The sequence below is a fragment of the Anastrepha ludens genome, chromosome 2 (assembly GCF_028408465.1).
Source record: "Anastrepha ludens isolate Willacy chromosome 2, idAnaLude1.1, whole genome shotgun sequence".
NCBI classification, from domain to species: domain Eukaryota; kingdom Metazoa; phylum Arthropoda; class Insecta; order Diptera; family Tephritidae; genus Anastrepha; species Anastrepha ludens.
This window is the reverse complement of record NC_071498.1, coordinates 68,062,953-68,135,041: the sequence shown is the minus strand read 5'-3', so window position 1 is coordinate 68,135,041 and position 72,089 is coordinate 68,062,953. Positions and strand designations below refer to the sequence as shown.

General features: G+C 34.6%; 2 protein-coding genes across 21 annotated transcripts in view; both read right to left on the bottom strand.

Moving 5' to 3' along the window:
• LOC128871737 (tropomyosin-2) overlaps positions 1-3,160 on the bottom strand; it is a 9,079-nt gene extending 5,919 nt beyond the window's left edge. For both annotated transcript variants that reach the window (XM_054113760.1, XM_054113759.1), the window contains exon 1: positions 3,050-3,160. The gene's annotated coding sequence lies outside the window, so the exon portion shown is untranslated. The remainder of the gene's footprint in view (positions 1-3,049) is intronic.
• Positions 3,161-16,689: 13,529 nt separating this feature from the next.
• On the bottom strand, positions 16,690-71,829 carry LOC128871735 (tropomyosin-2). Of its 19 annotated transcripts, none has more exons than XM_054113756.1 (10): positions 71,719-71,829; positions 61,950-62,103; positions 61,251-61,376; positions 44,074-44,207; positions 43,689-43,806; positions 33,814-33,884; positions 31,881-31,956; positions 30,466-30,528; positions 24,533-24,602; positions 16,690-17,103 (listed from the first exon to the last, which is right to left on the bottom strand). In XM_054113756.1, the coding sequence occupies exons 2-10, from the start codon at positions 62,061-62,063 to the stop codon at positions 17,018-17,020; spliced, it is 858 nt and encodes a 285-aa protein (XP_053969731.1). In that variant the 5' UTR covers positions 62,064-62,103; positions 71,719-71,829; the 3' UTR covers positions 16,690-17,017. The 19 variants fall into 19 exon arrangements, with proteins under 19 accessions (XP_053969731.1, XP_053969730.1, XP_053969720.1 ...); XM_054113755.1 differs by lacking the exons at positions 33,814-33,884; positions 43,689-43,806 and adding exons at positions 34,716-34,786; positions 42,304-42,421; XM_054113749.1 differs by lacking the exon at positions 16,690-17,103 and adding an exon at positions 18,289-19,406.
• Positions 71,830-72,089: the final 260 nt, after the last annotated feature.

Below are 72,089 nucleotides of genomic sequence, written 5' to 3'. Positions count from 1 at the left end.
TATAGACTGGATATTGGGAAAGCTGTTTGAGAATAATCTAGGCTATTTCTATATATTAAATGGTTAAATCGTTCGGTTAAGCCATCGACTATGGTAATTGGGTCTTCACCTTTTAGCTATGTAAGTGTTGAAATTATACAAACTTACTAGTTTCTTAGTTGATTTTATACATAATCGAGCGAAAATGAAAATAACGAAACCAATGAAAACAGAAAAATAAGGAAACCATTAAAAATTGCAATTACCACCTCCCCGGTAGTTCATAATATTAATAAAATTTTTTAAATGGCTTAAGGCTCCATTATTAATGTTCTGTTGCCCAATTTAGCAATGTATATTTTTATGCATGTACATATCTACACACATGTATCGGCCACGAAATCATAAAGTGCAATATGTTTGTACATACATGTGTACATACAAAAAATATATACTTGGTAAACAACGCATTTGTACGAAACATGTTGGTCTCTTCCTAACTTTGGTCATTATTATGAATTTTAACGCCCACTTTAATTTCTTTGATCGAGTTAGCCGAGAGGGCGAGTGCTGTTTCTAACACACTTGCTCTCGTTAACCTATCATCGGAAATTTTAAAAATAAGTTTTTATGGAAACACTGTCCAGTGACTGTATATGTGTGTGGATTCGTAGGTGTAATTACCGTGTGGGCGATTTGAGAATGGTGTTTTTTTATAGCTACGTGGCCTCTGTTTCTACGTATGCGCCTGAAATTCTAGAATGTAGCATTTCAAAAAACCTATGCCTTTTCATATTCCGAATACGCATTCTTTCGCTACTTTTTTCTATTTTGTTGTTTTGATTAAATGTTATTTTGACCAATCTGCTTTTCGTGTTATCTTCGGCTGGTGTCAATGCGTAATTTAGAATTTCTTTGTATGTCTGCCCTGAAAAAGTGCCCCTCACGGACAGCAGACATATGCGAGCATCTGTTGTAGCCGGACATAAGAGCATCGGAACCAGGAGTGTCCGATTAAAAGAGCTTTTACTTTACACATACTCGTATGTACATACATTATACAGTATATGCAATTTATATATTATTCCAATAATATAGTTTATTACTCCAATACAATATAATAAAAAAATGTATTTTCAATTAACATAATCAAAGTTTAGAATTGCTAAATAGCAAAAAATCTTATCAATTATTAACTATTTAATTTTCTGGCGAACAAAGTTTCAAGGCAATTCTGTTTTCGGCAGTCTTTGATTAGGTATCGAATGGGGAATTGATGCTTAAATTAACCGACAGTGAATGGGTAGTCTTTGGCTTGGTATTGAGTTTGAGCTTCATATTTTCATCGATCTTTCAATAGTTCAGAGGCACAAAATTTATGATTATTACTGCATCAAGTTTTCGAGTATAGGGATATATTATATTACTTTTATAAATATTTAAGTGAACCAAATAAATAAATTTTATAGTGGTCATATAGATACCAATTACTAAGCTCATTTATAAAGAGGCTATTTTTAAAACTTATACGTATATGTTTGTATGCATGTGGTTGTGTGTGTATGTATTTCAGACAAAATTAAAATTAAAATTATTTGTGGGCGTACAGAAAATACAGCAAATTGCATACATTTCTTTGTGAAATGAAAAGAGCTGACGACCGATCGCCCGACCAACTCAAGGATAAATTCCGAAGCAACGAGCGTTATTTACGAACGCAAGCTTGTACGCCGCATGCTTACGATAGAGGTTTAGTTATTGTGAAAGCTGCGAAAGCTCTTAGCGACGACCAGGTAAAATCTTATGAGGGAAACGAGTGCCAAAATTCGCTCAACACAGCCAAATAATTTCCATATGCAATTATGCACATGTACATATAGTATGTGTAAGTACACACACACACTTAAATATATTCATAAATATATTTTAATGTGGGTTGTGTGAAAGTGCAAATGAGTGTATGTGTTTTATGTGGCCTTGTGCCAGTGTACGTGTATATAAGCTGCTTGAGCTTAAAAATAAATGGTTTTGACAATTCGAAAAACAAATGGCGACAAATATCGAAAAATTCTGACTGTAGGTGTCTGCCATGTCAGGCACTGAGGATATGTGAAAAGGCCTATCCATGAGCGATCTAGCTGGGATACAGCATTTTTGCTATATTTGCATGCTTTTAACAGCGATTGCGCAGCGATGCTTGTATGCAGGTGGATGTGAGTACGTAAGTGTATGAATGTATTGTTTTTTGTGGCTCAAATGCATACGTTTGTACGTGTGTGTGTATTTGCAGAAAATGGCTAAAGAACCTTTTAAAATTTGTATCGCAAATTGAAAATACACGCATACAAATGCATGCACATACATATACACATACTCAAACACTAATAATAAAAGTGTTATAAAATTTACTTGGGCAAGTAGAGGGCACATTTTATGTGTGTGTGTGCCTGTGTGTGTATTGCTTGTGCTTAAGCGATTCGGTTACAAAACTCCTTATAAGCAAATTTGCGTCAGCAATGAATAAAATATATCATTTGTTATGAATCGCTTATGGCCAACATAAAAATTAGTTTTCCTTTAACTTTAGTGAATAGCTTAATACATTTATATGAAATTTTCTTATGTACGTATGTATGTATGTATGTAGGGATATGGGTGGCAAACTTAATTTGACTGGCATTAAATTGGCATTATTCATAGATTTCCACTTCTTATACTCAGCTGCTGATCTTTATTATTTTTTGTTTTTTGCACTTCGTTATACTTATTTGTTCACAGGCACACGCACACATAATAATTTTAAAGTTAATTTTTTTTTAGCGGAAGGCCAACAAATATATGTAGTTACATATGATGATCACCAAGTTAACTTTCACGCTTGAAAATCGCAGTTAACACAAATAAATAATTCGTTATTTTTTTTCTTTGTAATAGATTTTTGACGAGTTTTTGTTTTTATTTATTATTTTTTAATGTTTTCAAAAACCTTCTTTGGCTGCTTATTGGCTGCCGTTATAATAATTTTCTTTGATAAATCCTTATAAGCGTTCACAGGCACTAACTAACTAACCTTAGCGTTCCAAACACACTATACGCTGTCAAAACCCCGAGAACACTGATGCAAGACGAACTTTCCCAAAGCAGAAAGCCCCTAACCGCTTACGAACTGGGCGGCTATATGGGCGATCTGAACGAATGGCCACTAACACCAATGGAACATATCCATATAGATGGAAATTCTACACATACGCAATACACACATACACATATGTAAATTTGTGTGCACATATCTATGGCAAGTAAATGTATTTGTGCAATTCGAACAATTTTCAATTCATCTCATTCTTAAGCAATAAAAATTTCCCTACTTTTTCAGAAAACCAACAAAAAAAAACGTTTCGAAATAAAAATGTATTGACAGGAAGAGTGCCAGCAGCTAGCTTACTACTCACTGCGCTCTCGCACTACATGCAAATGCGTCTATGTATGTAGGTCTACGCAAACAATTAAAATTTAAAAAAAGTTTATAAGAGTACTCAGCCATTTCAGAAAAGTTTGAAAATTCCCCAACTCATGCAGTTTGAAAATTTTCCTGTTGAAAAATTTGTATACCAGCGCACGCATAGACACCTGTATATTTTCTCGCACAACATACATGAATACACACATACGAGTACATTTCTCCGAGTGTACATATGATACTTAGTATACACGTACTATATGCAGACCGACAGTGTATGGCTAAATTCCCATTAACTCTAGGATTTCGTATACGTATATATCTTTGGGATCTTTTTCCATTAAGCAATCACAAAAAAAAAAACATGTAGCAATACAAATACAATAATTTTCGGTAGTGTCTGTGTGAAATTGCCACATTGAATTTTCCATACAAGAACTCTGTCCATTATTATTCTGCCAGCACCTACAAGATGTAGCTAATGGGAAATTGGTCCAAGAAGAAAATACTAAATACACACATAGAGACACATGTACATTTTGTGTGTACGAATATATTTATTGATATGTATGTATTGTATATATATTTAGATATTTATGTACGAATATAGGCTCATTTCAAAGTTTTAATTTTTAGAAACATGATGTACACCTTCATATAATGGAAGTTTTTTATAGATATGTGACGTTTTTTTAATCAAAACGCAAAGAATCATTGAAAATGCAGTATTTTTATTTTGTTGGCTTGCAAAAGACCACCCGGTTATTGCAATTTTGTACCACTTTCTCCACCGGCCCAACCAGTCTTATCTCGTTAATTGTTAGCAATCGTAACAAAAGTATATGTATTAACCAGAGTCTTGACACAATCCCACAAAATTTAGTCCAAATGAGTAAAGTAACATAACCTAAACAGCAAATAGACAGATCTATTTCCAGAGATGATAAGGTCAAAAAATGTTTGCCTCAATAAAATAATGGTTTCGTCATGAAACTTGCGTGTGTTATTTGACATCGTTGTTGCATCGCATTGCTGGAACTCTGCAATTTATCACTGGTTCTTTGCATGCTAATTTGCCAGAGTATACTGCACAGAAATGTAAAAAATGTTTGCTTACTTGGACAGCTGGACAAACAAACGGCTGATTGGAAAATACCCGAAATATCAAAAGTTCTGTGTGGGGAAAAATACCTGTTGCATATAAGGGCAGAAGTAATAGATATACTTAATGGCCACAATTGGAAAAGACTAACTTGCTTTATATATTCAACCTTACGCTATAGCGAATTTCTTATTGCAGAGTTTAATTTTTAATTAATTTTTGTGGCAACAAAATAAAAAAATGAAGAATACTACTACAATCATGAAAAACCGCAAAATAAATTTCGATCAAATTTGCACACAAAGTGCAATATTCGAAGTAATACACTGTATATACCACTTTGAGATTCGTTTGATCGCAATCTAAAAGATAGATTTTTAATACATGAAAATATGCTCCTTGGCCTTCTAAAACCTTTTCTTGAGTCTTTACGATAATGACGACTTGGGAGGATTTTAAGAAAGTTCAAATGGTAAAAATGATTAAAATTAAATAATTTCCAAAATGGAATCCCAGGAAAGAGCAAAAACATATTTCAAAACCATTGAACTGTGTCGAAGAGATACACTCACGAATGAATATTATATAATTTATTAACTATTCTAGTAACTCTTTCCATATTAACTTGCGATAACGAAAGAAAAAATGTGAGAATGGAAAGCAATTTGAATACAAAATTGCATTAATTCATGCGATTAAAATGGACTAGTTCCCTTTTTCTTAGACTAACTTAAATTGCTTAATTACCTACTCTGTACCAATTCGCATTTTTCAAGTAATTTCAAAGAGTGGTGATCATAAAATAAATAAACAATTGACCTATTTGTGGCGTGAGTCTTGAAGGGACGGGCAGTTTTTGAGAGGAGCTTTTTCATTGCAGAAATACACTCGCAGGTTTGCCATTGCCTGCCGCTTTTAGAAACAACTTTTTCTATCATTTGGTGTTTCGTACACGGAGATTCGAACCTACGCACCCCCGAATGGTAGTCACGCACCAACTCATTCGTCTACGGCGGCCGCCATGGTCATACACACTATTAAATAAAATAGTGACAGTTACAAGTGAGTTAATTTGTTGCATGATAAGCCAACAGCGCCAAAATAAAAAATTCTAAGAATAATAATGCATCTTACATATATCCTTGAATTTATTTCCGAAAATTCTTACCATTTTTCGTTTTAGGGCGCAGCTAACCTTTCAGCATCTAAGTAGTTTTTCATAGGTTTAGGCTGGAATGGCTCCTACGAATCTTCATGCATTTAATCAAAATCGTTAGTGTACTCTTTAGCATGCCAATGTGCTACAAAATTATGTATTTTGTTCTTATTTAGTATTCTGGAATTATAAATATCAACTAATAGTTAATTTGTCGTTTTAAAAAAATATATTTTTCCGTTTTTAAGCTAAGTTAATTTCCTCTTTTGCTTTTTAATGAGCATATTACTTTATTTCGTATATTTCTCGTCTTAAGCATTTTCTGTGCTTCCTTTAGGTGCTGCTGCAGCATTTGAATTGTAAAAATAGCCAAATTACTCGCAACATTCACAAATATTTCGTATTTGTTGGCCAGCGACCAAAGCTTTCGGATGCTGCTTCTATTTTAAATGTAAATGTGTATATTCATGTATTATGGATGTATTTACACTTACGCATTTATTTCGTTTTATTTTGAAACGAAAAATGCCTGTCGTTGGTAACACGAAAAATCTTCCATTGTATTTTGGCAAAAATATGTACGTACTTTGTCACACATTCGTTTTGAAAAATATTCTTGCATTTTAAGCTGTGATATTTTAAACTATTTGCATTTATGAAAATTTATTTTTAATTTGCAGCGTCTTTTTGTATATAGCAGACATCTCACAGCTTAAAATATTTCTGAAGCTTTTGCAATAATTATGTATATACACATGTATGTATGTATGCACATACATACAGACATTTTCTAATTTCTCGTCATATTTAATAGCAACGAATTTTTTATTTTCCTTTTATTATATGGCATCACTTTTTGCAGAAATTTGATAGTTTTTTCTAAAAAATACAGACACTTGCTGAAGAAATAGAAAATAGTGGCGAGAGTACATATGTATGTATGTAAGTATATAGATATGTTAACATAAACATATACGAGTATATAAAAACTCGAATATATTTGCTGTAAACACAAATTATTTCTTATTTCTAGGATATTAGCACACCCACGCATAACACATACATACATAGGTATGTACATATGTACTTCGTGCGAATTAGCATTTAATGAAATTAATTTTTAGTAAACATCTCATAATAAGTGGTTGCTGTTTAAGATATACATATGTACATGTGTAAAAAGGAGAAGCATTTACAGCCAAAATCCGGACTTTATGGCAAGCTCCAGCCACTTAAAAGCTCGTTAACGGAATATCATCTCATATACACATTGTTACGAGACAATTTTGGGGAGGCCACGCCATGGCTTTTCGAGTCTGGTCGAAAGACCATGGGTGTATTCGAGACCCACTTTTAATTTATTCTAAATACTGTGCCCAAGGAATTAAACCATCTATGTTAAAAGATGACTCACTCTTTTGTTATGGAATAGGTGACGGCTAATTGTCAACCTGGAACTGTATGTAAATAGAAGTTAGATCGTAAACATATTTCATGCATTGTTGAACCTCTGCCGTGAACTCATTATGATATTTGGCAGATAAATTCGCTTCCAGTGAAGTGAGTGACTGCGCTAACGAAAGAGGTCAAACTGCACTTAAAGGTGATATTCGATGACACACCAATACCGACCGTTGACAAATCCAAAATTTTGGGTGCCACCTTCTGCAGTTTGATGGCCTTCGCGGCGCAATAAAGTCCGCAATAAAGTCCTCAAATATCTAGCCAGCAGCACTTGGGGTAAAGAGAAAGAAATATTGCTGGCGACATTTAAAGCAATTGGTCGGTCGGTACTAAATTACGCCGCTCCTGTCTAGTCACCTTATACTAGTGTTTCGCAGTGGTTAAAGCTACAGACCTGTCAAGATACTGCTATCAGAACATCAACGGCATGATTCCTGATGTCTCCCTTGGAACAGCTTCACAACGAGGCTTCCATGCTCCAGGTCAAGAGCGCAGTAATATGCTCAGCAAGCAATTTCGGCTTGTTTGTTACCACAGAAATCACTCCTGCATACATTTGCTAGAGCCTTAGTTACCTCCCAGGCAGCTCTTCGACTACACCGACGAGATCCAGTACCAAGCGCGACTGGTACTACTGCATCGGCCTATACATATATAGACACTAAGCCACATTCATCGACATCCTTCCTAAACTCCCGACCTTCAAACGTCGTTATCGGAGTCCAACCACCAGGTGCTAGTGATCTGCTATAAAAACTGCACTAACAATGTATTCTAGCAGATTGTTTTCTTAGCTGATTAGTGGAAGAGAATAACTAAGAAATTGTAATCATACAATTCGAATAGCTCCGAACGTACATTCGAAATTCGCAAAGTAGCATTCACCGAATACACTCGTAACGTCAAATCTTAGAGTTTCGTACAATTTTCTACGATGACGTTAGACTAACGGACAAAAATTAAACTTTTTCTTTAACAAAAAGGCAAACACTTACAATGGTTCGTCCATATCGAGAGGGTTGCTGGTACCTCTCAATATTTTTCGCTCAATTTTGATACTCCGTTTACTTCTCTCTTCCTCCATTAACACAACCACACATGCCAACGAATACATGTTAATATGAAAATTCAGCTAACTTGACAAATAACTTAAAGATTGTCACATGGAACACACGATTACAATTTTTTCGTAGTAGACATTCGTATTCGTAGATTTTCTACGACGGATTCTATGATAGGGCCGAATAAGTCATTCTACACTTTGGTGTTTCCAACGCTTACTTTGTCACCACAAACATCATCTATCCACTGAAGTCATATCTTAATTCGCTGCTGTGCAGGTCTGTGAAACTCATATAGCCCACCATTCCATCTTTGCAAGATCTTTCTCCGATAACTGTAATAATCGCTTCATCTGACGTTGTTGTCCACGTCTCTGCGACATACAATTGGGTGGCTATGAGAAGATATGAATCAAGGTACTTTAAAAGTATAACTGTCAACACTCCCGCACAAATTTAATTGTGTAGAATAAAGCTATTTGAAAATCTCGAGGGACTTTCGGTCTTGATAAAATTTAAATATTGTTTATGTTATTGAAAAAAAGAAAAATTTTTTTTATTTTATTATTATAAATAACCGAATTCAATCAAAAAAAAATTAATTAATTTAAAAAATTAAAACAAAATAACAATATAATTAATTTAATACATTTTTTTTAGAAAGAAAATTTAATAAATTTTGTTTAGATCTCTATTCTTTCAAGATTGTAGAGCAAATGTGACATAGACTGACTTCGCGAATTAGTCTTTGAATTCATTTATATATCTTGTATAAATAAACATAATGGGTGTTTTTTTAGAGGTTAGGTTTTCAAGATGAAATAAAACGTATATAATTTAATGTTATGGCCAAGAATTTAGCTTTATTATAAAGATAAGGGTTTGCCATTATGTTTTAAAAATGATTTCGGGCAAGTTGGCAAGGGCTGGCTCGAATAAATTCCAGCCGAGAGGCCCAATTTTCGACCACTTTTTTCAGCAAGTGGGGCCGTATGTCAGCAATAACGCGCCGAATATTCTCTTCCAAGACGTCAATCGTCACGTCACAAGAAATAGTCCAGCGCTGTTATATCGCACGATCTTGGAGGTCACGCCACAGGTCCACGGCGCGAGATAATGCGCTCACCAAAAGTTTCCTTCAATAAATCGATTGTTGCGTTGGCTGTATGGCATGTAGCGCCGTCTTGTTGGAACCAAAGGTCGTCCACATCAACATCGTCCAATTCAGGCACGAAAAAGTTATTAATCATGGCTCTATAGCACTCTCCATTGACTGTAACATTATGGCCGGCTTCATTTTTAAAGAAATATAGACCAATGATTCCCTCTGCCCATAGAGCACACCAAACAGTGACTTTTTGAGGATGTAACGGCGTCTCAGCAATGGCTTATGGATTATGTTCACTCCAAATGCGACAATTTTGCTTATTGGCATACCCATTCAACCAAAAGTGAGCTTCATCGCTGAACAAAATTTTCTTGTGATGCGTCGCGCGAACCGAACCATTATTTTCGTAATAAATTTGCACGATTTGCAAACGTTGTTCAGGTGTAAGTCTATTCATTATGAAATGGCAAACCGAACTGAGCATAAATCAAGTGACAGCGGTCAAAAAGACCATCTGCATTCCCATGGCAGCCGGTTCTACGTTACCGGAATGACTCGGGTTTTTATTCCCGACCAAGGGCTGCCGCCCCAGTACACTAGCCCTGTCTAGTGTATCGTATATCACCCCACCCCTTACGTCACAGGAGCAAACTCCCGCAGCTAACCTGCTCCAAATACTTCTCCTCAGGGCTGGTGTCGAATCCAACCCTGGGCCAGAGGTATTCTACTGCTGCGTCTGCCACCAACGGCTCCACCCGAACTCCACCTCGGTTAGGTGCAATAAGTGCAACGGGTGGAGCCACCTTAAGACCTGCTCAGGCCTTAAGTCGCACAGGGAGTGGTCCACACGGTATGTGGCCACGTGTTGCTCCCGCCAACAGGCGTCTGATGCCTCCACGGCTACTACACCCCCTGATAGGCCGGCACTACCAACCGCCACCACAACCCACACCTCCACGGTGAGGAGCCTATCGGAGCAACACAACTCCCCTTTAACCCCTCCTATCCCTTCCTGCTCCAACCCCAGTGCGGGGACAAACCAGCAGCTCCTGGTCCCCCGTACAGTCTGTTCCGTGTGTCAGACCGTAATACCTCGGAATCTGGTATCAGTCCAGTGCAATTCCTGCAATGGCTGGTGCCATTTTCGGAGATGTTCCGGCCTGCGCACCACCCGTGAGTGGACAACTGCCTACGTTGCCCCCTGCTGCAGAGCTCTGCACCCACTACCTCCCCCGGAGGAGCGGCCGCCCACCACCATCAGGCCGCAACAACCACAGTGGATTGCACAGCAGGTCCAACGTAGACAACCCCACGCGTCCCTCACCCCCCGGATTACACTGACCTCACCGAGAAGCTTCAAGCTTCTCCAGTTTAACTGCAACGGACTTACGAGTAAGGTCGACGAGATAGTCGACTTTATGAACCGGCACAGTATCAAGATAGCTGCGGTCCAAGAAACAAAGTTGCACGCTAGGTCATCTCTGATCACCAGGGATGGCTATAACGTGCACAGACACGATCGCGAGCGAGACAACGGTGGTGGCCTAGCGTTTATAGTCCACCACACTGTGCAGTATCGTCTTATCGATGAAGGAATCGACCCCAGGGACAGCACCTTAGAATGTCAAGGCATAGCTGTCCGGTCAGGCGATTCCGAGCTCGAAATTTTTAATATATACATACCCCCTGTCACCTGCTGCCCGGCAGGATATCACCCTGATATAGGTGCGCTCATCAGAGGTGAAAACCGATTGGTTGTAGGTGACTTCAATGCGCATCACGATCTTTGGCATTCAAGCCTGCCAAATGATCGTAGGGGACAGCAATTGGCAGAGCAGATAGACGACTCGACATTCAGCACAGTGAACGACGACGCCCCCACCAGGGTAGTGGGCAATTGTAGCAGCTCGCCTGACCTAACAATAGCTAGCGCGGGTCTGATAAATAGCATAACGTGGCGACCTATGCTATCGCTTGCATCAGACCACCTGCCCATTATCGTCTCGATCGAGAGACCTGCCGATTTCGTTTCCGCGAATCACCGGTCCTATTTTAACTTTATAAAAGCTAATTGGGCCGGCTTCACGGAATTCACCGAGGACACCTTCGCCGCTCTTCCCATCCCCACTGATGTGCGCGTCGGCGAACGCGCATTCCGCAAGGTGCTCACAGCTGCTGCGGCTCGCTTCATCCCAGCTGGATGTTATAAGGACATCCGTCCCCACTTCCCAGCAGAAGCAGCCAGTTTAGCAAACGAGCGTGACCACCTACGCCAGGCCGATCCCGGGGATCCCCGCATAAGGGATCTCAATTTGGAGATCCGGCAACTGGTAAATCAACACAAGCGGACTAAATGGGTTGAGCACCTGAAGACTTGTAACCTCACCTCCGGAGTGAGTAAGCTCTGGTCCACCGTTAGGTCCTTGTCGAACCCGACGAAACACAACGACAAGGTGGCTATCACCTTCAACGGTTGTACTTCGTCGGACCCGAAGAGATGCGCGAGCTATTTTAGCCGGCTGTTTACACTGCATCCTCCGGGCGACAGAACCAAACGTCGTGTTACCAGAAGGCTGCACAAACTGACGAACGACAGTGCGCCACTTACTTTCTCCGGTGATGAGGTTCAGGGGGCCATCAACAAGTCGAAATCTTCGAAAGCCATTGGCCCTGACGGACTTAACGCGCTGATGCTGAAGCATCTGGGACCCCTGGGAGTAGGATACCTCACAAGGGTCTTCAATTTGTCTCTGGCCACTCTCATCATCCCTGACAAGTGGAAAGCAGGGAGAGTGGTCCCACTATTGAAACCTGGGAAACCCGCCAACCAAGGGGAGTCCTATCGGCCGATAACTCTCCTTTCCCCAGTAGTGAAGACACTTGAAGCCCTCCTACTCCCACTCTTCACGACCCACCTGGCCCCAGCCCCACATCAGCACGGATTCCGACGAGTGCACAGCACCACCACGGCACTCACCGCCATAAACGCCCAGATAAATCGCGGGCTTAACCAAAACCGCCCCTGCGAGAGGACTGTCCTAGTAGCGTTGGACCTAAAGAAGGCTTTCGATACAGTCAGCCATTCCACGCTACTAGATGATATTTATCAGTCGACACTCCCGCCAGGGCTGAAGAGGTGGTCCGCGAACTACCTGAGCGGTCGGCACTCGTCAGTGATTTTTCGAGATCAAATGTCAAAGCAGAGGAAGATTAAGCAAGGCGTACCGCAGGGTGGTGTCCTTTCACCCTTGCTTTTTAACTTCTACATCTCGAAGCTCCCCCAACCACCAGCGGGAGTTTCCCTGATCTCATACGCTGACGACTGCACGATAATGGCGTCGGGCAATGACATCGATGGCCTGTGTTCCAAAGTGAACAACTACCTCACCGACCTTTCTCGCTTTTTCACTGCGAGGAATCTCCAACTTTCCCCCACTAAGTCCACAGCGACCCTTTTCACCACCTGGACAAAGGAGGTCAAGCTGTCCCTTAAGGTAAAAGTCGACGACACACCAATTCCGACTGTGAATAACCCCAAAATTTTGGGTGTAACCTTTGACAGCTTGCTCTCCTTCTCTGCGCACACTACCGCAATTGCCACTAAAGTCCAAAATCGCAACAAGGTCCTCAAATCGCTGGCCGGCAGCACTTGGGGCAAGGACAAAGAACTGTTGCTTTCGACATTTAAGGCAATTGGCCGGCCGGTTCTAAACTATGCTGCGCCTGTCTGGTCGCCTGGCACTAGTGATTCGCAGTGGATAAAGCTTCAGACATGTCAGAATACCGCCATTCGGACAGCGACCGGGTGCCTCCTGATGTCACCCATACAACACCTGCACAACGAGGCACAAATGCTCCCAGTCGCGGAGCACAACAAACTGCTCAGCAAGCAGTTCCTGCTGGGGTGTTACCGCAGGTTTCACCCCTGCAGACACCTGCTTGAGCCTGAGCCGCCTCCCAGGCACGTCAGGAGACACCTCCTCGACTACGCTGACGAACTCCAGGACAAAACTGACCGAGACCTACTGGACCGGACAGTATTCAGACAGTCAATAAACGACATTCACCGGGAGGCCGTTACCACCTTCATGAACTCCCGTCCCGTGAATGCCGTAATCGGAGTCCAACCACCACCCATTGCAGAAGAAGAGCTCCAGCTTCCCCGTGAGACTCGTGTAACATTGGCACAATTACGTTCTGGATATTGTAGCAGGTTAAACTCCTACTTATCCAGAATTGACCCCGACATACCAAACACATGTCCGGCATGTGAAGGTACCCCGCACGACACTAACCACCTCTTCACATGCCCCCTTAATCAGACTCATCTAACCCCCCTCTCCCTCTGGACCCAACCCGTCGAAACAGCATGTTTCCTGGGCCTACCCCTAGATGAGCTAGACGAAGACGACAGATGATATACCCACACTGACAGGGCTAACTATGCTGTTAAAACAACAACAACAACAACCATCTACGAAAAAGGTAGTGCCAACTTGAAAACCTAACCTCTAAAAAAAACACCCTATACAACGATTTTTTTAAATAAAAAAAGAAATTGCGGCTCTACAGCTGCTCAAACGTGGCTCCTTGGAATGTAGAGCCTCTTGTAAAAAACTGAAATCGACCGGACAAAAATTTTTCATTAATATAAGTTATTCCGCTTTGCATTTACGAAAAAGAAATTGAAAATTTGAAGTGAAAAAGAAGAAAATTACACTTTTGTTTTTTTAAAACAAATTGATCAAAACAATATTTTTAATGGCAATTACAATAATTTAATAAAATTTGAGGTAAATGCAAAGGTCAATATGTTAAAGAATATCCCTGTCAAATTTTAAGTTGAAATCTTGATTACTTCTTGAGTTATATTCCACAGCGCGGAAAAAACGTATCTCGAGAAAAACGCGATTAAGATTTTCGTTCTTATTCATCTTTCTTTAGACGCTCATCACTTCACTGACTTTAAAGGGACTTTTTAGTAGGGGGTTATATACAGTTAGAATTTTCAAAAAATTGATTTTTTTATATATATATATTTTTCTTAATGTACATATATTTAAAAATACACACAGAAAATTTAATATTTATCGTTATTATTCATCGGTATTTTCCAAGTTACACGCAAATTTGAAAAGGCATTTCAGAGTGCTTGAAAGTGTTTTTCAAACTTTAAACGTGTTTTTCTCAAAATGGTGTTTTCAAATCCGATTAGTCTCAAATTTGAACACGAGCTTCTTAAATATATTTTTTAGTAATAATCGAAGATTTTTTCTAACCCATAAATATTTTTTTATAAACAATTTAAGGCCGAAATTTTAGAAATCCCCATTTTGTCAAAACAATTTATTTTGCTTATTCCTTCGATTAATTACTAGATTTAATATTACTTTAACGAAATCTGTTTAGTTTTTTTAATTTCCGAGAATCCAGTTCAGAGATATAGTGGTCACCGCAAAACGTCTTTTTTGAGAGGAGCTCCCGGAGATCAGCTGTAGCTCTTTTCCAAATAAATATTTTTTCTAATACTAAGTCTTAAAAAGCAGTTCAAAGATAACATAATACATATTTATACAAATTTTTAGATCAATAAATTTAAAAGTTTTCTCAGAAACCATTCTCAAAAATTCGCTTTTTTCGGCCTTCTAACTGTATATAACCCCTTAAGCTAAACACATTGAAAAGATATTCTTTAGATTGTAAACGAATTTTCAAATAAAAAAATTGAGAATTTGAAAGCACTCGAGGAGCTGCCCCTCGTAAGAGCTGGTTGTCATTTCTGCATTCTTATCTAAGCAAATTTGTTTTCTTTGGTTGTACTCGTATGATAATTTGGCTTACGGTTGTGCTTATAGTTATGGACGTTCCTTCAGTAAGCGAGCACTATATACTTAAGTCGCAAAAAGTCGAATTCCACAGTCTCATATCATTTGAGACGTGATGCAGTGTTCTTTGGTACTTACTTTTCAAATATCTGTCTACCCTAGAAAGCACCTTTTAGCCCTTCTTTTATAACTAATTTGTTTACAAGAAAACACTTTATGTCCTTCAAATGCTTGCGAAATCTGTCGATGAATTTATTTCGCTTTTATTAATCAAATTTTTTTAAATACATGTATATTTGCAAATATAATATGTTTTATTAAAACATTAATTTCCACACATTTTTTATGCCATATCAATTTCATAGTTTCTTACTTTTATCTATGCAATATAAAAAGCGTACCATTTACATGTTTGTATGTGCAAATATTTGCATTAAGTATTAAACTCAATTTTAATTAAAGACCTATATTCTTCGATTTTAATACAAAAAAAGTCGTTTGACTTCCAAGGGTTAGAAAATAGTCTAACAAGATTATATGTATGTGGTACAGCTTAGAAATACAATAGAAAAATATATAAGTATTTATGCAATTGTTGAGTTTTGTTCAAGTTGTTCGAAGCTTGTCAAGGAATGAAGAATTCAAAATCGTTTATTTTTACAAATGTAGGTACATATAGAATTTGAGATTAAGCACTTTTCAAGCAATGTCCATATCTGCTGACGTAAAAACATAACTGCTGAAGGAATTTAATATTATATGAAGGCTACGTGTTTAATGCTTAAAATAAATTGAGTGAATGTATTATTATAAAAGATCGTTTATGACACCAATTATTGGTTTTTCTACTTAACTTTGCAAAAAGGCAGTTTATACGTTAAATAAATTTGTATCCTAGGTATTATTTTAACTTTCGTTTTGTAAGATTGAGTATGAGTGGCTAAAAATGGAATGTAAATTAAATGGAATTTATTTATTTTTCAGTTTCTTGCTTTGCTGGAGAATCATTTGCAGTTACGGCGTTTCCATTTTCCACTTCAGTGGGAATGTGTACTTTTTTATTATTTTCTGTTATATTGTAAGGGTTTTCTGACTGGATTTCTGTTGTTGGTTTATTACAAATTATTCATACTAATATATAAGTCTAGTAGTTGTTCAACTCAGCATACTCCAACTCTTGTGCAATGTTTTTGTACTTTTCCAGACCCTTGCTTACTTCGGCTGTAAATTCGATTCCACATGTGAAGGAAGACAGGCAAGGCATGTAAAAGATAGAGAAGACTTTTCAGTGGACATAAAATAAGAATTTTCACGCTTTTACCATTTTTTAACATAAGTAACCATTGTTAAAACTAAAATGAAAACAAAATGCTTTTATTTCAACATTTATTTGCTGGTAAAAATTATATTCTTTTTAAGCTCTTTTTTACAAGAGCGTGCATAGGTGTTATACCATATAAATGTATACGAATCTGTAGTAATAATTCAGTGGCGTAGAGAAATGAAAAATATGCAAATAATAAAACTAAATCAATACAAATACACAATCAAAAAGTTTTTCTTTGGTTAACATCATCAATGAGTTTCACAACCAGCCAAATACAACTACAGCTACGAGAGACTACTTAAATAAAATACAAGTCAACACCGCATGCGGTGGTAAGCAGAGCTACAAATATGTATTGAGATGCATGGCACTGACTGCTACACTATCAAACAAATTTTTATAGGCACGCAAATGTAGTTGAATTTCCGCGGTTTTATGACTTTTGCTTTCTGCAGCCGCTCTTGCTGTTTTTGTCGTGGAGTTGGTTGTTCTAGAGTATATGTTTTTGTTGTTGCGGTTGGATTGTTTAGCGACTCTATTCCTTGAGGATGAGCTCGACGAAAGCGGTATCGAGATCGTCTCCAATATCCTTGTAGCGTTCCTTCTCCAAAACGAGATCGTCTAATGAAGTTATGTAGAGGTAAAATAAATTAATAAATTGAGGAAATTATTAAAAAAAGGAAATCAAATATTCGTGGTAATAAAACAAATGAGGACATAAAATTAAATTGAAATATATCTGTTAAAGTTTGACAAAACAACTTAAACCGACTCATTTTTCTCTAGCTGCTCGAAGAAAGTTGCAGGTTTCACTGCAATATTTAAACTGGAAACTATTTACAGCTTTAACTTTAAAATCCAACCTAATAGATCTTCATGAGATATCAGAGTTTATTGCTCTAAAGTCAAAAATTTTGGTTTGCCAAAATCCACAGATACATACATTTGTACACATAATACAAAATTTTAATAAATAAAATACACAAAGTAACTTATAAGATAAGACACATAAATAGGATCAGAGAAAAAATCACTTTCTAGAATCAGCGCGAGCCCAACTCACAATCAGCTAACTCGAAGTTTACTTAGCACGATTGCAATTTATTTTTATGAGAAAAGAACTTGTCAAATGATCTGCTAAACAGAGTTGATATTGCAATGCAAAATTTACCTTTAAAGTTATAGTGCAGAAATGCGACTAGAACTACAATCGTCCAACGGCAAAATCAAAAAAAGTCCGATCTTGAAAAGTTTAACGATAGTTTTTAAGACTAAATTGGCATTTACGAATAAATTAAGTGGGTCCACTTAACTGAAATTATGATTATCCAGTGATATTTTCAAAGATCTCATAGTTTAATGTAATTTTTATCAAAGATCCATAAATGGAAATCTTAAGAATAAATAAACTTTCTAGACAGTGAAGACAAATAAAAACTAAAATTAAATACACAAAATAAAAATTAAATGCACAAAATAAAAATTAAGTACACAAAAAACCGAAAACAACGTAAAACAGAAAATTAAGTTTACCTTTTTTGCTTCATTAGACGGCGAAAGGCTCAAAAGCAGCTTCATTCATTGGCATTGGATTGCTGGCGTTGTTAGTGCGGCAGCCGCGTCACTTTGCGGTATTTGCTGTTATATTATTTAAATTGCGCTTTTTTTTCTCAAAAAAATATGTATATTATTTAAGCTGGCAAGTTGCTGTTAGCGAAAAATAAAAAAAACAACACAAACAAAAACTTTTCGTTCCTCACAATAACGCAGCCACCATAAGGCTGAATATTTCTTTTCGAATAGCAATTTACACATTTTTTAGATTTTTATTACTAATAATAAATAAAGAACAGAATAAACATAACAAATGCATTGGTTTAAATTAAATAGGTATTTCAAAAAGAATTTTTGTTGTGGATCCTCTAAACTAAACGCGTTCATGCAAACAACTAAAACTGGCAGCTTTATGTAGCGGCTGTGTTTCGCCTATGTGGAATTCACGCCCAAAGAAGAGGTTGCCTTTGCACTCCAGGTGCTTGCGCATACACTTATATTATTACTTTTCTTTTTATTAGCGATATACCGCATAAATTAAGCTGTTGGCGCCGGTTCCGGTGCAGCCTCAGCTGCTGGTGCTGGAGCAGCTTCCTCTGGTGGCGCTTCAGTAGTAGGTGCAGGTGCGCCTGCATCTAGTGGAGCGACAGCCGCCTCCGCTGGTGCAACTTCTGTAGGAGCTGCTACTGGAGCGGGAGCTCCCTCTGCTGGAGGTGCAGCTTCTGGTGCTGGAGCTCCCTCTGCAGGAGGTACAGCTGCTGGTGCTGGTGCACCTTCTGCAGGAGGTGCTGCTGGAGCTGGTGCACCTTCTGCAGGTGGTGCTGCTACAGCTGGTGCACCTTCTACAGGTGGTGCTGGTGCACCTTCCGCTGGTGCTGGAGCACCTTCCACTGGCGCAGCACCTTCAACTGCTGGGGGTGCTGCTTCACTCTCGGCTGGTTCCGCTCCTGGTGGTGGTGGTTCATAATTCTTCACGAATGGCACCTCAGCACCTTCGGGCGGCAAATCGATGGAGTATTCAAATGGTGGTGGTGGTGGCGGTGGTGGTGTTGGCTCTTTCGGTGGCTCAACTGGTGCCGCTTCTGCAGCAGGCACAGCGGAGACCCTTCTCTCAGCCCCTTCAACACCTTCGACACCGGCTTCTGCTGCTTCAGCGGCTGCCGCCTCCGCAGCCGCTGCTGCTTCGGCCTCTGCTTTGGCAGCTTCGGCAGCAGCGATTTCCTCAGGAGTGGGTGTTGGCAATTTAGGTGTTGGCGGTTTGGGATTGCGAGGCGTCCAGAATGGTTCAAGTCCGGGTATCAGATCCATGAAGGCCAAGTCAAGACTGTCGCCTATAAGGCAATAGCGCTCCTTCTCAACAATAATATCATCTTGACGGTTATTATTGGCATTTGATTGGCGTTTTGATTTTTATTTTTGTGATTAGAGATAGCATGATGGTTTGATGAGCGAAAATGCAAGAAGATAGCAAGAGCATGCGAGCAGTAAGAAGATTAAAAAATATAATAAAGTGCAATTTAATAAAAAATAAACAAATAAAATTGCAAAACTTAAAGTAGAGCCAATTTAAAATAGATGAAAGTGTTAAAAAGAGCCATGAAGTGTTGAGTCTAATGAAAGGTGGAACATTTTTGGTTTGTTACTGGGAATTATTTTCGTTAAACAAGCAAAAGAGAGTTCCCGACGTTTAAAACACACAAATGCAGCGGGTCATATCAGGCAACAAATCAGAAATCGACGAGCAAGTTGCGTATCCGAAACCAAATTTAATTTAGTTGAACGAACTAATAAATATTTGGTTTTAAATTTTATTTTTTTATAAAGTCGCAATCAATCACAGTATTCTATTTTTACAAATAAATTGTCCGGCATTTCGTTTAGGCTTCCGAAAAATTTTACGCCGGCGGAGCATCAGCAACTGGGGCAGCGGGCGTTTCTGCGGGTGGCGCAGCTGGTGCGTCAGCGGCCGGGGCAGCAGCTTCAGCTGTGGCTGCTGGTGCACTTTCCGCAACAGGTGCACCCTCAGGGGCTGGGGGTGGTGCTGGTGCTCCTTCTCCCGGTGGAGCACCCTCAGCAATTGGTGCAGGTGTTCCTTCAGCTGGTGGAACACCATCAGCAGAGGGAGCTGGCCCACCATCGGCTGCTGGGGCACCCTCAGCTGGTGGCGCGCCCTCTGTTGGTGCCTCCTCTGATGGTGGCGGAATAGCACTGGGATCGAAATTCTTTACGTATGGCACTTCAGCGCCTTCTGGAGGTAAATCGATGGCATATTCGAATGGTGGTGGTGGTGGTGGTGGTGGTGTGGGTTCCTTTACTGGCTCAGGGACGGCTTCAACGCTTGCAACACCTTCCTCACCGACTGCCGGTGCACCTTCAGCAGTACCTTCAGCCGTTGCACCGCGTTCGGCAGCTTCAGCAGCAGCTTTGGCAGCCGCTTCTGCATCAGCAGCTGCTGCCTCGGCAGCAGCGATTTCTTCAGGTGTCGGTGTGGGCACTTTGGGTGTTGGTGGTTTGGGATTACGATCGGTGTAAAATGGTTCCATGCCCATCAGATCAACGAAGGCCACATCGAGACTGTCGCCTATCAATGCATAGTGCTCTTTCTCTATAATCATCTCATCTGGATTAGTGAACGACGCAAGTGTGTTGGTAGGTAAATTGTGCGTTTATACGTTTGTTTGGTTGTTGGATTGGTCATTTGGTTGGTTGGTTGGTAGGTTGGTTTTGATTGAACGGATTTTTTGTGGTTAAGTAAACGATTATCAGTCAGTAAAGTAAACAAAGCGGCGAACGTGAGGCAAGATGAATAAAACAAAAAAAGACGAAATTAAATTAAGCCATTATAGAAGCCCTATAGCTGATATTTCATTACTGGTAACTGGTGTTCATGAATGATGCCTAAATGTTAACAATTAAGGCGCACGGAAACACAAAGTTCTAGGTAGCCAATAGTGAGTTCCTAATTAATTGGAACACGAATTGGATAAAACAGCAATAACACGAGTACAACGAGCGAGTACAACATTTAAGAAGAGATTTCTCATTACATTCAACCGTCATCGCATATTCTACGTTTCGTATATAAAAGTATTAGTCAAAATACTTAGTGCATTTTTGGAAAAATACTTTATTTGTGCAAATTGCAGCTGAATCATATGTAAATGTATTTCATGTAAAAATTTAAATAATAAATTGCCTTCGTAATTTAATTCACTTTACGCAAATAAATTGAATTCAAAATGCATACATCATTTTTTTACATTTACTGGAGACTAAGAAATGAGTTTTAAAATTGTTTTAATTTAAACAACAGCAAAGTCAATTTGTTTTCTGGTTTCTTTGTTTGTTTACAATTTGTTACTAATTTTATTGTTGTCTGTGAGTGGATAATAGGAAGTGGAGTTTGAAAGACAGGATAGTGGGGATAAAGGCAGTAGGAAAATTCTTAAAAATTAAACAGATATTACACATAAAACGCTTGAGAGTTAAATCTTTTTCCTTTTTTTTGCAGATGTCTCTTACTTTACAATAATCAAGTAAATAGCATTAAACAGAAAATTACATACAAGCGCACAAAATTCAAAATAAAATAAAATGACTAAATTAAAATAAAATTATAAATTAATATCTTCGCGTTCAATGCAACAGTGCAATTGTTGCAATGTTATATTAATACAAATATTTTTTAATTTTAAACTTTTTTAGTTATGTAATTTATTAGCAACAAACGCAACAATCAGGAAGTATAAAATAAATTAAAAATAAAATATAAAACTGAAATTAAAACACTTTATAAACAAAAGAACAGCATATGAAGATATGTACCATATATTATATTGCAACGAAAGGACAATTTCGATATTGATGTCAGGAAAATTATAAAAAAAGAATTGCTTTGTATACTATATTTCGTAATAGTTTTAGCACTCTTTGAAGTGAGAAAGTTATTCTAAGACAATGTGTATATAAAATGGATTTTTTCTCAATAATTGGAATGTTCAAAAATGCAAACGTAAAGTTATAAATTAGTATTATGTTTCAATCGCTTTTTTTAATAAATTTATATAGTTATTTGTTTTTTCTTTAAGAATGTTTCTTTCATTCATAATTTAAAAATGAATATTAGTGGAAATATTTGTGTTTTTGTTTTGTTTGTTGTCGCTTTTAAAAATAAATAAAAATATTTCGTTTTTGCGATTTGTTGTTTTTGTTTTGTTTGTTTATATCATTTGCTGTTGCTGTTGTAGCTCTAGTTAGAGTTTCACTGCACGATTCGCTTTGCAACAAAATGCTTTAAATAACTTGAATTATTTTTAATTATTTTAACATTATGGAAGGATACCCACTCCGCTGACTCGACATCAGGAGGACCATAGGCACCTCGTTCATAGGCAGCAAAGGCACTATCTACTATATTCTTGCATACTTTTGTATTTGTTACGAAGTTGTTGTTGTTGGTGTTGTTTAATGTAGTTCTTTCATTGTAATCGTAGTAAAATAGTGTGTATGTAAGTATTTATGTTTGCATGTATGTATACATGTTTAGGAGGAGGCCACAATCGAGCGAGTGGGAGTGGCAGTGGCGTAGGTGTAGCAAGTGGTATTCACATATTTTGAATATCATGCAGAGTGGCTTCCATTTCTTCCTGCAGCAGTTTGTTCTTATTGCGCTCGTTCATTAGATCATCTAATCCGAGTTTAAATGAAATTTTTTTTTACCGTAGTTTAGTGTAATGGTTTTTGATACAAAATTATTGCCAATCGAACATTTTTTAAATATGTTATCATTATCATTAGGAAGTTTAAAAAATTTAACAATTAACATTTTTTTGTCAAAATATAAATACAAACAATAAGAAAAGTCAATTAAATGTTTTTCACAATTTTTTTAGTAATTTTATATAATATGTGTAAACAATATTTTGGCAGGCAGTGGCGGAGCAGGTAGGCGAGCGAGCAGGCAAGCACATAAAATTAAAAAATAATAATACATTTTAATAAATTAGAAGCAAAAAGAAGAGCAAATCGTCGCTAGACTCGAGTAAGAATACAAATACAATTAAATTAAGAGATAAAAATTTCATAGTCGAGACGAGTAGCTCTAATAAACAAAAGTAAAATAATCAGTTAAAGCAATAACAAGATTTAACAAAATAATCAAAAATAAATATATGTAAATATCAGATATGTGGTACAATATATTATTAAACAGGCCACCAATAAGTTTTTTTTTCATATGCAGAGACGTTTCCTCATCTAACTGTGCTTTTTTATTTTAACCCTTTGCACTCGAGAGCTCCGCAGCGGAGTCATTTAAAATTTCTCTTCAAACTCGAGGGCTCCGCTATGGAGCCAATACAAATAAGTTTCAGTTCATAACATAAAGACAGAAAGAAATCATATTAACTTCATTTAACTGTTTACATATTGCAAAGGCAATTTTTTAAAAACATTTGTGGTATGTAACGGTACATGGAACTGTAATTTTACGCTTTACGTAAGAAATCTGAAGTAAGTCCTGTTAGAGGTATTCGAGGAGCATCACATCTTGGAATTGAAATGGTCAAGTTTAAAGGAAATTGAAATTAATTAAGAAGATGTAAATCAAAAATCACTTATACCGTCGTGGTCATTATCAGCCTTGAAAATAGTGGATTTTTATGATAGTTTTGCCGTCGTGCCGGTCTTAGTGTTTTAAACAGTTGCCCTTTTTGTCCGGGTAGACAGTCACTTTATTTTGTAACTTTGTACAATATTTTTTTTTCATTCGAAAATATGAATAAGGTGCGAAAATTTGTATTTCGAAATTAGTTTCGTCATTTATTTTGCTGTACATTTCAAAATGCGAACTTTTGCATTGAATAGGGAAACATAACGCAATAAAAGAACATAAAATTTCCAAGACAAAAAAACAGTTGTTATATTCTGATTTGTCAACTTATGTATGTATTTTTTTACTAGAACTCGGGTGTTTAAGATAAAAAATTGTAGCCTGCGAAATAAATTCATTATTATAAACTTCAGTTATCTTCAATTACACAATATCCTATTAGAAAATATTATTAATAAAAAAATCTAAAATAAAGAAAAACACAATACATAAATTAAAAAATACAATTAAAATACATAAAATACATAAATTAAAATACAATTAAAACTCACACACAATCAGAGCGTGTACATTGGAAAATACCAACAAAAGGATAAATGCATATGTAAATAATTTGTAAATGCTAAGAAAATGAAGGGAATTGGCTTAAAATTATGACTAATAGTTAAGAATATTGACAACTAAGCGCTGCTTATTCAAGAAAACTAAAAAAACTTCAAATACCAGCTCAGATACATATTTTCAATAAACCATACAACGCTAGATTTATTTTTATACATACTACAATTTCATATTACTAACACTAGCACACTGCTTTCATAAACTATGATGTATTTTAACTTTAAATACGTAGTAATAAAAGAAATAGATCTTTAAAGGACATACCTTCGAGCCTGTCGACTTCCTTCTGCAATTTTTGAACGGAACGTTCAGCGAATTCAGCACGGGCTTCAGCCTAGGTGTTCACGGTTTTTGTATAAAAGCGCAATTCAGAGCCATTGATGAAAATGGTTTTTGAATTACCATTTATGTGAGATTAGGAAAAAATTTAAAAATAAAAATCGATTAGTGTATGTTTAAAGAGAGAAGGCAGTCTTTTCTCAAAAGTTTTATTTTGGGAATCAATAAAAAATGGACATAGACAAAATTACAAAATATACAATGACAAAATTTGACGTAGATTTTTCCTGGCTATAATAATTATTGTTATTCATAAGACGTGCTTGTGTGCACATTTTCTTAAAAAAAAAATTGCTTCAACACTTTTTATTAGAAATGAATTTTGCAACGGTTAAATTTTTTGTACTGGTATTTCGATTTTGTCATTGTATCTTTTGTCATTTTAATATTCTTTTCGAAGGGTTAAAGCTTCTCAAATACTACCAAAACCAGCGTTAATATGTACGAGTATTTATATCGAAATTGTTTACTGCGCAACATACTCGTCTCTTTTCTATTTTTTGGTTAATATTTACTTTCGAAATTGTTGTTGGAGAAAAGATTTCGGTTAATTGTGTTAAAATAATTGTTGAAACATTATTATTGATATTATTTTTAATGAATTGATTAATACTGTTAATGTTATTTGCGTTTAATAGTTAAATTTTCAAAAACAAATATTATTTTTAGTTAATCTTTTTGTTTACAATAAAGGAGTGCTAAGTTATACGAGGGCATATTTTGTATTCTCTAGAAGAATAAGTGGGGATACACGAGTAGTACCAACTTTAAAGCTTTAATAGCCTCATATGTTGTCCAATTCATTTTGTTTTAAACTAAACAGATTTTAACAAGTTTCATTTGTTAAATTGCCAACTACAGTTGCTACAAATTTTTATTTTCGCCAACAGCAGCATCTACGATGGAAATAAACTTTTTGTGTTGGTCTATCAGAAAAAAACAGCTTCAACAGGGCAAAATCCAACTTACAGTTTCTAAATTAATTTTCATCTGAAAAATCTCCTTTTCGCTTTCTTTTTGTGCTTCACGAGCCTAAAAACATGGACGAATAAACACAGCAAACAACAACGTGATGATGGATCGCCGATGCACACAAACACAAAAGAAAAATATATCATTTATTTTTTTTTTTTTTGTACCATATACATATGTGTGTATATAACGACTTATTCGATAATATTTGTAGAATCGTTTGCAAAAATTTTCAAATTTGGCACAAAGAAATAAAATATCTACCGAACAGCTGATTTAATTGTATTCTCTTACTTGTATTATTTTTTTATTAATTTTTTGATTTTTTTTGTCGTTATTTAATTAAAGCTGAGGAAAACTAACACATATTAAAACACAACATTGTTTAAGGCTATAAAAAAGAAAATTTTAAGTAAAAAGGTGAAACAAAGTAGGAATTGATGTGAATATTGCTATCAAGAAATAATATAGTGGGAACATCATTACAAACATTTTTTTTCATATGAAGTTATAAAAAAGGCGGCAACGCATTTAGACACATATATTTTACACAACACTGTTGCAGTGATTTTACGCACAGTGCTGAAAAATATTTGCTTCATTTCTTTCAGGTACTTTTACTTTTAACTTAAAACCTTTAACCACCATTGGCAATCAATGCACAAAAAGTTGTTTTCAATTTTATGCAAGTGTACATTTTAGTCTAAATATATATATATTTTTTTTCAATTTAAAGTAAAAAAGTAATAGTTTGTGGGGAACCGTCTTGGGTATAATGAAATTGTGAGAGATAATTTTTAAACTTTGCATTTGTGTTTGAGGAATGTTTTTTTGTTCCTTTCTATATTTATTGTAGTTTTGTTTTCTTTTTCCTTTTTTTTATTTTTTATTCTTTTTGCTTCTTGCCATGATATATTTTTCTGTTGTGTGGTGATCGCTGTTGCTGTTTGGGTACATATCTATCTCCGTTTTTGTTTTTTGGCTACACTGTGATTACACTAACGGCAACAAAAATACACTAAAAACTATATATGTATACATATGAATATAGATTACAACAAAAACCAAAATATAAGCTCAGGTTACGAATATTACAAAAATTTACATTGGACACCTTTGGCTTCTATTTTTTATGTATGTACATTAATTAAAATTGAGAATAACAATTTGTGCAATTCGATATTTAAAACTTTTTTTTTCGTTCTGTTTGCATAAAATATTTATGCAGGTGATATTCACGCGTTTCGGGGTTTGGGACGCATAATAAAACAAAGGCGATGTACAAGTTCGATTAAATAAAGCATTTTTGGAACTACACGTGAATACCATTTTTTAAAGCTATAAACGTTTCACAAAAGCAAAATGAAAATTATTTTATAAATGTAAGGAAGCGGTGATGATATATAGTACATATTTCGACTAAGCAATCTTCTGACTGGGTGGAGTCGAACATATCTCATTAGATAAACTAATGTAATAAGAACAATACGAGGACTTCCTCCAACTTTTATGTACGGATTATTCAAACACAAAATCTGACACTTGGCAATGATATAATCATTGTATAAGTTTTATTAGTATCGATACCGCCTTAGTAATTCGATATTTCCTTACTTCCTGACATTTTTACTCACACCGGGTATAGAAAAATTTGCCGAAATTGAGTCGAAAATTTAATACTTCAAATTGAATATTTACAGAATTATCGACTTATGGAAGCATAAGTAGGAAAGTAAATAAATCTATAGTTGCGTTCGATGAAAGTGGCACTGAAAGTGCCTGGCAGAACCAAATGTGATAGATGTCAGAGCAGTGTACTGCAAAAGCGTCAATACACGAAAACGGCGCGATTCTGCATAAAACGGTGCCAATTTGACCATAAAAGTAAAATGAACGGAAGGGATTTACTTGAAGAAATTATGGATGACTTGTTGCCTAGTGGGACCAATGGCGCTGCATCAAGTTATTCATCCCTAGAAGAGGAGCTAATCCATATATTAATACGAAGAGCAAAATTTTGTCGTACCTTTGTTAGTATTTATAGTCAGAGAAAAAAGTTGAAACATATAAAAATGGATAGCATATGTGAAGACGGTTTGCACAATGTATTAAAATAGATACATAAGTGAATAGGTGCAGGTAAAATTAACCACACTATTTTACCTGTATCATGATATTATATATATGTATCATGATATAAAAGTTGATGAAACAACTGGAAATTTATATATTGTGAATCAATACCATTATAAATTTGATTCAGAAATTATGATGGTCATGGATTAATTAATGATTGTGTTTTATTATGGTTTTCCAAAAAAAATAAATTTTTTTTCCGTAATACATGAAATTAAATGTTTCCAATTCATGAATAAAAAAAATTATGATATTTGAAATACACAAATATAGGATCGCTTAATACATGTAAAATGGGATATTTTTCACATTATCTATGTTTTCCATTTATATATGTTTCAACTTTTTTCTATGACTATAAATACTACAAAAAGGTATGACTAAATTTTGCTCTCCGTATTTATATAACGTCGAATAACGTCGAAATTTCGACGTACGGGAGATCCTAGTATGTATTATTTTGTGTAGTAGGGGTAATATGCTTTTTTAGTATCATTCAATACAGTGACTATTTTATTTGTTTCGTTTTTTGCATCATGGAAGAGTGTATACCTACATACATAGCTGGATTGCTTTGTAAGAAAAAAAAATAGCCAAGAAATTGCGCCGAAACATTCATAACGAAAACGCAAATATATTTTATGGTGGATCTGGAACTTTTTTTATTCTCATGTGAAAATGCTTGAAATCAGCGATATATTTAAAAACAAACTATTGGTTGGCTGAGGTGGTTGTCACCTAAATTACTGACATTTTTATATTTTGAATAAAATCGCATGGAATATACAATATATTTTTACTAATGCCTTCTAAGCTATTTTAATCTACATATATCACTCAAAAGTGAGTGAGCCCTTCCATTCGGTGAAAAAACTTAATGTTTTTAAAATTCACACTCTTTTATTTAGTTTTTTTTTGCTGCCTTGCACTAGACTTGAAGCTACTGTAGTACGGTACAGAAAAGTGCGAGTTACTGCATACTCAAAAAGGCAGTTCAAACAATTTAGTGCAAAAGGTTCATCGAGCAATCTTCTCTATACTTAAGTAATCTAGTTCATTCATCGAACAGACCTAATAAAATGAAGAATTCATATTGCAATTGCCACATTTAAATGGGTTCCAATAGTTTGTATGTGTGCAATTGATGTAATACGTCATAACCACTTGAACCAAAGTTTTGCTTAGTAAATATTCTACCCATGAACCATTTAAAAAATACTTGAAAATTACTAAATACAGACATACTACTCATTCAGCATTTAGTGCTTTGATTAAAAAAATAATAATGAATACCTCTTTCAACTGATGATCCAAAAGTCTGATTTGACCCTCGAAAGTTTCTTCTTTTTGTGTGGCCTACAATACCAATTTTATGACATATTTTGGCGGCCAACAAAATCAACAATCCCGTTAATCCCCACCAAACCATCAAAATAAAGTGTGCAATAATACAGTAGAATAATTTCGCCATGGAGAAAACATTAATTGTTGTCAATAATGAGGACACACATTTTAATGTTGTTTAACGGTGCAAACAGCATGTAGTCAAGTATTTGGTTTTTTGTTTTAGTTTCCGTGGTGAAGGCGAACGAACAGTGACGTTGATTGGTTGCATTGATGTATTTTAGGTTAGTGGGTAGGCGTTTGACAGTAGTGTATTTTTTGTTGGTATTTGGTGCAAATTAAATGTTGCAAAAAATAAATAATATACGTAAAATACAACAATAAAACGTGTACAAGCAAGCAACAGTTTGTTTTATTTTTGTTTAGTATTAGTTAAATGCGGTGGGAAATGCAGTCGTTGGCATTTTTTGTTGTTGTCGATTTCGGCGTTTTTAATTTGTTGTTGTATTTATTATTTCCAGTCGATTATTTTATGATTTGGTTGTAGAATTCGGTGCATAATTGCCATTTTTAAATTGCACAACAACAAAGTTTAATTCAACAACAAGCAAGCGAGTAGTAAAACAGCAACAAATAAAACATGAAAATAAACGAAAAAAAGGTGAATATAATTGCTGGTTAACTGGAGTTTTAAATTTATATAAAATTTAAATAAAAATCAAAACAAGTAAAAATGATAATAAAGGAGTTAAAGATATATAGCAATAATAAAAAAATATATCGGTAGATATTTTATGTGTTGCAAAAGTATAACATTTTAAATTTTTATTAGCATTGTTAGTAGCCATAAAATAAATATTACATAAAAATATATATGTATAAGTACATAAAATATGTTAATTATTCACATTTATAAAATGTATGAAACCAAAGAAACGAAGAGCAGAGGTGCCAACACGACAGCGCAGGTTTTGCATTTCTCAAATATTCTCTTTTAAATAAATGCATTTGTGACGAGTAGAATCACAGCGCCAACAATTCGATTCATTTCTCTGTTTGAACTTAGAACTGACAGCTCAGAGAAATTAACAATTTATTTGATTGTAAATAATTATGAGAATTCCCGTTGCTGAAGGCAAGCGTAAGGACATTTGTAAAAGTATATACGTGGTATATTAAAAAAATGTGTTATTTCAAAAGTACCAAAGTAACGTTTTTACAACTGTCCAGCGCATTTGCTGTACATTATTCATAAGTATGAATGTAGAATTAACGCTGTTAGGAGCATAACTTAAAAATTCTTTTACTGGGAAGGTTTTCCTATTTATTTTGCTGTCATTTGTAAAAGAGGTCCATTTTTTATTCAATCCGCAAGATTTCCCTTTTTTACGCTGCTTAAAAAGTACCTCCTTTAGACGGGTGTTCAAGGTCTTGATTTGATTCTTGTATTCTTCCTCACGTTGGTTGGCCTTTACGTTGTTCACGTTGGTTTTTTGTTTAGAAACAAATTTGCATTAAACCAAGGGATTCATCAGTTACAAGTGCAAATTTTTAGGAAAAAATTTAAAATATTTATTATGGGATAGTAATATATGCATCTATTACTAATATGTATTTCAAGATGACTAAGATATGAGAATATTACAGATACTTAATATACACCTATGAATATATTTATATTTATATATGAAACGATATATATGTGCAACCATAGAAATATGTAGTAAAATTTTGAAAGATGCGTTTAGAGGAAGATAATACTTCGTTTACACTTACGGGGTCTAAATATGTCGAAAGCCTCGTATTGTAATATGTTTTAAAGTTTATAACCGTTAAATAAATGGTTACAGGACTTGACACCACGACCAACTAATTTTAACTGCGTTAAAATTTACAAAAATACTTGGACGTTATATTGCAAAGCCTCTACATATATTGTACTTGCACATACCCAAACTATGTTTTACGTCTGAAACAATTTTTTGTATAAATTCATTAGAACCGTTCACAATTGAATGGAAATAGCTTGGTATCATGGCATTTGCCAATTTCCGAGGCAACACAACAATTGTGAATTGCCCTATATATATATAAATAAATATATATTTGGAGGGTTGTCATTGCCTGTCGAGGGGCAGCCGCTATTAGAAAACACTTTTTCTTCATTCTGGTCTTTCACCGTGATTTGAATCTACGTTCTCTCTGAAGTCCGAATGGTAGTCACGCACCAACCCATTCGGCTAAGGCGGCCGAATGCGTGATAGTAAAACTAAATTGAGTTTAAAAGAATGTTCATACATTTTTTAATTTTTACATTCGTTCACTAAAATGTAATTGAAAATTAGTTTTTATTTAGTTGTTCGCAATGGGAAGCCGAACTATTTATAATCCGAATAAGTGGAAGTATAATACTTCCAATCTCAGTGTTTCAACTTTGCACCGAGGGCAACAAGTTTATGTGACTGGGTCAACCCATGCTTGTGCGTTTGTCTCTATATGTAAGCACAACTTAATGGCTTTTTCAAAAATGTACATAAAATATGTTTTTAGTCTAAATGGAAATAGGAATACATAAGGCGAGTTTCTCATATCATTCAATTAGTCCTACAACATACAAAAATTGTATAAAATATGTTTAAGGGCTCACGACTAATAGACAATAATGAAGCAAAAAGTACATATTTCAAATCTTATATTTTCTATATGAATAAAATTTAAAATTAACTATACGATTAAAACTAAAATATACTAAATTATGTAAATATTTAATATGTGAAAAAACCGAATACTTCTTTTGTTAAAATATGTAAAAAGCACTGACCTTCTCTTCCGAAACTTCAAGGGATTTCAAGTTGTTACCAACAACACGGAGTTCTTCCTCCAGTTCCACAATTTTGCTGATGAAAAAAGTTTTTAAATAATAAATACAATTAATAATAGTATGTTTGTATGTAGTTAATATCATTTCAGAAATTCGGAGAAAATTTGAAGCCAACCTACGAAGTACAACTAATCGTTGTAATGAAATGCAAATTACTGTGTAAAAAGCACTTTTCGCAACAAACAGTTTACTGAGTGCATATAAACAAATTAAAAATTGCTGCCATTAACGACATTTTCTGCTTGCGGCCAACGTCAATAGGTTGTTCAAAGACACTAAAAAATGGTGTCAACAAATCAAATTCCTAATGCTGGCAAAAAAGGAGTAAATGAATTGCCCAATAACTCAAAATAAATGTGTACAAAATATTTTTATAAAAAAAAACAAGTGAGTGTGGGATTTTTTTTGGAAAGTCAGCAGACTAAAAAATCCACAAAATTTTAAGTCATATTCGCGTGAATGGTTAACAAAAAAATACAAAGCCGTCACTTGAATTTTATTTTCTATTTTGTGGGCATGAATTGTTTTTGTTTGTTTGGCAGTGGTAGTCAGTGACTTTCAAATCAACCGACAACAAAAATAAATAAAAAATGAGTTATATTACAATACAAAAGCAAAATGGAGACAAAAATTGTAATTCCGAAAAAACAACATCAAATGACTGGCAACTCTGCGGCAACTAACGAATCATCGCCAATTGCTGATTATAGCAAAGTGTGTGTGTGTGTATGTGACCAGGTAAATATTGAAAGTACATTAACGGGCTGATATTCGTTAGACCTCTTAACGTTAAAAGTTGGCGTCTTACCATTTCGGTTGTATGACAATAAATGATTTCACTTTCAAAAACAAAACAAAAAAATACTATACAGTGCCTTCCCGATTATTGCGGCAACTAAATGTTTACGTCATGACAAATCAAACAAAAAAATTATATATGTATCATTGCACCCTCTGTAAATGCGGCATCGACATTTTTTAAAGCAATTGAATGAAGATCGACTTGATTTAATTATTGTTTTACAGAATTTCTTACCCTTAATAATAATTTAAGAGTAAATGCTAAAATTTAAATGGTAAATAAAATTTGTCTTTATTCGTTTAGTGAATTATACTGGACTCTGGTGTTTGTTGGTCGCGAATATCGTATAGTTACTTTAAATAAATGTTAAAAAAAATGATTGCATCGCTATGTTGGCATCAAATAAGATGACTGACGTTCCCGTGACGGTCGGTTCAACGTTACCGGAACGACCCTGGTTCATACCCGGCCAAGGACTGTCTCTCCATCAACATTCCGCATATATGTATGGGTATTGTTTTTGCTGCTACAACAACAAAAATTATTTCAATAGAAGTGCCAAACTGAGTTACTGATTGTTTGTGGCTGGAAATACTTTTACTGATTCTTTTATTGATTACACACAAAATACATCTTTCAAGTGCATTGCGGATAAAAGCAACAATGAGAAAAGGTAAATTTTTGGCAAAGACGTGACTGTGAAAGATTGAATTGAAAGACGATTTTAGATATTTACAGCAGTGCAAAATGTCAGCAATGTATGAATGAATTATTGCCATTATTGGAGACACGCACATTTTATGTACTATAAATCAGCAACGGTGTAGTGGAGAAGCCGAATTGAACAGCAGTTTATTGAATATTATTTTCTTTTATTCATGCTTAAATGTGTATATATGGTATAAAACACTAGATTTATAAAAAATTATCTTGACATACTTTTAGAATTGGCTTCAAATTATCTTAAAATTTCTATACTAATATGTATTTTTTTTAAGTATGCACAGGTTAGTATCAGTAATCCGCATAACATAAAGTAAGAACAATAGCGCATTTAAAAGCAACACAAACCTTTCGCTTAATTCAACTTTTTCCTCGGAACGTTCCAGATCCTGTTCCATGAGGACTAACTTTCTAGCGACCTTTTTACGTGTTTCCAGTTTCGATTTGCGAGCACAGAGCGAGCATACACAGGGCGCACAACAAAACATAGGGCAACGAGCGGTTGTGTCAGTTTCAAAGGCAGCAGTGGGCGAGCGAACAATGTTAATGTTTGTTACAACGTTTCGTTTCGGTTTTTAGTTTTCAGTTGGTTAGCATTTAGCGGTAATCATACATACAGAGAGCGGTTTCAAATTGAGGAAAAAGTAAAAATTCAATTAGTTTCTGAAATATGTGAATTTTTTTGTGTGTATTTTTATGGCATATGAATGTGAAAAATGTGAATTTATGCAAAGTAGATGTACGCCTGGAAATGTTTACTAACTTTGAATTTAATTATGAATTTGAGTGATTTGGGAGTTTTGGTATATATACATACATTTGTTTTATTTGCTATACAAAAAGGCGCATGCATTTGAAATTTTGCAAAATATTGTATTATTCACATTTTTCGAATTCATTTTGCAAACATATTCGACTCTAACTAGCTAGCTAAATGTGGCATTCAGGTTTAAATTAAAGAATTTATAAACATTGGAAAATTAAAAATTGCAAAGTTTTAGGTTAGGTTTTTTGCGGTTTCGTGTGTTAGTCGAGTACAAAAAAGTCTGCTTGATAAAATATGAACAATTCATCGCTTAAAACTAAACATTAAATTTATTAGGATTTTTAATTTTTAACATAACTTTCAGCTGCAGACTTAAATAATATGGTAAGGAAGAAAACAAAAGCAACAACAATATGTTAGGGCTCCCATCTTTTTTATTGAAGACAGTGGAGCCAAACTGGATACATTCGTTTTGAAAACATACTTCTCTCCTTGCTCGGCGCGTTCCTCAGCACGTTCCAAATCAGCTTCAACCATGGCCAATTTACGGGCAACCTTTGGATTTTTCACGAGTACGTAGTATTGTGTTGTTGTTGTAGTTACATTCAGTTTTACATTTATTTTATATAGTGAAAAATTGTCGTTGGAAATTCGGGAAAATCGAGATACAAAAGATATACATAAATCAGTACAAAGAATTTTTTTGTTTTCAAGTGCATTCATTTTTGCGTAGGCAATGGAGCGCAAAACAGCAAATGCACACAGATGAACAGGCAGGCAAGTACATACTAAACAGGCAGCACAAAAATCCAGTCCGTTTTAAGTCTGATGCATTGATTTTGCATAAAAAAAGGTTTGCGAATTTTTACGAGATGTTAGTATTCCTTTTCTTTGGTTAACATTTTAAGACTTCTACGTTTGCCTAAGTATGTGTTATGAGTATTAGGCTGGCCCAAAAGAAAAAAAAAATTCTTGATGTTACTGCCAAAGATCTTAGTTAGCTATATTTTTATTTAGTATTTAATAGTACCGCCAGCGATTGGAAAATTACCACTGAATTACCATAAGGAAAATTCTCTTTGCCGTTTTTATTTCTCTTCAAAAAGGTCCAAAAAATTATAACAAAAATAAAAATTCGAGATTAATACTTTTTTAAATTTTTTGGGGGCGCTATAAAAAATAGTTAATATTTTGTTTTAAATAAAGAATAGGGTAGAATTTTTTGTGAAGGAAAATTAAAAAAGGAAGTTAAGTAACAAAACAACTTACAGGTCGTTTATATCATATTTATAGAAGGATGCATTTTAAATAAAAAAATTAGGTAACTCATTCTATTGTTTTTTTTTTTGCCACTGAACAAATTTGGGGCGGCAGTATCAAGAAGAAAATATATAAGTACATATCTTCATTTTTGGCCATCCTAATAATTTTGTATGAATGTACTTGTACTTATACTATTATTATAAATAAAACTTGTGCGCTTTAGTTGCAGAGCCTAATAAACCGTTTGGTAATACTCGTATAAATGCAATGGTGAGCGCATCTCATTATTTCTTCGTTGTGTATAAGTGGCCTATATGGTTTTTGCGTGGAATATTTATTAAAGTTCCTGAGCTGTTTATGAAAAGTTTTTATTAAAACCAGCAACGAATACTATATATCTTCTTATACTAAGTTTTTATATGAAACGTTTGTAATTTCTCACAGTTTGGCTAAGCGGTTACTTTATAATAGTCGATAGAATTCTTTTAATATTTCTGTTCAACTATTGCGCTACTACCGTTTTCATCTCAGACTCGAATCAATTTCTAAGAATGTATTAAGGTTTCCGTAAACAGTCGTGATATGGTACGGGGCGGTATAATCCCATATGTTCGGTCTTTGGCATTTCCTTTAACCCGTAGAAACTTTAAATCCTGACACCTTCAAGTTCAACTTTGATTTTCACGAAAACCTGACTAGCTACATTAGATTAGTTTGCTCATTTTTAATAGTTTAGATGAGTTCACAAAAACTCCATTGTGCCTACTCTAAGAACTTTACACTGCATAACAGCTGATTTCTGTTTACAACGTTGACTACGTGAAGTTTCTGTCTGTTCTGATAATCTTTTTTTTTTGTTTATTATATAGTATTTATATGATAAAAACTAAACAAAAAAGGAACGATATTATCGCCAAAGGTAGAGAATATACCCAATGTGGATATGAAAATTGAGAGGGACTTGTGGCAGTGAAGATAAAAAGTAGAAAAAATACAAATGCTGTCGAAGGGAAAAAGGATCTAAACCCAAAATAATTCTGAATACATTTTTTATTTTTTGGCCTTTTAAAATTATGTACGTATATCAAAAGCTTTACAAAACTATTAAGGAATCTCATTTATGTTCTTTGAGATAATTCCTTTTTCCAAATTTGGACACATTTTTGCATTTCTTTAGTGAAGTATCACATTTGTGCATTTATGGGAAACACAATTATATAGAAAGTAGAGTTAGTTATCGGCCGACTTTCAACCTACAATACTGGCCGACCTTAAATCAAGAGTAGTACCAACCTTCTTTAAAGCATCTCTATTTTTAGGAGTTATCGGGTCCACGGGCGGTTTACGATATATTAATCAACCACGATATCAATGAAAGAAAAACTTCCTAATAATTTGGAATTAATCTGTGGGAACGAATAGATTGATTGAGATTATCGTAATCTGGTGGCGCCAATCTTTTATACGTAAGTATAATATAAAACGGCATTGTCATGGGCATCACTGAATACCTTAGGTGATAAGAGATGTATGCACTATACACAGGGTTTGATTGAAAAGTAATGAGCCTCATTTTTTTTAAGCAGATTTATTAAGCCTTTTGGCTTCTACAACAAATAGGACACTTAAGCGTCAATACACCTCTGGTAGCGGTGCTTCCACTGCAGGAAACATTTTTTAAACTCATCCGCCGGAATCGCCTTCAATTCGGCTGTCACAGTTTTTTGGATCGCCTCGATGGAGTCGAAACGCCTCCCCTTCAGCTATTTTTTCAGGCGCGGGAACAAGAAGAAGTCCGGAGGGAACAGGTCTTGGCTGTAGGGAGGGCGGGGAAGCACCGTAACCCCCATTTTGACCAATGCAGAGGTGCAGAGGAAGGCGGTGTGCGCCGGCGCATTGTCGTTGTTGACGAGGTCGAGCCGAACCCGGGCGACGCGGTGTTTCAGCCGAAGGAGCACTTCTTTGTAAAATGCCGCGTTTACAGTGCTTCCTGGAGGTACAAACTCCTTGTGGACGATGCCTCAAGAGTCGAAAAAGATGATCAGCATGGTTTTGACCTTGGATTTCGACATGCGCCTCCCGGTCTTCCTTGAACGACTTGTGCCACCGTTTTACCTGAGCACTGGACAGAGATTGGTCCCCGTAAGCCTCCTTGAGTAGCCCAATGGTTTCGGTACTCGTTTTGTTTAGCTTTACGCAAAATTTGATCAGTGCATTTTCGCCACTGCAAAATCCTAACACACTTTTAAAACAGCTTTCACGCGCGGAGCGATGTTGACTGCACCGCTGTTGCCAGCGATCTGAGACCGGTTTCTAGTGGAAGGGGAAGGTCCAACGATCATTTTCCCAAACCAGCCGATTCGGTTGATCGCTTGGCAGACGCTCCGCGCGGGAAGGCTCATTACTTTTCAATCAAACCCTGTATTTCAGAGAAAATTTAATTTTCTAGGGTAAGCTTAAAAATGTAGTAATAACTGAGCAATCAGGCTTTGGCAAAAAATTGGAATGCAAAAATAAAGTAGTTTAGATATAATTTGAAATACATATGTACTGACGCCGCTGTCGATTTCGATGGTAATGACAAAATATTTTAATGTTCAAAATAATAAAAAAAGCATCGTCTTCTTTGATCTCTAAACTTATTAATACATCATCATTTCGCACTTTCTAAATATACAAATAAAGCAAAAAACTGTATTTCATAGCTTCCACCAAATATGGCCAAGTAGTGAAATTATGAGCAAATCAAATAAAGATGGCAATCCATTGAATCACAATCAAGTTAAGAAATCGCCAGCAGCATGTTGGTTGTATATGTATGCAAGTAGAGAATATGTGTGTGAGCATGTGCGAAAATCCAAAAGAAGCACATATTTTTCTTTCGACAACATGATTCATCAATGCGAAGGGTGAAATGGGTGCGATGAAGTCATCAGCAGTTTGCAGGAATTCAACACACTTCAGTACCTTTATAACGTAGTGGAGGATTATTCATTCAACGGCACTTTCGTATGCATAACAAAAAGGAAAATATGGTATAAGAAAGATAAGGTTAACCTCATTTCTGAAAAATTGCTTTCCAGCGGAAATATTATATACATACATACATATACATTATTCAACTTTATGTGTTGGCGCCTTTTCGCCTAAGCAGACACCCTGTGCTGTTTTGACATGTTCCAATAGCTTGGAAACACTTTCCGTGAAGTTTTGATTCAACGACTATTTCGCTTTGCTGACGTCAAAGTTGCCTTGCGTACACTTTAAGACAGTGCTCTTATCTTTTGCAAAGGTACAAACATCAGTTTTTCGATACCATGAAGTTCGTTTTTGCTTTGTTAAACATTTTTAACTAAAACGTCTCGCACTCCAATATAATTTGCACAGGCGAACAGTTCCATATTGGTAATCTTACGCCACTCGCTATGTAATCTTATCGCGTGTAGCTAACTAATCAATTAGATGTTATCTATCATATCAGTTTTGTTCCTCTTCAATACATAATTTATTCCTCAATACTGCAGCTAATATACTGAACAAAAAAAATAGAATTTTTTATAAAATAAACGAACTTTTGAACGAAGAATAGAGACTGCGTTTCCCAAAATATATTTCATATATGTAATATATATTTTGCTGTAAGAAAATTTTGAAATACAGTCCCGTGCAAACTAGGGATGTCAATCCCGTGTTCCCGGAATTTCGGCTTTTTGTGAAAAAATTACCGACACCCGCACACAATAGTTAGCCCGGATAAACTCATAGGGTTTTAACTAGCAGTTCCGAAACTTCGGGGTGAATATAGGGTGTTTTTTTATCTGCATGAGAAGTATCGATGTCGATAACTATGGTTTGACAGCTGAGAATGGCAAACTGTGTTAACATTTCTGTTCAGGAAAGTTTGGCAAATCAAGAATTTTCCTTTGAAAAAAAAATAAATCTGTTCGCGAAGTTCATAAAGCACTGGCAGCATCATCGGTACCTATTTCTTTCGAAACGAGGAAGGAGTCGCCGTTACTGTGACTCGCCATGCGGACTGTATTTATGTGTCCAACAAGACGGTGCAACTTGCCATACAGTGCGTTTATTGCAATATTCAAGCCACCATTGACGCCATACGGCCAGGTAACTGCAGCGGACACATCCCGGATATTATATACAAAAGATTAATTCCATGAAATTATGTACCGAGTCGATGGCCTAAGCTGCTTGTACTCTTTTTTAGACATTAAGCATTGTATTTTATACTATATTTAATAAACAATAACATCTACCAGAATAAAATGCATTCCAACAGTATTTCCGATTTGCTAGTAGTTCTGATTAAGGAGGGTGAATTTTTCCATATAGTGGCTATTATCTGCAAAAAGTATTTCAAGTTCTATCTGTAATCCAGCCAACAAGTTTTGAAGCACAACGGTTTTTCTGATCTTCTGGCTTTTTATGCAAAGAAATGTATGTCACGGTAGGAGTATAACTCTCACTGATCTATTTTTTTAAGGCCACACTTTAATCAAAACAAATAGTAATTTAGTCGCAAAAAGTTGTTCGCTAGTATATTTTAAATAAAACTAACTCTATATTTCGTTTAATTTCGTGACAGTGCCGGAATTCCGAAATTCCACGGGTTAGTAAAATCCCGAAAGCTTAGAGCCTTAGTGGAAATAGTCTACAATGTCCACATATATACATATGTACATATAAGCAATGATTTTTCAAACCTCACTACCTTCCGTTAACTGTATAAATATTTTCATGATTTGGATTTATTTATTCCTTCATTTTGTGATTTAAGCTCATTTAAAATTTCGAAATTCTATTTTGCCATACAGTTGAATTAAAAAATTGCCTCAAGTACAGAAACCTTAAGAGTATAAAGAATAATTTGACAATCCAGAATCCTCTTTTAAAATTTTTCCACGTACAAAAACCAACAACGAAGAAGAAATGCTCCCATTGCTCCCTTTTTTATAAAAAACGACGTACTTTTGTTTCTATTATTTTGCTTTATATCAATTTAAATTTTATTTAGTATAATCATATGAATTTGAACAGAATTAAATAAATTTGATTTGCTGATAAATATAGAATTTGCAAATATAACAAAAAATAAAAGAATTTTCAATTATATGGACATTTTTTAGTCAGTGAAGTAAAAGTAAATACTCACACATACTCGTAGTATGTTTGCAGTTGAAAAATTTTACATTTACAAATTTTAAAACTAACTCCGTGGTGATCAAATTAAAAGAGAAACATTTTTTGTTTTAAATTAAGTGCATGTGCTTGAGAATACGTATATTGTGTTTTAAGTTTAATATTGTATATTATAATTTTCACCTTTTAACCAATTATTATAAAAAATAAAAACGCAAAACGAGCTGAATTCTTCCAAATATTTAATTGCATATAGTTGACCATTAAATCACTATGTATACTATATGTATTTATATGAAAATTATAAATTTCTTTAAAATGTAAAAAAATTGCTTTAAATTTTTTTATGTATAGAAAAGGCAAGGCTAGGCAAATTACATTACATTTTGATTTTATGCTTTTTCTACACTTGTTTTTGCTGACTTTAACTTTATTTCTTGCAATTAATTATTTATTAATTAGTATTATTTTTTAACTTACTTTTTTTAATTTGTTATGAATCTGATTCTGCAAAATTTTCAGCAAGTATGACAAACACGTGTTTATATTTATTTATGTGTTTATGTATTTACGCGTATATGCATTTATAATCTTTTTTTATTTTAGGAAGAGTTTCTTTTTAGGGAAGTAACTCCCGGATTTGTTCGCTTCTTTTTCGTTTTTATTTCTATCTATTGCACGATAATTGCATGCACAGCAATTCAAAAGGCAACCTTAATTGATTTTTTCTCTTGAATAATTTTCGTGTATATGTATACATTTTGTTTTTTGTTTGTTTTGCAAGTATTAATATAGACCTATTTATTTTATGTTAATGTACATATTTATATTTTTATAAATTACATTTTTGTTTTTTCTTTCACGAAAGTACAACTTAGTAGCAGCACAAGTTTCATTATTTTTCAACAATTTTAATACGTTAGATAGTTAATAAACGTACATATAAAACTATTTTTGTAAACAATTATTTTTATTGTTATCTTTAGTTTCAATTCCTATATTTCCGTATCAGTTACAATGTTTCCGTTTCCGTCCGTGCGGAGCACTCAATCAACAATGCAACTGTCTATTTTGTGGCCGCACACAAAGCAACAACCAAAGTGCTAGGCGTCTCAAATAAAACGTCCTACAACAGGCAAGTGCCGCATTGTACACACACGCTTGCGTTGGTCACTACCTGCCTAATTAACTGTTCGTCATCGTTAAGTTCATTTTTGTTTCAGTTTTCTTCTTCTCAGTCAATTATTTTCTCAGTCAACTGAAGCACGTCTATATTGCAAGAATGAGGCGTTTTTATTTTTCGTCAATGTATAGTTTTTGTTGTTGTTGAGTTTAGTCACTTGTCGACAGTTGCAAAATCAGGTTACTTGAGTGGGCGTTGGCGTCGCTACTTTGATTTCACTATCAGCACTAGCAACGCCAACAGCGTCATCGGGTGCGTTAGCGTTCAAGTCCGTGTCAATGCCTTCTACTGTTAGATTTACATTATCACTAGTGTTAGTAACATTATTAATTGCATTTCCAGAAGTGATGTTGTTGATATCATTGTTGCTAGTGATAGTGTGGATGGTGTTGCTTAAGAATGAAGACGACTCAGCGATAGAACAACTAAGCTTAGCTAATAAATTAATGATTGGTTTATCATGTTGCACCTCATCGTATTTCTTGTCAGCCTCCTCAGCAAGGAAACGAGCTTCCTTCAATTGATTCTCAAGGGCGTCCATGCGTTCTTCATCGGCAAGGGCGCGGTTCTCAAGGATCTTACGAGCGCTGTTTGTTATAAACATTTTTTGCATTTCACAAGGAAATATCAGCAACGTTATCAGTTGATTTTATATCGATTTCAATGCCCATAGGAGACCATTCAAGTAATGGTTGGTTGAAAAAACGGCGAGGACGCATTGTTAGCATATGTAGCATTCAGATGTTTCCATCGATACGTCGACCAAGTGGGTATTGGAGTTACATACGTTGGTTGATTGTTTGTAGTGGTACAACAGGAACCGTTTTAACATTGATGTCGACATAAAAACAGTTGGATAGCACATACGTTTCGTTGGTGGTATTGTGATTGTCGTTTAATTTTTGTTTGCATACATTTACACAAAAGGAGTAATTTATGTGTTTATTGTTATTTGGTGCAATCAATATAAATAGAGTTTATAGTTGCGATGTTGGCCATTTCATTGTAGTAGCGTTTTACCAGTTTCATATTTTTGAGTATATGTATATATATACGTTTTTTGTAGAAAGTAAACAAGAAATTTGGTTGATATTTAGTTAGACGCAGCTTTTGCACGCTACTAATATACTTTTTAAAAATTAATATTATTAAATTCAAACACTTCTTTAGTTTACATTATCTAAGACTGTATGCTACTTGATACGTTAAAATATTGACATTAATTATTTATTGTTCATCATTAAACAGCTGTTTTGTCAAAGTATAGCATAGGGTATTGCAAGTGCAGCCCTTCGGTAGTGGTGAAAATTAAATGCAAATACATTCCTTTGACGATCTAGTTATTTTAGATTGAAAATATTGAAATGCAAACTGAAGAAACACTTGAATTAATAGTTATAATTATTTATACCATATAAGTAGGCTAGTACGAGTTATAATAAAATTTCATATAGCTTAGGTTATGTATGCCCACAATATTACTTTACTAATTAACAAATGTTTATAAAACTTTATTCATAGTAACTGCAGCAATCCAAAAGATTCGTCACGATCCAGGCGCCTTCAGACACATTCTTAATGGTAAATCACAATACAATACTTAAAACTAATAAAAAAAAAAGTAATCAGATAAAAATATGCACTTTATACGCGCTGTATAAAGCAGGGTACGTTGGGAAAAAAGAGAGCATTACCCACAAAATTTTAGAGAATAAAAAAATAGGGAGCAAGTTTCCTAAAACTGTTTTAATATACAGAAAATATACTTGACCTAATAACCCTAAGACCCTATCTTTGAAAGCACGCTATTTAACGCGCTAAAAAATTACTTTTGTTGTTATCTGAAAATTATACCTCTTCATATTTTTTATCAGCCTCTTCGGCAATTAATTTTGCTTGCGCTAATTGAGTTTCCAAAATAGCTACTCTGTCGTCTTCCATATTTGTACGATTTTCGAGAGCTTTTCGTATCCTGCATATGGGAATTTGTAAGTGTTATTATTGTTCTTACATATGTACGTAAATATGTACATAAATAGTTACATATGGTATTCATTAAACAATTAAATAGATACTTACTCCGATATATAGTAAATAATTGTTTCTAAATACATATTTAAATACTATAATGTAATAATGCATAAAATTTATACTAACAAGCTATACATACATATTTTGTAAAAATCAATAAATAGAAAAAAAATCCTTTGCTGCAGTTCGCAGTCAAAGGTATACTAACCGTTCGCTCTCATCGGCAGCTTGAGAAGCTTCGGAAAGCTTGGCTGTGGCTGATCCCAAACGTTCCTCTGAACGTTCCAAGTCTTCTTCGAGCAATTGAATGCGACGGTTCAATGCAGCTACTTCTGATTCGGCCTGAAATTTCAAGTTAAACACCACACATTGGAAATAGAATTTTTTTTTTTGAATACAAAAAAAAATTTAACTTACAAATGCAAATACATAGCCTATGTCTTAAAAGTAGGTATATGTATTCTTAAATCATAATTTTACATATATATAAAAATACTCAAATACTCTTTAAAATGCACTTAAAATTAAATTCCATGAACTATTGGTTTCTCAAGGGCTTAAAACTAGATATGTTTTTTTGAGGGAAATTTTTTAATGCCGAACTAATCTTCTTTTGCATTATAAAAATATTCCTAATATTTTCTGAAAAATGCCTGCCTAAACTAAAAGTAGGCACTACATTATTTGTGGGTAAGCTCTCTTTATGCTTATTCATTTCATAAGCTGCAGCTTTTAGTAAACTCCTTTGGATCCGCTTCTTACTTCTGGTGACCTGCAAAAATATTTAACTGCGCATTGCGTTCTAAAATATGTGCAAATATATAAAAAAAAACGTTATAAACCCATTGTGGCAAAGAAAATCGTTGGACTGAAACGCTCCCTAAACAATCGAAAATATATTTGTGTTCCTAAAATGACCTTAAAAAATTTTTTGTACTAATTCAGTACACTAGCCTGGAGCTTTGATAAACGCTGTTAAAATCAAAACAACAACAACAGGATCAATTAAAGTTGAATGACATCATTGCGCACGAGACAAGAAATTCGTCAATCAATAGTTACAAAGCTATGAGAAGCAGCAATTACATAAAAAGAACGCAATTCTTGGGTCGAAATAAAATAATTTAATAATTAAATGTGGAAGATTGAAAACCATTTTATACATAGTTTGAATTTTATGTAGTTAGTAGCTACATACTGACTCGACGCTTGTTTTCGCTGACAAAGATGATTAAAATCGCATACTTTATATGGCGAAGTGGGGAAAAAGTAGTATTTATGTGTGTAGGTAATACGTGTATTTCAACACAAACGAGCAAAACACAATTACTTAAAAGGCAGTGCTCATTGACCAGTACCAGTACCATGCAATAGATACAATAGGGGCACCGGCTACGATAAAACCACCACCAAAAATTCCTCAACAAGTTAGGCAAGTGTAAACGCTGAAATGTAAATGTGCAGCAGCGAAGAGACCACTGCCGAATTGGAAATTACTTGAATGGGAATTTTTAGACATCAAAAGTGAGGGAGAAAATTTAGATACAAGCTAGACTAGTTTTTTTGGTTCGGTGGCAACACAGCAAAGTTTCATTAATTTCGAAATGAAATGTAAGACGAGCAAACATTTTTTTTAATATTTAAGAATGTATGCTTAAAAAGTACTCCATACCAGATAAAATTACGAAAAGAAAACAAAAAAAAAATAAAAAATAAAAAAAAAAACGGCACATACACTCTATGCACAGTTGTGATATGAATTTGAACGAAGGTAAGCTTATGTCATCGCCCACCAGGCACATACACTCTCTTACACATAGCCATGTATGTACAAATATCACACACCGAACGAAAGCAGACCAAGCATAGACAACGAGAATTAAACACAAAATCCACGAATACGGGTGTAGAAAGGGCGAAGGAATTATAAAAAGTGATAAAAACGAACTATGTATTAGCATATACATAAATATCAAAACAAAGGTAATATAGTAAAAGCATTGCTAAGATAAAAACGGTAGAAGGCACACGTTTCTCAACTATGACAAACAAATATTAAAACGGTCATTGAAATAGACAAAGTAAAAAGTAGTATTGTAAAGTTAAAAAGTTAAAAGTATTTTAAATGCAAGAACACATAGCTTCCTTTTTTATTCAAAGATACCAAAATTAGGAAGAATTGCACATATAAAATGCTATAACCGCGTTGAGAGATTAACCTCATTTTAAGTGAACGAGTGGTGAATGTAGTAGAAGAACCACTCCAGTCTTGCAGCGAACATAAATCGACAAATGACCAAAAGTCCGTTCACATTTCTTTTTTCGCATTTTACGCAAATCTAACCTGAATTCTGTTGAGTTTAACTCATTCAAAAAGCGCACAAAATTCCACAAATGTTAGTATGAATATTTTACAAATAAATGTGCCGGTATGGCGACCAAGACATTTTCAGATTATAAAACAAGTTATGAATAAATTGAAAATCAGTGGACGAATAACAACGAATGCGGCAGTAATCGGCTAGGTCATAGCATTGCATAGTTAGTTACGTACACTTATACCGCCATCACAAAGTTTTCGTCATCATATTTGTTAATTAATGTAGCGGCATTTGTTTGGAATGCTATGAAAAACTGTCACATGGTGTTGTAAATGACAACAAACAATAATTGCACATACAATGCACTCGTTACAATGTCCACGAAGTATGTGCAGCAACAAATGCAATGTTTGACGATCGTTTAAATACAAAGCATTAATTTATGGAAAAAATGCAATCACCCCAGTAAATTTATAATGAATTTTAGGAGGGTGTGCAATATGGTGAGTGATATGGAATGCTATGAAATCAAAAATACAGCAACACGGTTGCTTCTCCGCATATGTACTAACTCAAACTGTAAAGTATATAGATTATAATGCATGATGATACTGGATTTAGTCCACGGTCCGAATACAGAATGATTCAAGTATTTTTTAGGATTGTTATATGCTCTTACAAAAAAAAATCTCCAGTAGATAATTATAACTTGAGGGGAGAAATATCTAGCAATACATTTAATTCAAAGTTCCATACCCTTCAGCTTCGTTTAAAATGTATAGACACGCGAGTTCTTCTACGATTTTCATTTTATTTTATAGATTAATAATTTTAATTTAATTTCAATTTATTTCTCATCCAAAATAAAAATAAAAATATTAATAGCAACGCTAGAAATATATATAATATATATTGTATATATACATATAATTGGCGCGTACACATTTTTTGGGTATATGGCGGAGGAGCTCCCTCCTATTTGTGGTGTGCGTCTAGTCTAGATGTTGTTCCACAAAGCGGAAGAGGATATCTAAATATATGTATAGTTTTGCTGTGACATCATTCGTATTGTTATGACGTGCCAATAAAATTTGAGAAATCAGACCAATTGGGGTTAGAACAGAAAATATCGACAAAAATTCATGCTAGCTACACCGAAAATAATAGTGGATAAAAGAACGTGGATGGAAGACACTTTTTCAAACAATAAATTCGAACACAAAATAGGGGAGCTCAATGTCCAAATGAGCGAATCATTCACAAAGCAGCCAATTAATAGCTGTTTGCAGCCATGCACAACACCAATTAGCAAAATTCAGATCGCCAAGTGTATCAAACATTGGGAGTCAATTCTCTCTGTTGTAACCAGTACAATAGCGCTGATGAGGAGCGATCGTTTGCCTCAGCACATCAGCCCTACCCTTACAGCTACTCTTCTAAGTAATTTCAAATATATGAATAGGTATTAATAATAGTGGTAGCTTATGCAAAACTTTGAATTCATTTCACGTAACGCTTAAAACGAATGAATACGAAAGAATAAATTTAAATACATACATATGTATAATAGCAAAGACCGAAGGTATTTTTTTACCTCGTATAATAAATGCAATGATTTCAAAAACAGAGTTTGTATTCTTATACAATATTATATGCATATTCTTTATCCACATAATCATACACACATACATATATCAATATGCACATGGTATGTCAAAAATATTTTCAGAATTTAAATTTCTTCCCCAACCCACAATTTCAAAACCAAAATAACTGGAAAAAATAACATTAAGCTCCCTTTTATTTACTAGAGGAACAGTGAAAATGATAAAAACGTTAGCTAATACTCCGAAAAGAATAAAGAGAATTTTCATATAGAGTTACAATATCTACTAATATGCTTTTTATGTGTTCAAAGCTTTCTTTTTCGGACCCAAATATAATTTGTATTCACGTTGAATGTCAGCTATGCTGTGTTGTTACATGCGGCAAGCTTTTTCTATTTGGCATTGTTTGTCCCCTCTTTGCGCCCTAAACTGCCAACAAAGAACCTACTATGATTATACAAATTGGAAATGAATAAAGAAAATACTAAGATTGTAACGGAAATTTAAATTTAAGTTATTTTAAGTGGTCTTAACTGTTAAATTTAAACCATTAGTTATCTACCGATTAAATAGGATTATTGAAATCGAGAAACATGATTGTGCAAAATTAAACATCAAATTGCACGAATATTTTTTCGATAACTGTTGTCCCTCTACATACACCCCATAGAACACCTTGGCCCACATCAAACAAAGAATGGATGCGCCAATTATGTATATGCACATATACATACACATAGTACGAAGGTTGTTGCTAATTTAATAAGAAAAATAAATGCCGTAAAATACGTCAATCTTGATAGTAAATACATATACATATATGTAGATCACATACGAATAGAATTAGAATTCGAGGCGGGGAAGGCACAGCCACTAATTATTACTCGTATTGGTCCTAATTATTTTAAAAACGAAATTTCTGGTTGTCACTCTATGCAGAAAAATCGTCTTTTCCCATACATATAAGAACTAGAGATTTTTAATGTACGAAATCTTCACAGCTTTTGTATGTATTACGATTATTATAACCTCTTTAAAATCATAAGCCCGCCAGAAGTGAGTCCATTTCGTTCACTGCGGCTGCGCGTTCCATTGACATTACCTACATTATAGTTGTGCCGGACTTACAGTACTACAAAAGTAGAGAGTTAACCGACTATTGCCCGTTATGGCAAGATGTGCGACACAAATCTGACACTCCCAGCACAAATACCGAAAATCAACTCAGTTGCAGGTTAAATGAGATGCCTCAAAGAACTCATTCTGGCGGATCTATTAACTGCAAAAAATACAGATTTTTACGTTCTAACTATAATAGGAGTGGAACCGATCTCCGACAACACAATTATTTGTCTGCGCATGGTATGTGGAAATATACAGCTATATATTATATGTACGTACAAATAGAGAGGCACAAATATTTCAAATCAGACTTATAAATCATCAAGGGTAGTAATTGATTGTAATAGAATATTGCCTAGTTATAGATATGGGAATATTAGCACAAATTAGTTCATGATTTAGCAAAGTAGAAGTATCTATATATAGAAGGAATCGTTATCCCTGCCACACGCACATGGAGCTTGATCAAGAAGCTCGCGAAGAAATTATCAAACACTGAGCAGTAGAAATTAATGATATAAAATCATATCCTTGTCATATCAATCTCTTCAGAATAATTTTTACTTTTTCTAAAGCCTTAACGAGAAACCAATATTTTATGTTCATGGAAATTTATTATAAATATTCGACATTACAGTGACAGTTGCATCTGTATCTTGGCAAACACAAAACATGAGTGTGCACGAACCTCCCTAACACCCTCTATAGGAATTAGAGACCCACTTACTTCTTCACGTCGAACAACCTCAAGTTGCAAACGCTTGTGATATTCCTCACATTCATCTTTATATTTCTCCATTTCTTCTTTGGTCTGGCGCATTTTCTTCTTCAGCACATCCAAGAGGGTTCCTTGTGGAATGTTGGTCGTCATATTTGACAGCTTTTAATACGAGGTGGGGAAGAGAATGAACTACACTTTTTTGCACTGACACCACTAGTTTTGGCTCGATCGTTGTGGGTCGGTAACTTTTTCGACTTTGCCTCGCACTTCAACTGACGGCCAACACGCACAAAATGACACACAATTATTTCTTGAAACTGGAAAAAGATAAACGAATTTTTGTTTTGTGGCTTTTGGGTAACTTTTACTTATCGTAAAAACACCAAACAAATTCGATAATGCTTTCTATATTTGTATTATCCAACAATTTTCGTACTTCGTTTTGCAGCACCAAATGTTAATAAAAAATTTCTTTTCGCTCTCGACAAAATGAACACGACGGCGGCAGTGGTTGAAGCAACAAAAAATATGACACGAAAGGTGGCGAAAAGAAATAGAAGATGTGGATACGGAACGCAACGAAACGAAACACACTACACGAACAATTTGGACCACCGGTTTTTCTGCTGCTATTCCTACTGTGCTTCCTTTTTCTACCTTTTTTATCTTTATCTTTACTACTTCTTATACTCTTAACTACCTTTTTCCTTTTTTCTTGCAAAGGCACCTTACTTTGATGAATTTTAAATTTTAAACAAGCACTTTTCACGATTTTAACTCTCACTTTATGAATATTACCGATTCAAATTCGAACATAAAACAAGTATAACTAACTACCAAACTTCAAACTTCTGCAACTTTTGTCACTAAACACCACGTCTCGTATTTAAATGCCGCAGCGAGCAATTTATGACTTCAGCATACAATGAATTCGTATCGCAAAATGAAATCGTTCAAAAATTCGAATTCTTTGGAAGCGGCGACATCGACAACGAACAGCCAAAGATTACGTTGACAAGTATGCTTATTGTTGTTGCTCCAACTGGAAAATGAACGACCTAAAGAGAGAAAACGAAAACCATATTCTCTCTCACAAGCCTCGCCTTAATTTGTGAATGACTCAAATCGACATTGAACAAGGTAGACTATTGCCGTAATTAGTAAATAAATTATTTGACGTATGCTGTTGTATGAAAAGGATAGGTTCATATACAGCACATGCAGCGCAACAAAAATGGAGATATAAGTTAAAAAATAGTTAAATTTGCCGACGAGTAGTAATTGAATAAAGTTGGCTTTTGTGACTTTCGAAAATATAAGCTAAATTTTGTTAAAAGAAAAATATGATTGCACAATTCGAACTAAAAAGAGCGTAATATGAAAATCTGATTTGTAGAAAGCAGTAAGCCAATTTCCAGTAAGAAAATTTAAGTACTCTCTTAAAAGCGTAGTGTTACCAGACTGCAATTTTTGAAAAACAATCATGCGCCCATGGTCTAACAAAACAAGGTGATATCAGTAGAACGATATTTGCCAAGTTCGGCATGTTTATTTCAATACGATGCCGGTTTGATGTACTTTATACGTATCTACAAACTCCGGTTTAGTAGAATATATTGTCCCCAGGAGAATTCGCACTGCCATAATTAATTTCTCCAAATAAATAAGTAATGTTACATCACTTATACTGAATAGAAGTGAATCGGATTATATTGCAAATCTGACTTTCGAAGCACAGTAAGAAGGAAAATACTAATAATATTATTAAGTAATTTGGTAGTTACGTACTTTTACTTAACATAACTTAGTAGAAATACGCACGTACCAGAGTCACCAGAAATTATTATTACAGAAACAACTACCCAACAAGGGTCACCAGAATAGATTAAGAAAAATTATATTATAGTTACATCGTTATGCATTTAACATACTTATATTTATGTTAATTCAATTTTCAATTAGGTGAACAAAGATCTTCAGAAAATGTTCAACACACTCCAGAAAACGGCAAGTCCCACATGACTGTATCAAATTTATGACGAATTATTAAATTAGTTCAGATCGCACAATAATGGTACGCTAAAATATTTACGTATGTGCATATATGTACATACATTCATATAGATAGCTGTTTCTATGTACATGCGAGTGAGCATACGCGTAAGTTTTCCATTTATAGCATGTGACACATGCAGGCACACATCGTGCATAATAAATAAATAATAGTTATTATTTAGTTTATACGTTGGCAATGAAAAGAAATTAAAAGTCGAACATTATTTTTTTTTTCCTTTTTAAGCCTCCCCACATTTGCCAAATTCGGTTTTTAACGTAACGATGACAACTTTTGTTGTCACTGCATTGACTGACGTCGATCGTAAGGTCGTTGATTCTATATGTACATACATGTTGTTAGAGAATAGTGTGCAACGTGAGAATTAAATTTCTCAAAGTATTTATTGCAATTATGAAATTTTTTTATATCTGAAATACCTATTCAACTACCCGTAAGTTGTTCTAAAAACGTTTATTACAAATCATTTTTGGTCAAAAACCAACCGGGTCACTTGTTATAAAGTGAGAGAGACTGGTAATGGTGAGCACAATAAAGCACCGGCTGCTTAATAGATTCAATCAATTTGTTACCATAAAAGGTGCTAATGACCACTTGAAACATTAACAAGCATTGAATGTCATTGCGTAGAAAATAAGCAAACGACAGCAGGTTAAGAACGTATTTCCATAAAATCGTTTTGTGTGAATTCATTGAACAATAAACTGATAGCTTTTCTAGAGACGAAAAGCTTTGCCCGTTAAATGACTCAAAATTTTAAGTGTCGAATAAGCAAGCCCCTAAACAGTATTTTGATAAGGAAGAAATTGTGTCTGAAATTGAAGTTAACTTGTATAAAAGTAAAATTTAAAGTTTTGCAAAAATTGCATGCTATGCGTATACTCGTACACGATTATTTTAAAAGGAGGTTAATTAATGTTGAAATATTTTAAATAGTTTTTATCTGGATATAATTACGTATTAGTTAAGTCGTATTTCTTTCGAGGATGATGTTTAATTAATGACAATGAAAGAAAAATTAAATTAAAACTCGTGCAAACCTCAAACAAAATACTTTTGATTTGCTATTTTTTTCGCTTTTTGCTGCCTAGCTTTTTGCAGCAATTTAATTTAAAGCAATATACTCGTAAAGAATGAGCTCAGCCCCGAATAACGCGCCTGCCAGGAAGGTCATCGTCTCACTAAGTATGTGCAAGTGTGGAAAAAGAAATTCACAGCTCAACTTAAGAAAACGAAGCAAGAAGAATTGCGAATAATACAACAATCTGGGCCATTATCTATAAAAAAATCAACGAAAGTACAGAAAATTGCAAATAAAAAAAACCATTTACATATGTAATTTTACATGAGTACACAATTGTTGAATTGCACGTTCTAATGTACATAAATATTGTACAATATAAAAGTTTAGGTATATGTATGCATGTATACAGAGTATACGCGATACCCAAAGTGATCAAATTAAATATGCAAACAATGAGATTTATGCTATTATCACAAGAAAGTCGAAGAAATCATTAGAACGAATGTGAAAAAGCAAAGTCTCTAATAATCAGACACTTTAGAAGCGTGCCAACAAATATGAAACAAAAAGCTTTAGGAGAGTTATTGTTAAAATTTGGGTTGCGAATTTGTCAATCTATCTGACACACGATTTTTCGCATGGAAGAACAACAACCAACTCGAGTGTTAAAATTAAAAAAACTAAGCGAAACCTTAAGCTATTGCAACCTAATCAGTGGGACAGTCAACACGCCCTAATATAATATAATGTACTTAAATGAGATAAGCTAACTTAGGTATTGAACGATGGACTACGTAATCATTAAAAATGCATACCAATGAAGAAGACATTTCTTTGTTATATATTGTAACAGCATAAACATTCCGTATAAAATGTTGGAGAATGCTGCTGTAGTGACGGCCCTTCATCGGATATAAATACGGCAACATAGAATCGAACGTCGTGGGAATATTTATTTATCATTGGTGAACGTTGAAATAATTCGCAGACAAGATCACAGCAGTTTTCTTTAGTTTATCAAATATTGAATTAGAAATTTTTTAACACACTTTTCTAACATTCAAATTTCACAAAAGAGAATTATTGACGAGGTCTGGCCCTGAGTGTTTTTCGAGGCCGGTGGAATTTGAAGATATCTTAGCCTGATCGGCAAGAGCCACGTGCATCAGTACACCCTGATGTAATTAAATGAGATAAGCCAAGCCTAGCGTCAAGGAACTCGAAGTCATTCAAAATAATCACTCGGAACTTTGTCACTTGCTGTCAAACTATTAAAAAGCGTGGATACAATTTTAACTATACATAAGTACATATATATAAAACTATGCATAAACTGGGAGATAACATCGGATCAATTTCCTATACAAGTTGCAATTTTACTAAGAATTAATAAAAACTCATACCAGAGTAATGAAAAATGTCGACAAACGTTTTTCCTCAAGTAAATACATATTTACACATATTTAGAACGCAAGGATTGGAAAATAAGTTAATTAGTTTTTTAAAGTACTTAATTCAATTTGAAACACCTTTGCGGCGCTGTATACAATTAATTACCCTTTTAAGCTGCGTTTTCATGATGTTATGCAATTCGTTGCGTATGATGTTGAACTTCATCATAGTATCAGAGCTAAAAATGGAGCGTCCAAACGCAAGACCGGGGTAGTCTGCACATCGACCTTTATTGCGTCGCGCCTCTCGTTCCGCTACGATTTCAGCAGCTTCGCTGGTACATCGCAATTTCGCCCATTCAGCTGCTTGCACATCCTCATCATCAATAGCAATGCCTTCATCAGCGGCTGCATTAGCATCACCTGAACTTGTCATATTACCTTCTGCATCAAAACAAGTGGAAGCGCGTTTACTTTTATCCTTCTTTTTCTTTTTCTTTTCTGATCGTTCTAACTTTTCCGTTTTATCACGTTTAGATCTACTTTTATTTGATTTCGGTGTTACACTCTCAGCTGTGGTAGTGCTGGTGGGCGTTTGTGCGCTTACCACACCTTCATCCACCATACTACTGTCATCCGTGGGTGTTGGGCTGTTACTGCCCATTGAGGTGGTTACTGAATCAGTTAGTTGCAAATTGAGCATTGAAGGTTTTGTAAGTTGCAAATCCAATTCTTCATCTGGCTCATCTGTATATTGTGAGTCTCCCATTGTGGAGGAAATAGTCTCCACATCACTACACGCTCCAGCACCGATACCAGCAGCACTATCTTCTTCAACAGCTTGGGCTACTTGACGTAAATTGGTGAGTACACTTTGTGAATCACCGCGATAAAGGGCAGCGAGTATCTCTTGTACATTGGGAATATTAGGACGGCGGGCTCCTGAGAAACGTGGGTGATGCTGATGTCCGCGTCGTTTTAGTGAGGTAGGTACTACAGGTGATGTTCTCGTGGATGCAGAACCGGCGCCACTTGTAGTGGACTGCACGTCCACATCTTCGACATCTTTAGCTTCAGTTGACATGTCTGACTCGCTCCACACAATACTCCAGTCACTCTCGTAGTCGTCGTCGACGTCGTAATCACCTTCGTAGTAAAATTCTACTGACCTTTTGCGCTCACCGTTGCAATCGTATGCTTTACTTATATTACAATTCCAAACACTGCAAACATCTTCCTCGTCATCACAGCAGTACAGAAGTTTCTCCAAATAATTTAATTGTTCCTCAATAGAGTCCCAACGTGATGAAATAACAGACTCTGCATAAGTGGTTATAGATTTGTTTGTCGCCGTTCCTTTCGGCTGATTTATTTTTTTGTTACTTTTACTACCTGCTCCTCCGCCACTATGGGCATTTTTCGCCGAATTTTGCAATTTTCTCTTCTGTTGGTGTTGCAGCTGTTGCTGTTTTTGTTGTTGCGACTGCTGACACTTTTGATGTTTCTTCTTTGTCACTAAGCAGAGACAGCTGTTTGTGTGACTATGACAAGTTTTGGCTGACTTCGTTTGACAGTTGACGTTTTGTTGTTTACGTAAGGTTGCCGCACCTGCAGGCGAACTAGTGGTCGCTTGATGGCGCTGCCAGTCACAACCGCCACTAGTCAAAAGATGTCGGTGTGCACGTTTAATTTGTCTGATTTCTTGATTTGCACGCCTACGACGAACATGCAACAAGGGTGACTGTTGTCTATGAACGTGTTGCTGTTGTTGGCGCTGCAAATTCTCTTGCTGCTGAGTTGGTACTTTGCCAACTTCGAGTGCGATTGTTTTTGTTCTGGCAACAGTGGGTCTTTTCTGCTTAACTGCTGAGGTAACACAAGGCGTCAAATTCTGTGTCGAACTTGTTGATGTGTTCGTCCTTGAGATCTTTCGCCTACTCGCCGCTGTTGCTCTCAAAAGCAAAGCAGTCGTTGAGGGTTCTTTTTTTGGGAGCGAATTCTTATTTAATGTTATATTTTTAATTTGCGCATTTGATTTGTCGGTATTTCCACCACCTCCACCTTTCGCCTTGTGAAGGTTTTTTATTTGAGCTTTTTTATTGTAACTAACAATTTGCCATGCGTTTGTATTTGTTGTATGATCGCACAGTGTTCTCTGAATCATAATGAGTTTGCTCAGGGTTGAAATTTTTTAAATTCGCGCACAAAAATGACAGGCAAATTAATTAATTTTAGTTTTTCATGAAAATCCAGTCAACGCTAAATCGATGAAATTGTGAATTATGTAAATGTTAGCAATTTCCGTGGTGTTCCTTGTACGAGTACAGTTATAATTAATCTTGCAGCTTATTACGTTTCACTGTAGTTTATTTACCCTCAAGCTGCTCTGAATATTTACTTATTTTGAATGTCAACGATTGATATCATTTTTAGTTTACACATTAGTTAATATGTGTTATCTACTTGCCTACTTGCTTGTTATCAATACTTTTAAGGGCCTCATTAGATGAAGTTATCACTCTTAATATTTGTTTTGCTCCAGCTTTGTCTTGTTTATGCTAGTACTCTGGTTCCTGGGTATAAATATTTTGTTTTGATTTAAGTTTAATTGTTTATGCTTTTCATTTCAAGATTGAAGCGATTATGCACTTTCTCTTTATCGCACTATTCCAGTACCTGCTGTACTGTGCGCCGTTCAGTAAGGGCCAGCTACAATTCAACACAGCATACTCGTATTTTGCACAATCATGATATTTAAGTAGTTTTCGTAATTATTATCGTAAATGTTTCCTTCAAGAAAATTTTACAAATATTGATGTTTAAATTGACACCAAAGTTGATTTTTCCAATAATAAATTTACTATGCAATAATATGCGTGCATATTTACATATCCATATCCACTATTTATCTACATGTGTATGTACATATACATATCTATGATACTGACGCTAATATCACACCCGTTAACGAAGAGTTCGCGTAATTTAGTAATGGTTGGTTTAATTTTTTATATTTGTGAAACAATATGTGAGTATACTCATATATGCATATAATTATTCAGTTATTTGTATAGGTAAATATCGCTGATTCCGGTTGCGAAACGGTTTACGTCAATATTTGTAATTCTCGCAAATTTCACTGCCTCCTCAGTAAAGTTGTTTTTATTGCCTCGTATTTGATTTTATTATTAATAGTTTCTGCAAATACGCCAATTTGTAATTGAATTTGAACTCTAAAATTTTATTTAACTCACATTAAATAAAAATAGAGTTTGAAGAAATTTATTATTACATGAATGTAATTATCTGTGGTTTATTATTATTTTTTACTTAAAGGCTTTTCCTTAAAATTCCTGCATCAATTATGGTCGAATACAGTATGACTCTTCGATTTGATTATGCCGCATCGTTGGTCTCACTTCTACGATGATTTAATTTCTGTTTTTCTGCTGTTGCTGCTACTAACCACAGCTGCTGCTGCTACTACTGCCGTTGCCTTTTCTTCTATTGCCGTTCCCGTGGCACGTAATATATTGTATATGTATGATAATGTGACCATCACACGCTTAATTACTCCTCCTCCTGTTCCATATGATCACCAAGCGTACTGCCGTCCGCACTCTCTCTTCACTCTCTATGTACGAGTATGTTAAATACTTCGCGCTTGACTCACTTGAAACACCCCCTACTATGACTCGCAACGAATTGTTGCGCTAAATACCGTACAACGGTTACACTCCTGGTGATCTATGAAATAAGTTTAGTTGAGAAGAGATGCCAAAAGTGTATCTGCAGAGCATGTACATATGTATATATGTGCAAATGTTCGGAAAACTTTCTAACTACTCTCTTGGTTCTTCCACTCTTTTGTATCTCTTATAAACTTTCCATTTAACTTGCCGGCTATAGCACACTACAATTCATGACCGTCGACCATCAACCCATCGACCCCACTGTGATCGGGTATCAGAATTAGAGGAGCGCACGCCCGCCCTATCGCTATGCAATGATATGTATGTGGGAGAGCATACGACTTGGCCATGTGCTTGTTTTCGCTGATATACTTGTATACATATCTAGGTAATGTATGTGCTCCACTTGCCTCCTCTCCATTGAGGTCGCAAGAAAAGAGAGCCTCTAACAATTTATTTCTCTGTGTCATCATGCGTACATTTTTATATTGAAGATTTTTTTGTAGAAACTTTTCAGTATAACGAATATTAAGCCAACAAAATGTGTACAATGACTTCTCCTCTTATATTATTTTCCATTAGGCGTACACACACACAAGTGTGTTTTCGGCAATTGCATTACTCATAACACATACATATATAGGAAGATATGTATGCATGTCGGAATAACCGCACCGGTATGCAGTCATTTTTCATTTTTGTTGAGAAAAGTAATTTTCGTCCATTTACATACATATCAACATTTAACAAAATGTTAATTACGCTTAATCATCGTGGATTTATGGTAACTAGTTCACAAAGTCTTAATATTTGGTAACTACATCTACCAGATCTTAGATAACAGTTTTGTTTGTTAACACCATTATTACCGTTGCAGTTCTTGAACCTGCATGCGTATTATGCGGAAATAGATGAAATACCTCTCTTCACACAATATGTGCGTACCATTTTTTGGCACTACTGTGAATTTACAAGTACAAGTTACACAATAGGAACAAACTATCATAAAATTCTTTGCAGACACTTGCGGCGTGCTAGGCACCGCCTCGGTTTATTGGATTTATTTTCTAATTTCTGTGAATATTTACGAATACTTTGAACAATCAGATGATCGATTACCCAATATATTAAAAATACTGGGATTTTTTCAAAAAACACTATATTGCAAAATTTTGGCAAACTGCAAAATAATACGGATTTTCTGTTTACTTACAAAACGCATGCGCTTATTATTCAAAAGAAGCAAAAAAAAACTACAAACATACGTATACTCTACTCTCTCAACGCGTCTTTTCTGTGTTATTTGATATTTAAAAATTTACTCAGAAAGCTTATATTGTTTCTACCTCTTTCCGCCGTATTTGGAAATGGGAGGTATATGTTTTTGCTCTGTATACACATATTTTGCTTATACACAAACATATATAAACATATGTATGTGAATTTTCCGAATTTACTCATACTGTCTCCCGATGAGGCTAGGTTTTTAAAAATAGAACATTTTCAACAGCGGGAAAACATTTATGCGGTTGGCAACGCGTGTCATGTCGTGCTGCCAGAGTAAATTTATCGATTATAAAATAATCACAAAACTCATTGCAATCATATGTTAACATCACATTATCTCTATTGACAGAATATGTTAATGAGATAAGTACTCAAAAAAATGTTATTCCTTCTCATTTCATTAACATTCTCTGGCAATAATGTGCGATTTATTGATGTTTTATTATTTGACACAGTGACTTCTGTATTTTTTTGTTTGTTTTGGTTTTCTCTCTTTGAGCAACAACTGAAAGAATAATAACATAAGTGGGACAAATTTGGGCTAGTTTATTTTTGCGTTTAAATAAACAATTTACGCCTTTTTAATACCTGATTTTTAATTAAACCTAAAAATCGTGAATATTCCTAAAACTATAAGAATAGTTTTTCCATTTTGGCGTTTCCCTTTTCTAAAACTGATCCTGATAGAGTATTTGAGTATTTCTTAGATTCTTTTTGATTGTATACAATACATATACATATAACTATAACTAGTGTAAATATTTAGGTAAAAAATTTCTTAAATATGGGTCTTGATATAAATATTTCTAACTTTAATTTAATGAAATAAATTTATATGAATAGATGTAAGAAGCACCGCTTTGGAAAAAAAAATTACTTTAAAAAGTTTTTTTTGGTATATAAATAATCCTTGAATTTGTATAGAAAAATTCAATATCTTATTTATATTTTTATTGACCCATGTTAATAAATAAATATGATCATTAACAATTAGAATATTTAGTTCAAATTCAACAGATTTCTGCTTGCTAGTTCTATGTTTTAATTTATTTTTTCAAAAGTTTAAACAAAGGACGGATGTCAATAGTCTAAGTATTTCCCCTATAAGTCACGAAAAATTAAATAATATCACAGAACCATGTTAATATACTCTGTGCGATTTGAACAAAATTTCTTACCTTCCTTAATTATTTTATTTGTTTTTCATGGTATGAAATAGAATATTATGGAGATTTCCTTAAAAATGGATACCTTTTGCGGTATTAACTCTTTTTGCATCGGGGAAACTAGCAAAACGTTTCCTCTTGCATGCATTATGATAGATATGGTAAAAAACAACACATGTATATAAATATAATGCATATACTTCTAGAATTGTTGGTCATTCAGGGGAAAATACACATATCTTATTGACACCAATCCTTTGTTTAATGAAACCTACCTTTTGTTTTAAATTATTAAATTTGAATATTTTCATTTGATATTTTTTTAATGCGCGAATTTTTCAATGACTGATTTTTTAACCCCGATATATATATATATAGACTTTTAAAAGAAAATTAATTATTCATTAATATTCTAAATATGTTTTTCCTTATAAAACAAACACTGGCGGCCACGCATAACTTCTTATTGCACATTTTCAATCAACTAGTATATGCTCGCAAAAGGGAGAACACTTTGTTGCTCTGTGTTATCAATGTTATCAAATGACAGTAGAAGGTTATGCTTAGCCACCAGTGTATATGCCTATGTATATATAGATATACTTATTTTTAATAAAAAGGTAAATATTTGAAGTAAAGCCTTTATAGTTGGACTCTAAAGTTGTGATTTACACAAAATAGTTTGCATCAAGAAATTTCTTTGCTTAACTCGGACACTGTCTTCACGATCCTTGTACAATTTTTTATATTTTTTATTATAACATATTATATATAATAATATATATAATAATTTTACTATTTATATTATGTATATTGATGTTTTCTCTTCCTCCCCCCCTCCGATGTCCAACTTATACAGGCTTTACTTTAATTAATTGTGTAACTATCATATCGGTATCTTCTCTCTGATATTATAAAACTACATGATTATCATATCTAACTATGTAAATACTTAGTTGCATGAAAAACGCTAAACTTACATTCTGCAGAGCCTTGTTCTTTTCCTCCAATTTGCCAGTGACTAATGTGAGAGCTTCTTGTGTCTGATCCAATTCGTTTTCAACGGTCTGGATTTTCTTTTGCAATTGACGAGCCTCTTCCTCGGCCTAGGCAAATACGAACAAAAAACAAATGCAATGAATATTTGCATGTGAAACTATAAGTATAGGTATGTATATCTAATATATATATGTATATATATATATAGTATATATGTGTGTGTGTTTGTGGATATAATTTTTTTATTGATATAAATCTCAATTGGTAATGCTTTAAGAGTGTTAAGTTCCAAACACCAAGTTGCGATCCGTCAGTCGCAATTAAATTATTTGCTTTTGGATGATAGCTAATCTTTATGCATTGTTGACGCGGCATTCACGTGCGTGAAAGAATCACTAATTAAGTTTTCTTACAAATCCAACAAAAAAATAATCATAAATAATTTCCAACGATTAAGTTAAATCCACATAAGTATTACTTAGTTGTATGAGTATCTTGTGTGGGAGAAAAAACTGTACAAATACACGCTCTTCATTTAATTTGTTTGAATAGTTGTAATAAATGTTAGCTGATTGTTGGTTAGTTGATCGGGCGGCTTTAATTTGGTTACATATATTATAAAAAAACTACACACATGTACTCATACAAGTGCATATACATACATAAAACTAATTACAAACCTTCTCGGCACGAGTGTTGGCATCGCGTGCTTGTTGCTCACAGACGAGAGCACGTTCCAATGCTCCATCCTTGTCGATTTTCATCGCTTGCATCTTCTTCTTGATGGCGTCCATGGTGGCTGGGTTTTGTGTTTGCTCTGTTTACTCGAAGAAACTGAAATTGGCACATGCGAAATGAAAGAAAAAGTGATTTAATATCATATGTGTGATTTATTGTTTTGAGTACAAGAAAAGAGATATGTAAATGCATATATAATATCATAAAACATATATATATATGTACATACATATATACATTCTTAAAAGCAGTAGTAAAGTGCAATCGACGAGTGTGGTGTAGGTGTGAGAAGTTCTAAACGGACATTCTTACTCAATTTTGAGACGATAATAAAATGTTTGATAATTTTTTTTATTTGTAACATTATTTTATTTTCGTATTTGAAATGTTTTTCACATCGTGCATATTGTTCTCAAGAACTAAGCGATAGTTTTCCAATGCTAAGGTGTACATACATAAATGTTAAAAGATTAAACGAGTTAAAGAAGTAACAACTAGTTTTTGTACTATTCCTTAAGCTTACTAAGCGCTTGCATATATGTATGTACATAAATAAGAATATATGTACATACATATATATGATTATATATGGTTTAAAGCGATATTTTTCTGGAATTGTTTGATGTTCCTCCTGATTTGTCCTACAAAACAAAATTCTACAATTTTATGTGATGTTTCAAAGTCAGATGTTTTTTATAAGAAGCTTTTTCACATCAGAAATGCACTCGGAGATTGCAATATATGTACGTATATATTTTTATTTCTATTTCATGTCTACAACGAGGCCGCCGTAGCCGAATGGGTTAGTGCGTGACTACCATTCGGAATTCAGAGAGAGAACGTAGGTTCGAATCTCGGTAAAAGACCAAAATAAAAGAAGTTTTTTCTAATAGCGGTCGCCCTTCGGCTGGCAATGGCAAACCTCCGAGTGTATTTCTGACATGAAAAAGCTCCTCATAAAAAAAATCTACTGTTCGGAGTCGGCTTAAAAAACTGTAGGTCCTTCCATTTGTGGAATAGCATCAAGACGCACACCACAAATAGGAGGGGGAGCTCAGCCAAATACCCAAAAAGGGTGTACACGTCAATTATATATATATATATATAACGGGGTTCGAACCAGGGGTCAACCAATCGATAGTCACACACAGGTTTCTTTAGCTGTCTATAGTCACCGGGGGCTCCCAAAGGGATATTCTTAATTCTTTAAAATATATCCATTCTTCACCAACGACCCTTATGAGTTTTGTACAATGAAGGTTTTTAATTCATTTAACCCAAATTATCTCGTTACCCAGTTCTTTTAGTCACTTTATCTACTTCAAAACTCTACACTGTCTTTGGCATCTTCCATTGTTCATTGTCCATTTTCAATATCGGAGCCGTTACTTTGGCTAAAATCCCCGTAAGGGTCTTGTGAAAAATTCCCATAAATATTTTTTGACTTATATGGGGTTTTCAGTAAGAGCGCTTCAACTTTTGAACTTTTTTGAATAAAACACAAACGGTTTGACTTTTTTAACTATTTTTTTTTTATTATCGAGTTTGAACATATACATTTAAGTATGCAATTCGATTTCTTTTGCATGATCACCGCGTGCACGTTTTACGAAGTCCAATCGTTGAACCCAATTTTCGACCACTCTTTTGCATAAATCGGCCGAAATTCCAGCAATTTCGCGTTCAATATTGGCTCTGAGCTCACAAATCGTCGCCGGCTTGTTACTGTAGACCAATGACTTCACATAACCCCAAAACGGGACGGCTTGTTAAATGGACCGTAAAATGGCCGTAATGCTCTTAAAGTAGCAGCAACAGAACGATTATTTTCATAAAAAATTTGCAATCGTTGCTCAAGTGTGTAGCGTTCCATGATGAAATGTATACTAATGAAGTTTACAAATGACAAGCGAAAAATAAAAAATATTGCGTCGTTCGCTCTCCCTATCGGAAAAAAGTTGAAGCGCACCTATTGAACAACCCTATATATTTATTCCTTTTACTCCATAGTGAAGAGTCATATTCTTTGAGTTAGCTGGTATAAAGCAATTAAGTGGGAAAGTTTTCAAATTAGATTATCAGATTTTAAATAAAATATTTGCCAGTCACCAGCCCATGCTGTTATGTGCATGCCACATTTTAGCTGAACTACGTGAGGATAGTATGTATAGCGTTCCTCGAGACTTAAAAACTGTTTCCATACCAAATCCACGGATAAGTTATTTCCGCACCTACTCCAGAGTGTGGTTCTGATGTGAAAAAAATTCGCACGGAAAGAATTTATTTGTGATTATGGGGCATTAAACTCCTCAACCGGTAGCACAACATCAAAACGTTCCCCATAAATCTGAGGAGTAACTCGAACTAAACCTCGCAAGGTGATATGCTCCACCCTATCGTTATTAAATGTGTGTATTTATTGAGTATAAAAGCATTGTTGAATGCGAACTCTACATTTTTTACTCATTATGTACTTACATTTTTATCATATTTTAAATTTGTTGGTTACACCCATTTTACACATTAATCTCAAGCTAATGACAATAATAAAATAATTAAGACATAAGTAGGGCATACATATGTAAGTAATTATGTATAAGTAATTTCGTTCTACTTCATTGATCTATAAGCGTTGGTGTTAAATCAAATTTTGACTTGTAAAATGGCTTTATACATCAAACACTTGGGAGCACGTGACTTGCGTGCCAGCATCAAGCGGTTGCTTTTACCACCATATGTGAATATAAGCAAAAGGTAAGGTATTGCGTTTGAGACAAGTGACGTTTTGCATTTAAATAGATTTTCGTGCATAACTCCAACATTACTGGTTGCTGCTACGAGTATTAATTTTGCATAATACATACATACTCGTATTTCAAAAGCATCTTCTTCCCCGTGAAGCATTTCTGTGGAAGGAAAGTAGTATTCTGCGTCTACATACATACATATGTATATATATAAGTTAGAATTAGCGCTCGAAATATTTGGGTTAAGCCGAAAGTTTTGTTCATTTTGACTGCAATCAATTCAAAGCACATACATATGTAGTATGCCGTGGAGTTACTGCCTGACGGTGTTGCAAAGTAAATAAATTTTCGTCATTGAAACTCTGCGCTGATTAATGAGCAATTTCTTTACGGTCACTAAAATAAAAGCACAGCAGATACTCGTATACATACACTACACATGCGTCAAAGGAATGTTTGTATTTTACTGTGCGTTGTAGCCGCCTTTGTACCTGTGGAAATGTGTACTGATGCACATGAACTGCAAAATATAGTATATCATATACTTGTATGTATGTATATATGCGCCTCCTGACGTGCGCATGCACATACACACACATTATGTGTCGCGTGTGATATACGAGCGTTTGCGTTGACATTCTAAAGCATGAAGCATTCCAAAAGCTTGACTCATATTGAGCTGCGTCAGTTGAGTCGTCAGCTTGTGTCGTTGTCCCGATCCCCACACACTCAATCAATAGTTTTTTTACTTTTCTGGTCAGCTGTTGCCGTTTGTTTACTTTGAATGAATCAAAAAACAAAATGCAATATACTTTTTGCACTTGAAGTTGCTTTCTTGAAATGAGCAATGCGGGTCAAATCGGTTTTTTTTCATGCAATGCATGCGATGAATTGTGTTCGTATAAGGAAAGAGTGTAGTGAGCACAATTTGCGTTTTGATAAAGCAAAATTTTAGGTGACTACATATTTAAGATTTGTGTGCGCTTATGTAATGTAAATATGTATATAAATACGAGTATATATACAATATATATTGGAGCTTGGGTGACTTTGCATAGCTTATTAAATATGAATACTAAAAATCATAGGAAGAAGCTTTGGAATAGAAGTCGTTCTGCGACAAGCAGAGACGATCCTTTAATTGCGTCACTGTCGTCAACGACTTCCTACATCTCCCATCGCCACTTTAAAGGCAGCATAGAAGAGATTAAATTATAGGTATACATAGATTTTTTAGCGGCCGCCGCAGCCGAATGGGTTGGTGCGTGACTACCATTCGGAATTCACAGGTTGGAATTTCGGTGAAACACCAAAATTAAGAAAACAATTTTTCTAATAGCGGTCGCCCCTCGGCAGGCAATGGCAAACATCAGAGTGTCCGAAGGACAAGACACCTTCAAACTACCTAACTAAGGCTAAAAGATTCTAGGCAGTCTTCCTATTAAATATTAAGCGCGCTCCTAACAAATATGTACTTGTAGACATAGGTATTCATCTATCCTCACGAATACTAAAACATCATTGGCAACCGCATTCTTAGCAAATAGAGGATAAACTAAACATTTCCAAAAAATAGTCAAGACCGGATATTCACATAAAAGGTGTTGGCACCCCTTAATATTCTTCAGACATCTCAAGAATAGTTAGCCCTACCTAACCGGGTTACGTAATTTCTCAAAAAAAAGGGTATCCAGTAAGAATCAGGGAATATGCACAAATAAATATGTATTATTTTATTATGCCTACATACATATGCACATACTGCAGTGCCCATGAAGTATGCTATTGTGTGCAAGGTGACTCCGGCTTGAAACATTCCAGAAATGCTGATTCGAAAATAACAATATTTATACTTATACACATATGTATGTACATATACATAGACATATAACAAGCATGTATAAGTATGTATTTGTGGCACATTTTATGCTTAGTAATTTATTCGAAAATATTTGAACCTCCACTTAAGCGCTTTGAATGCTAAGTGCTTATGTGCAAAATGCACATTTCTATATACGAGCATACATATATACCTATATGTATATGTAGCTAAAAATAAAATTGAAGAATTTTGAACTTCATTCACAAGCCTTCAGAACTTCAAGCTCAATTAAATAGTTTTACTCTTAATATTTATTTATGTAATAAATATGTAAGTATGTATTATAGCTAAGCGCATACAACCGTGGCAGTTTAAGGTCAGGCTTCTCCCGCCCCCACGTTTTTAACATTTCTCTGCAATTCGACAGAACAGTTAAGTTATGCTTATTCTGAAAGATATTTAGAGAGAAATATTTTTATGTAGATTTTTATGCAGTTTTACTATCTAACATAAGAGACTCTATGAAACTGTTTGCGGTTTCGAGAATTTCATTTTTGACCTCAATCATTCATTGCCTTTGCTACCTATCGAATAAGAGGGTATATCTGACAAAAAATCGTCGCTTCTCCAACAGTTTGGTAGTTGAAGCATAATACAAGGACGTTGTGCGTAACAACTTTTCGAGCTTCATAAAACACATTTTTAACAAAGATAAAGTAACCAAGAGTGAACGTTCATACACTCTGAAACCTTTTTAACCTTTTGAAATGCACTTTGCGGTCTAATTTTATAAAATTTTGTTATTGTGAAACTCAGTTGACTTGGAGTTATGTGCCTGGGTTGTGAATCGAAAGTGAAAGTGTGCATAATTTGATGCTGGAGATATTTTTCCGGAAATTTCACAAAAATTGCAAAAGAGTTTTTTTAGTGTAAGTTTAACTCTGCTTTACAGCTAACTTAAGTTAGTTAAATTTTGCAGGGCTAAGCTCAATTAAAAATTTCATCCCTGTTGAAATAGGACTAAAAAACTGGGCTTTAGTATTTTTTTTTTTGTATTATTTCCATCTATTTAAAGGGGAATTGAGCTCTATTTGTTGGTTCTACAGTTAGACTTAACCTTAAATTTTGTTAAGGGAAAGATTCTACCTCGAGAAACTGCGAGTAAGGCATCGTATGTTTCCACCCTTGGCCGCTGAGTTTCCTTCGGTTTGCCTCTGAGTACCTCCACAACTGTAAAAACTTTGGTTCGGCAAAAAAAGTCTACCATCTTATATAAATTTTCGATAATTAAGGCTAGTACACAGCTTTTGGGAAAAGGAAACCTCATAGTCCTGAAGTTCATAAAAAATTTTCTACTTCGGTTTTTGTTGTTGTTGTGGTGTGCAAGTGTGGTGTAGTCACCGATCGTTATCGTTTATCTCAGGGTTGGGCACAGAGGGAGAGGGATGTTAACTGAATGGGTTTAAGGGTTATTCTACTTCGGTTATTCCAAACTATCATTTAGCGATTTTTTCTCTCTTACTTCGAGAAAAGCAGTAGAAGCTAAAAATAGCAGTATCCACATTTTTAGAGAAATTTGATTTTCATAATGTAGTAGATTCGTCATAGTGCCGTTCCTGTTTGTAATTTAGATGTCAAGAAGTTTTTTCCCTGTCATTTTTTCTATAGAAAGAAAAATTATGTAAATGCATTTATGGAGAAAGTGCCAGACGGAATAGTAGCCTTTTAAAACCTACGTTGATTTGCACTAAAATTTAAGGAGCTATTATACAAAACTGCAAACTCTATAAAATGTTAACAAATACGGTTTTGCGGTACTTTATTTTTTGTCAGCTTTTCAAAAGATCTACACTGAGTTTGTTATAATTTGAACTATATTTTTATAATGAATAGGCAAAACAGGAAAATATTGCAAAATAACAAAAAATATCATTACTATTTTCAGTGACACTCGTTACATATTTTTCATAAAATATCTCATTTATTAAGTAAAAGGTGTAGTTAGCGACTCAGTAGCTGCATTACCGAAGAATTTGCTAAATTTGTATGTGGATAGATATATTTACATATACTCATACATACATATTTACATATGTATGCAATCGAATTAAGCATAGAAGAGGAGAAATCGTTCACTAAATTTTCTCTGACTACAGGCTGAATTTTTTTACGCAAACCATATAACTAAAAAAAAAAAATTAAAACGCAAATCAATAAATGTTGGAATCAGCTCCCCAACAGAGTTCTTTTTGTTCTTTTTTTTGTGAATGCTCACAATCATTTCTAAAAATATACGCTCGAATTTTTTCTCTTAAATGTTCAAAGATCCTTAGAAGCTCGAAGAATTCTACTTAGATGCTGATACACGTCTACAAATATACAAATACACATTCGTCAAGTATATTCACATATGTTAGTGAGCATATGTACATACATATGCACGTAATATGTCTACAACGCCAACGCTAGCAGGCAGCTGTTTAGTGTTAAAATGTTGCCAAAGCACGAACACACCAACACCGTTATTATTTAATACTCGCATATGTATGCATATATGTACGTATGAGTTGGAGGAAATGTCTTCTTCTTTTAATGTGAAAAGCTTTTCCGTGTCTGATTTTTTCTCGTTGCGCACAAACTTGCGATCCTCGCGCACCTCGCGCACCTCGCGCAGCTTTGTTTTTGCGAGGGAACCATAATCAAATTTAGAACATTGTTGAGTGGCAAAGTGAATAGTCGGTGGCCAACATCTGAATGCCACAGTAGGGATCGAATTACAAAGCTAACTGCAAGTAATGTGGCATGTATTTATCTAAACCAATTGCGTGTATGTGTGTGTATGTGTATGTATGTGAATCAATCGAATTGATGCAATGTGTAGGAATGCCGCCACTTTGGATTGTGCAAATATGGCGAAAGCATCAATGTCCGAGTGGGTATAGGAAATGTGTAGAATTTGTATGCTGGAAAATTGAGTGGGTGTCTCGGGAATATCTACCTTATGGGACGTTATATATGTTTATACATACCATTATGAAAAATAAAATGGTATTATCAGTTGTTAAACTTTAATTTGAAATGGGAAGGTTATATTGATAAATTTTGTAAATTTTTAATATACATATTTTTATTACCTTAATTATGCGTTTACATGTCTGTATGCACTAATTTTCAAATATACTTCCTTAACTTACTATTTCTGCAGTCTAAGGAAAGATTTTATTGTAACTATTTTTCTTCTTATTAAAAATTTATGTACATATATTTGCAATTCTAAACGATTTTTGTGGTTTACTGCGCCTTCGGTTATACTAGACGTATGTTGAACTTTGTGGCTGCCACTTACACATATATACGTACTCATGTATAATATGTACGAGTATGTATAACGAAGTTTTGCGTCTGTATAGGGGTGGTTACAAGTCGAAACATTTGGGCAACGCAAATTGAAAGAAAACGGCTTTTAACCTCAAATGAATTGATATGTCTGTATGTGTATACAAATGTATTGCCATTCATTACTTCAACAAAGTTTTCGTATAATGTGGCGCCTGCTTGTTTTTTCCATTTAGTTGAGACCAGAAAAAGTTACTGGTATATATGTGCGTACATATGTATACGAATATTTATGGGTTTGAACATGACTACTTTTCGGTTGGTCTCGGTTTCACTGTCCACTGTGCACATGGAATACTTCAAACCATGAACAAAATGTTTTCAAACTTCGCCCTACGGTAAGGAAGGCATTTATGTCATGAAAACCAAAATCAATAAAAACTACCCAAAGGGGTGGGGGCGCATATACTATGGATAGGTGATAATAAACTTCCGAGTGATTTTCTGGCAGAAAAAACCTTCTAATAAAAATTATCTGGTGTTTGGAGAACGCATAAAACTGTAGGGTCCTCCATTCGTGTGATAAAATTAAGGCGCACAACACAAATTGGGGGAGAATGTGGGTCAAATATTTATAAAATACAGATTGTGTGCAAAGTAATAAGATGTAGAAAGCTGGTAAAAATCCGATATAGTCTTCTTTCCAATAAAAAAAAAACAACCAATACAACTATAATAATGTAATATGGAGAAGGCAATTGGGAAACTATCCTTATCTTTGCTTTATTTCTCTAAAATATATCTTTGAACTTTTGGCAAAATAACTTATTTGACTTTAACAGTTTTTGATCTTTGAACAGTAACTTCTGGACTTTTATAAAAAACACATACTATTTTAATTGAACTTTTAAAATATATATTCCAAAGATACAATTATGAAACATTAGTTTAAATATTGCATTAAAACACAGGAATCTATTACTCGAAAGGCCAATTGTACTACGTTGGTTTAATTTGATTTCTCGAAAATTTTCATATGCATATATAAGAGTTTTGATGTTTTACAAGAAAACGAATGTTTCGAAAATCAAAAAAATATTATATATTGAGAAAATAAGTAATAACATTCAATTATATTATATTTTAGTGCTGAAATTTGTTTTTGAAAAAATTAAAAAATGAGTACTATTTTTTAGTTAGAATATATTTTTGCAGGAAAAAGTGAAGATCTTTATTAAAAACTTTCTTTTTGAAAACAATTTTTGTAACTTTTTCTTTGAGATATTGCACGAACTTATCGTACAAATTATAACAACCAAAGTAATGAAATATTAATCCTTAGATTTAAAATACTTTATACGGTTGAATAACTTTATTTCGCAAATAGAATTTCAAAGCAGAATATTAAAATTTTCTGAATACTCTAAATTATATAACACTGCGTATGCAGCCTCATTTGCGTAAACACATTTTTTAACTATTACAAATTTTGAAACGTTAGTTTGTTATTTTAAAAGTTATTTGCATTATTTCTAGTGCAAATAATATACACTTTATAAGAAATTTCACTTTAGCACAACTTTTCAATTGAATATATTCTTAACCCACATTTTTCACCACACAACTTCACCACTTGTCCTCGTGTCGTTAGTGATTTAAATATAAAAAATAACGCTTTATCAGTTATAACAATTAGCAATTGATTAACTTCTCTTGCTTGTTTTTTTTTTTTACTTTATTTTATAGCACAGCGCTCACTGAGCCAGTCAGTGACAATCAACAGTTAGTCAGTTGGTCAGTACTTACAATATAATTTTATCGGAGTTATCCGCGACTTGAACGGATTGTGATGTTCAACTGAAAATTTTGTGAAAACACTTTAGACGTTCTGCTCGAATCTGTTCGAAATGAAATGTTGCTGCCACCGCGACGGCCCAAGTGGCTTGGTAGTGGTTTGCGAGAATGCGCGTGTATGCGTGCCGTTGAGTATGTGTGTGTGCAATGCTTGCAAGGCTATAGCGGTGTATGTTTTATTTTTATTTTTGCTGTTGTTGTTTATAATTTGAACGCTTTTGGTGGCACCAAACCAATGTCGGAGCCACAGCCACAGCAACAGAGGCCGCAGCCGGCGCAAAGAAACATTTGCACGATCAGCAAAAGAAAAACAATATACTATG

Coding starts and splice junctions, on each gene's coding strand:
- LOC128871735 (XM_054113742.1), bottom strand. CDS start 56,289: ATGATTCAGAGAACACTGTGCGATCATACAACAAATACAAACGCATGG. Junction 33,885..43,688: donor CTGATAAAAAATATGAAGAG/GTATAATTTTCA, acceptor ACACGTAAAAAG/GTCGCTAGAAAGTTAGTCCT. Junction 31,957..33,813: donor AAAGTTGAATTAAGCGAAAG/GTTTGTGTTGCT, acceptor TTTTTTCATCAG/CAAAATTGTGGAACTGGAGG.